Here is a 72,089-nt window from a genome sequence, read left to right as displayed (position 1 = left end):
ACCAAGAACTTCTCCGTTGATGACCCCCAAAAGAACTTCCCCAGTGGCAGGACCTTCCCATTTAGCGGCAGTGGCTGCTACTCACAAAGTACCTTCTCCCAAAATCAAAGTTCAAGAAAGATCGGGCATGTTACAAAGTTTACTGGATTTGTCCAAGCAAGAACTGGCTCGATTTAGTCCGTTACGTACCCCTGCACGACGTGTCATGCCTGTCCTCAAACTGATAAAACGTAAAGACAATCAGTGGCGACGCGTTCCAGTATATAAAAGGCCTGTGACCGAGTAGGGTATCAGTGTTTTTAGGTGCTCCTAAAGACTCAAAGATGTCACCCTCCAGAAAACCCCAAGGAAAGAAAAGGAAAGGACTAACACCACGTTTAGCCAAACATGGGGACCTGTTATCTGTCCTGTCCAAAGCTTCTCCACCCCTACGAAAAAAACTCATTCAAACGGCCTCCAAAGAGGTCATCGATACCGTGTGCGAATGTTGTTTGAACGTTTTGAAAGGCACGATCCCTTTGTCCAAACACCAGAAACAATGCTTAGGCAAACATCGTCACGTTCTTCGGAAAATGGTTCAAAAGAAAATTCCCATTCGTCAAAAAAAGAAGATGTTGGTCCAACGTGGAGGCATTTTACCTCTCTTGTTAGGCCCCATACTGAAAGGAGTCTTGGGAACCATGTTGGGAGGACTGGTGGGAGCAAGATAAAAAGGCCTTCGGAAGTCCCAAGATCTCAGAATTCACCCCTGACAACCCCATGGAAGGACGAAAACTAGCTTTAGTGCCTTACAAACGATGGATGGAATACCATCGGTGGCAAGAACAACACACCCCGCATTTACCTCCCAATCCCAATTTGAGCGAGATGTCCCAGTTACAACACGAACTGCAATCCTTGCTGGATCGCCAAGATTTGTCCGAAACAGAAAAATCGCAAAAGTACGGTCAACTCTTGCAACGAGTGCAACTCTTTCACCAGAAAGCTTTAGACGAAACAGCTTTACCCACTCTGAAAGATTTTAAGACCTTGATGAAAAGTCCAGCACCATCATCATCATTACCCCCACCACCACTACCATCCCCAAGGGTCACCAGAGATGCTACCCCACAAAGACCTGAGGAAGAAGAGATGCGCGAAGTGTTTCAAACACCGTCAGCAGCTCCCATTTCGAGTAAGATTGCAGCATCCTTGTTGACCCCGTCCCCCACACCCCAACGAGAAGAAATGAAAGCTTGGGTTAAAAAGATGATGTCCACGCCTCCTTCGACAGAAGTGAAAAAGAAAGAAGGGAAACCAGAAGCGAAAAAAGAAAAGAAAACCAAAGCCATTCCATTGCCACCTCCACCACCACCACTACCTTCTACTTCTACTCCCGTAGCCCATCGGACACGTAAATCTGTTTCCAAACCACCCTTTCGACCCACCCAAAGTAGCATCACCGAAGAGTGGGTGACTTATTAACACAGCAAAAAAATGGAAAAAGTCTTAGCTAGCATTTACTACGATCCCTCGCATCCTGCAGGTTACGCAGGAGTTCAAAAATTGTATCGTGCTGCCAAAACGCGACTGAAAAGTCTCCGTTTACCTCAAGTGCAACGATGGTTACAAGAACAAGCTACCTACACTTTACACAAACCCATTCGACGCAAGTTTGCCAGAAGTCGCACCCGAGTGGAAGGCATCGATCATCAATGGCAAGCCGATTTAGCCGATGTCTCTCATTTGGCCAGCTACAATCGTGGTTACAAATATTTGTTTTGTGTCATCGACGTCTTTTCCAAATTTGCCTGGGTCGTGCCCTTGACTTCCAAATCCAGCAGCGAGTTAGTGCGAGCCCTGCAACGAGTGCTGAAACAAAGCGGTCGTCACCCTCTTCGATGGCAAACGGACAAAGGCACCGAATTTCTGAACCAAGCTTTCCAAAAAGAATTAAAGAAACGTGACATTCATTTTTTTACCACCGAGAATCCCGAAACCAAAGCCAGCATCGTGGAACGTTTTCAACGCACTTTGAAAGAACGCATGTGGAAATATTTTACGCATCACCACACTCTGAAGTACATCGACATCTTACCGCACCTGGTGCAAGCGTACAACCAATCTTACCATCGAAGCATCGGACGTGCCTCGCAAGACGTGACTCCCGACAACGAAGTGCTGGTGTTCGAGCGCCTGTTCGGTACGTCCCCGACGAGGGCTGTCCCCAAGAAAAGTGGAGAGTTGACCGTAGGAGATTGGGTGCGCATTGGCAAAACCAAACGCACTTTCGACAAAGGTTACTTACCTAACTGGACGACCGAACTGTTTCGCGTCACTGGACGAGTACATGGCCGTCATCCTGCCGTCTATAAATTGGAAGACATGAACGGAGAAGTACTCAAAGGAACGTTTTATTTGCCCGAGTTACAACGTGTCACCAAAAAAGAAGACGACGTGTACGACATCGAAAGCATTCTCGAACGCAGAACCCGTAAAGTGGGCAAACGACGTGTCAAAGAAGTCAAAGTACGTTGGAAAGGATATCCACCCAGTTTCGATTCTTGGATCGACGCTTCGCAAGTCATCGACTATAAAAAGAAGAGGTGACCATCATGCCCTTTCACACATCAGACGCAGCTACGTCGACCAGTCCTTCTTCCCCTAGTTCTTCTGTGCAAGATTTACAAAAACAACCCTTGTGGGTGTGGTGTGGAGAACGTGTGCCTAAAACGCAAATCGTCTTTTTCTGCCAAATCTTCGTGGTGTATTGTGTCATCGGGGCAGCCATCGCCAATTTGAGTTTGCAACAAGGAGACAAACAATTGTGGACCATTTTATTGAGCAGTTGCATCGGTTACCTGCTTCCCAATCCCTCCCTGAAATTCTCCTCGAACGGGAACGTTGTGTCAAGTGCCAGTGCCAGTCACCACTCCAACATCCACAACCAGAACCCCATTTTGGGCGGAGACACACCTCTGACATCCACTAATATTCCCTCGGACAGCCACAGAACTCTGGAATTATGAGTCACCAAAACCAATTTTACTTAACCTTACCCAGTGACAGTTCCATGGAGGTGTTTCCCAATAACACGTTGTGCTGTTACACGGCCAAATTACCTCAAGCCATCCCCTTAGATCACGAAGCCCATTGGGAAGTGGCTTTAGTAGAAATGATTCACCCGACCCAAGTCCACAATGTCGTTGCCAATCAAAATAAATTTGATGTGGAAGTTTATGACGAACAAATACAACAGTGGATGGATACCCATAGCAAATATAAGCATAAAACCCCTAGCACAAAAAATCGACATTACACCATCTATCACTTGTTCATTCCCCCAGGTTATTATTTTAGTGGTCAACATTTGGTCAACACCATAGCCACCAGGTTTAATGGCGTGTTTGGGGAAGCTTTTAAGAATGTCAAGAACAAAACTGTCACCCTGGAATACCACAAAACAGCTCGTCGCTTCCTGATGAAATTTCCTGAGGATAAAATCATGGGTTTCTATTTTTGTGATGAATTGTTTGACATGTTGGGCGGTAACACGGAGATGAGGAAGAAAGTAGAACAACAAATAAAACCCCCCGAATTATCAATCATTTACGACAACGAGTCTTTTGGCCAGTATTTTCATACCCCGGTAGAACTGAACCAAGGACTGAATTTGATGTTTGTGTATTCCGATGTGGTGGAATACAACGTGGTGGGACACACCTCCGTGCCGTTACTGCGTGTCATTCCTTTCAAAGTGGATTCTGCCACAAACGCTGACGAGGAAGGTGGAAACACTTACCACGTCCACCGCGAATTTGTCCATCCTCACTATTTGCCGGTCAGCAAGTCGTATTTGGACACGGTCAACATTACTATAAAAGGAGATTTGGGACAAAATATTCCATTCACCAAAGGAAAAGTCACGGTGAAACTCCATTTTCGAAAACGGTTCTCTCACGACTCGTAAGTCATGTATCCAGTGTACCAAGGGGTGGCTCGACAGCGAGGACACGGTTTAGGAGACATGTTAAAATCGGCCTTTCGTTCGGTGGCCCCGGTGTTGAAACCGATGGTGACACGAGGATTGCACGCCTTGAAAGATGCGGCACTGACACAAGGCAAAGAATTTCTCCAAAATGTCATCATCGACAAACAAAACCCTAAAGAAGCCTTCATGAGGGCAGGCAAAAATGTCTTGCTGCAAACAGGCAAAGACATTTTAGGCCGACGAGACACACCTATAAATGCCCTGCAGGCTACCGAATCAGGCATTCAGCAAGGACAAGGCAGAAAGAGACGACGAAGAAAACACCCTTTCACCAGACTTCAAGCGAGAAAGGCCAAGAAAAGAAGAACCGTTCGAGACTTAGACGTTTTCGATTATTGAAACACAGAACAAAAAATGATGCACCGAGAATCTTGCGCTTGTTCCAAGACGGAACTGGATATGTTTGCCATGCCCCCCACCATGATGACGATGCAAGAATCCCAGTGGGTGGAATTTCACCCCGTCTCCTCTTTGACGGAATCAGCTCCCATCGAGTTTGAAATCAAAGGACAGCCCGAAGATTACATCGATCTAAATAGCAGTTACCTGTATTTGAAAGTCAAAGTGAGCAAAACGGACAACAGCAATCCTGGAGCCGATGATAGGGTAGCTCCTGTTAACAATTTCATGCATTCCTTGTTCAGCGAAGTGGACTTGTACTTGAATAACAAACTGGTCAGCAGCAGCATGGATACTTACCCGTATCGCGCCTACCTGGAAAATCTCTTGACGTATGGAAAAGAAGCCAAGAACACTCATCTGGATGCTTGCGTGGTATGGAAACCTGACACGAGCGGTGCAAACACGTTTAACGACACAGCTCTGACAGAAGATACCAATCCTCACAATGTGGGGTTTAACACACGTAGAACTAAAATTCTGCAAGGGCGAAGTTTAGAACTGATGGATCGTTTGCATTTGGACATGTGGTTACAAGAAAAGTATTTGCTGAACGGGGTGGATATCCGCCTGAGACTGAATCGCAGTAGTGCTGCTTTCCATTTGATGTCTCATGAGGCCACTTACAAAACCGTCATTCAAGAAGCCAGGCTCTACGTGCGTCGCGTAGAAGTGTTACCTAAAGTGGGAAACGATATCAGTCAAACGTTAAGCAGAACAACCGCCAAGTATCCCATACGACGCGTAGAAGTGAAAACCTTCACCATTCCTGCTGGACAGCGATCCATGATCGAAGATCATCTGTTCCAAGGACAGTTACCCAAGCGTTTGATTGTTGGTATCGTCAAGAATACAGCCTTCAACGGAGTCCACAACGAAAATCCTTTTGAGTTTAAGCATTACAATGTGTCCAAGATCGAAGTCAGTCGCGATGGCAAGACCTTGTGTACCCGACCTTTAGAGCCTAACTTTGCCCAGAAGAATTACTTGAGATCGTACTTGTCCCTGTACGAAGCCACGGGTCAGTTAGGGACCAACACCAGTCACGGTATTACGTACGAGGATTATGAAGGAGGCTATGCTTTGTGGGCTTTAGATTTCACTCCAGACCAAGGCAGCGACGAGGGACATTTCCACCCTATAAAATCTGGCCAGATTCGTGTGGAAATTCAGTTTGCAAGTGCACTGGAAGCAGGGAACACAGTGAACGTCATCCTGTATGCAGAATTTGATAATACGATAGAAATTAACAGTTTGAGAGAAGTCATTCTAGATTACTAGAAGCCATGGAAGACTGTTATCCCTCTTTACCTAGTGGAGACACTTTGGAGATGAAATGTGAGGAGACTGTGGAAAAAGAAGAAGTGATCATGATGAAGTCGAGATGGCCAGAACAAGAAGCCCATTTAGTCTCCTGTTTTGCCAAACACTTGGTCGACAAAATGACGGAATTGATCAAGAAAAATTGTTATGGATGTCAAAACGATCATCCCAGTCAAATTCAACACGATGAATGCCTGATGTTAAGTCAAGAAGAAAAATTGGACGAGTATCTGGACGAAGCTTGGAGTCTCATCTCGAACAAAGACGTGTTGCACCAGTGGTATAAAGACTTGCGTGAACATTCTTGTCCAGCATTAACCACTCAAGAGATCCATCGTATCGAAGCTCTCCTGAATCAGAGTGAGGAAACAGAACGAATAACCGTTTATTCGTCAGACATTTTCAAGCAAAAAGTCAGGATCGAATTGACGACGTATTATTACCTGTGAAGAAGAAAACAAACACAAAACAATGGATACCTGGGAACTTTATTACCTTTTGAACCACAGTTCGTATACGTCTTCTTGGAATCCTGTCGTCTGTGCTAAAGATGAACTCCCTCATCGCAAACCTAAAGACCATCAAGCTTACGTGATCAACACGGACGACAGTCATCTCCCAGGAACCCACTGGGTAGCCGTCTACTTTCCTCAAGAAGGCTGTGTGGAATATTTCGATTCGTACGGATTGCCCCCTTTGGAAGACGATATCATCGACTTTATGAGAAGAAATGCTCAAACCACCCGATTCAATAACGTGAAATTACAAGGCACAGATTCCTTGGTGTGTGGACAATATTGTGTGTATTTTCTGCATCATCGCAGCCTGGGCTATTCCTTAGAACATTTAGTGACTCATTTCGATCCTCGTTCTTCTGCTAGAAACGATGTGAAAGTAGATCGATGGTTTTGTGACCATTATGCTTATCTTTTGTCTCAAGCTAGGAAACGTAGTGTCCATCAATGGCCTAATGATTTCCAACAGTGGAAATCACAATTTCATTCACAACGTTGTCAGCCCTGTTCTAAGTAGATTGTCCATTGAGAAAGAAATGTTTGTGATTTGAAAAAAATTGTTTGATGTTATAGTGTTGGATTATTGTTAAAAATGTTAGAAATTTGGTTGTTTAGTGTTAAGTGATTGTTGAATAAAAAATGTTGTGTTTTGAAAAAATGTCTTTGTCTTTTGTTTAGCTAGAAGAATGTTGGATTAATGCTCTTTGATTTCTTACTATCCCTCTCATGAACGTTGCGGCTCGAAAACCGTGTGGGGATGTTTTCCTTCACGTCCGCGCTTTCACTTTAAGAACCGGGTTGTTCCCAGTCTAGCCATCCATTGTCGACTCATCCTCCTAAGAAGATGTGCTCCAAACTAGCTAAGCTCAACGAAGCCTACGTGAATTTGCATAGGGTCAGACACAGTCTGATACCGAAGCCAGAAGAAATAGAGAATGTGAGAATGTTAAAAATCACTGAAGACCTGATAGAAGAGCTCTTCAGAGAAGAAATGAACAGGGAGAAAGAAGAATGGACAGAGAAGTACAGACTTCAGAGACAGCAGCAACAGCAACAACAGCAGCAGCAACAACAGCAACAGCAGCAGCAACCTGAAGCTGACAGAGGCTTTGTAGATTGTCGTATCGACACCAAAGAATTCTTCTTCTCTTTCCGAAGAAGCAGACCTATCGCCAGAAAGTCTATCCTCAGAGGACATCGCATTCTTAGAAACTAAAAAAAGAATGCCATAGCAAAAAAAAACAGCCCTTTTCAGGGCTACCCAATACTCTAGAAAAGAAATAACGATCCATTTGCCAATGTGTGTAGGTAGAGTAGTGTGAAAATAAACACTAACTCTTTCTTAAAAAATGTGAGGGTATGTGTTTGTGTGATTGTGTTTGTAAGTGATAAAGTAGGTTGGTGTGGATAGTAGATTAAAATGATGTTTGGTTTTTTTTGGGCTGCTTGAGGTGTATATTTGGGGTTAGATTGGATTGCTTTGAGTATGTGGATAGTCTATTGAAGTGATGGGTAGCATAAAAAAGTGAGCGAGTGTTTCTTTTAGGTCGGCGCGTTGTTGTTGTTTTTTTTGGTCATGATCTAGGTAAGATGAATTTTATGTTTTTAGGGGGATGTTTTCCTTCACGTCCGCGCTTTCAGTATAAATTGAAACTCGTTCGGCAGTCCAGCTACCCTTGTTGATTGATCAACACCAAAAAATGAACACGAGACTTGAGAAACTGTTGGAGCTTCATGTGCATCTGGAATATGCCAGGAGCATATTAAATGAACTGGCCGCGGAAGCCATTGTCGAGGAGGGAAGGATAAGAGAGGAGGAAAGAAGAAACAAAGAAGAGGAGGAGAGAAGATATAAAGAAGAAGAAAGAAGATATAAAGAGGAAAGAAGAAACAAAGAAGAGGAGGAGGAAAAGGAGAGAAGAAATTTCAAAATCCCAGAGAGCGAAAATTGGGATTCTGAAGCAACATATCCTGCCTCTGCTCTCTCCCCCCAAAAGGTAAAAAGTAACTGGGGGATAAGATGTGTATGTGGCGCCAGGCCTGGAAGGTGCCACCATTAACCAGGTGTCCATGAAGTTCCAGACAAAACAGCCCTTTTCAGGGCTACCCAATACTCTAGAAAAGAAATAACCATCAATTTGCCAATGTGTGTAGGTAGAGTAGTGTGAATATAAACACTAACTCTTTATTAATAGTGGAAGTGTATGTGATTGTGTGTTTGTGTTTGTGTTAGTAACTAATAAAGTAAGTTTGTGTGAATAGTAGATTATGGGTTTCTTCATTGTTTCTTAACGTATGTGGAGAGTATAGTTTGGGTTTGATTATATGAAATGAGAAAGTAGGGGGATGTTTTCCTTCACGTAAGCGCGATGTTTGGTCATCATCTAGGTAAGATCCATTTTATGTTTTAGGGGGATGTTTTCCTTCACGTTCGCGCTTTTCGTATAAGAACCCACAGTATTCGTTGTTCAAACCATTCTGCAAAGAATACAAAGAATACAAAGAAGATGGCGTCAAACCAAATGGACAAATTGCAAACCTTGCAAGACGTTTTAGACAACTTAGGAATAATGGAACAGATGCTATTAAGACTGGTTGAAGACCATTATTCCTATAGTCCCCATCGTGTGAAGATGGAAATTAATAACTTAAGGAAAGCAAAGGACAAGATTAGCGGTGTCATGAAAGAGATCAAGGAGGAGAAGGAGGATGAAGAGGAAAGAATAAGAATACGCAATTGGAACGAAAAAATTGAAAAAGAAGAAGAAAATGAAAAGAAGAAGAAAGAGGAGGAAGAGAAGAAAGAAGAGGAGAAGAAAAAAAAGAAAGAGAAGAAGAGTGTAGGAGATAAAATAAGAACTTGGTGGAGGAAAAGAAGAAATTAGAAGAAAACCCAAAGGCCCTTTTCAGGGCCAGCCATATTTCTCGAAAAGAGATAGTCTTTGAATTGCCTACCCCTTTTTTTAATTTTTTTTTTTTAAATTTTTAAAAAAAAATCCCATGTTAAATTCCCCTTGTCCGTAAAGTGACCCACGATTTATTGCCATGTTCAATTCCCCTTGTCCGTAAAGTGACCCACGATTTATTGCCATGTTAAATTCCCTTGTCCGTAAAGTGACCCACGATTTTTCTCCATGTTAAATTTCCCTTGTCCGTAAAGTGACCCAGGGGTGTTTTTAATGCTAATTCCCATTGTCCGTAAAGCACCCCCATTCACTACTTATGTTTAAGACATTTACATACTCTAGTAAATAACTAAAACATGACATTTTAAAAAATTGTATTATCCGAAATTCTTCCGAAAGTTGGATTTGGCCCGAAGATAGTTCGCAACATTCTATTTGGCGACCACGTTAACATACATGATTAAAGGATCACAAGTAGGTTAGACAAAACTACATATGTGTTCTGTTCAGAGGGAGTGGAAAGAACGAGTCTGATGAGGCGTTGGAACATGTTGAGGCCCTCGGGCCGAGTCTTATGTTTATGCACCATATCAAAGGAGTTCTTTCCCCCCAGCTCAGAACAAATCACTTACTATATTAACTGAATATCCCCTTTTTAGTCACACACTTTTAAAAATATGAAATAGGCATTGGTCGTGTTATGAAACATATTGTACTATCCTGTAAAAAAATCGTCACGTAATTTCACAGAATAACAAAACTTAAATACATTCAATTTGACACAGAAAGTTCATTAATTTACTATACATTTAAACCCTCTATGTTTATGTTTTCGTTGCATAAGAGTATTGATGCATTAAGCTAAAAAGGTGATATTTTCAATATATATGTTTAACACAAACGAGGATTCATTCTTTTTCTAAAATGCGGATTAGACTTGTGAGAACAATTTGGATATTGTTTACAAAGAAAATTCTAAACAATATTGCTCTGTTTTATGTTCTTTATTTTCTACTTGAACAGAAACAAGAATTTAAAAATTAAACGTACACATAAATCACAGCATGTGTCCGGGTAATGAAAAAGTCTCCAACACAAAATTGTAACGAGATGTAACTCTTCTAAATTTGCGTTATCTTCAAAACAGCGGATTTGCTCGGTGATACGTCTACCTTTATGTTCGAAATGTTTGTTTATTTTATCTTCAGATTTACTAAACTAACTCAGTTTCTTAGTAATATTAATAGACAAAGTGTTCTTCCACTAAACTTACTCCTAAAAAACATATTTGAAAAAATCCCTTAACACCAAATGTTTGAAACTCGGAAGCTGAAATGATCTTGGGTGATTTTATTTTCATTTTTAGATGATTTACAGTGTGGAATGTCTCTGTGTTGTCAGTGCTTCAGCTGGGAACGATATTGAATGGGTGCAAGATTCAAAAAAATTTCTCTCTGATTTCTTGCACCTTTTTGTTTAAGGCCGTTTCGCCCAGAATTCAACATAGTTTGTGTCAATTAACATAATCATTTGAAGATCAAATACTGTAGCTCTTTTTAAAGTCCATTAATTATCTGTCTATAAATGTGTTGTGAGCTATTGTGTATCTTTGTCATGTTACAAATCATCCGGTTACATTAAAGTCACCAGTTAGTCATCAATTTAAGTGTCTAGTTAAACAGGTGTAATGTTTCTACAAATGTCGAGGCATTTCTAACCTTGCCTTGAATCTTGACATAATTCCCTAAGTCATTCTTATTTTGTCTGGATTTTTAAACTTCCATTGCAAGATTTCAACGACAAAGTACTCGGTCTCTTCCTCTCTGTCATGTTTGGTGTCCTTTGGAAACACCAGCTTCATATGAGATCTCACTGACAAGCATTTTATCCAAAATATTGGTGTCAGCCTCCGCTAACTCTAATTTCATGGCGGAAATATTTCAAGTTGTAAAAGTAGTTCCATTTTGGGTGTGCGATACGGAACTTTTCGTTGTGCGATACAGAATCACAGATTGAACATTTGTATCGAATGACAGATCATAAAGACTAAATAGGTATGTAATAAGCTCATATGTGTAATATTCGCCATTAATTTGTGACAGATGCAATCGTTTTATTAAATGAAAGTTAATTTGTTGAACTATTTTGTCATGCATAATGAAAACACGATGACAATATTTATATAAGTACCGGTACAGTGAAAAAGTTCCGCGGTACTTGTGTTTTCCATGGTTGTTTGCCATCTGGAAAGAATATATCATCTGTATTGCTGAACCTACCATGGTGGTTAATGTCACTACCAAGACTTACCAATCAGTGACTCATATACAGACTTGCAATTCTGGGTTGTCTTTCTCTGAAAGTTGACAATTTAGACCACAAAAAAAGGCATTGTAGTAATCTAAAACCTTTCACAGATAGTTGTCCATGCCGTAACGGTTGAAGTTAATGTTATGACTATATCTAACGAAATGTTTACTTGTAAAGCTTATCCGCAGATCGTTCTAAACGTTACATTACAGTTTTTCTTTAAAGTAATGGCTGATATGATATTAATGATTATGCACGATTAATTGCTGATCTACACTTGCCGTTGCTTCCATTGTTGAATTTACTATAACTGGTCACTGTTAATTAAAGCATTCATCCAAACAAAATGCCTGTCCACACTAGCAGAATAGTCTGTGTTACCGTTTTATGATGGTTGGGTAGTTCGAAAGAATATCTCATGCTGTAATATTTGTCGTTACTGAATGAGAAATATTGCTAAAACAGATGCTCGAAAACGTAATGATTATTCACAGACTATCATTTATGCTTTGCCCCTCCCCCTAACAGTGACTATCCACCCAAAAAATATTTACAGTTTTAAAGGAATAATCAGTGCTATCATGACTGATAATACTCGAATGTTTGACCTCTCTGTAATGGTTTATCATGTTGAATTACATTAGTATGGTAGTTAACCTTGCTGTTTTGTTAATTCTTCAAGTTCCGCTACAGCAATGCTTGATCATACGCACAACGAGTACCTCTCTATGATGAGTGTACCTGCAGAATTTGTTGACCCTAAATTAATGGTCGACCAATGTTTAACAATTATACTAGTTTTTCATTTCAACGACGGTGGTCTGCTTTTTGCAGCTGTCTTCAATTTAATAGTGTTTCCTTTAATGGCTAATACCACTGTATCGGCTTATCGTACTCTGATGGCTGTCTTCTATTTAATCTTATCACCTTTAACGGCTAACATCACTGTAATTGATGTTCTTGGATGGCTGTCTTCAGTGCAATAGTGTTACTTTTAATAGCTAGCATCACTGTAATGGACGCCCTTACTCTGATGGCTGTCTCCAGCGTTATAGTGTTACCTTTAATGACTAACATCACTGTAACTGATGTTCTCGGATGGCTGTCTTCAGTGTAAGAGTGTTGCCTTTAATTGGTTAACATCAGTCTAATGTACGTTCTCTGATGGCTGTCTTCAGTTTAATAGCGTTACCTTTAATGGTTAACATCACTGTAATGGATGTTCGTGCTCTGATGGTTGTTTTCAGTGTAATAGCGTTACCTTTAATGCATAACATCGCTCTAATGGATGTTCTTACGCTGATGGTTGTCTCCACTGTAATAGTGTTACCTTTAATGTCTAACATCACTGTAATTTATGTTCTCTGAAATATGTTTTCAGTGTAATATTATTACCTTTAACGGCAAGCATCACTGTAATAGATAATCTTACTCTGATGGTTGTCTTCAGTTTAATTGTGTTACCTTTAATGGCTGACATCACTGTAATGGATGTTCTCTGATAGCTGTTTTCAGTGTGATAGTGTTACCTTTAACGGATAACATCACCGCAATAGATGTTCTTACTCTGATGGTTGTCTTCAGGTTAATAGTGAACCGTTCCAGTGGCCTAGTGGTTAGAGCGTCCGCCTCGGATGCGGGAGGTCGTGGGTTCGATCCTCGGCCGAGTCATACCAGAGACTTACAAAAATTGTAATAATAGGTGCCTCGCTTGGCGTTCAGCATTAAGAGGTTAGTGTTAGGACTGGTCAGCCTGGTATCAGGATAATGTGACTGGGTGGGACATCATGCTACATGTCTGCGGCATGATGTCCCAGTGCTAGACATCACTATAAACTGCCACATTGCAGACATCGTAGCGATATGACTGAAAAATTGTTAAAGCTACGTTACAAATCAAAATCACATCCCATCACAGTGTAACACTTTTACCTTTAATGGCTGACATCAATGTAATGGCTGTTCTCTGATGGCTGTTTTCAGTGGGATAGTGTTACCTTTAATAGCTAACATCACTGTAATGGGTGCTCTTGCTCTGATGTATGTCTTCATTGTAATAGTATTAATTTTATTAGCTAACATCACCGTAATGGATATTCTCTGATGGCCGTCTTTAGTGTAATAGTGTTACCTTTGATTGTCAACATCACCGTAATGGCTGATCTTACTTTGATGGTTATCCTCGTTTTGAATGGTAGACCTTCCATTTAGCATATCTGACCCTCTTTGCTAGCCAAGGGTTATCGATCCACTCTGCTCCAATTAGGGTAGGATTAAGCCAGTGGTTTCCATCCCTTAGTTCGCGTTGCCTGCACGTTCTGGAGGGTCGGGAGGATTTTTTTTTTTTTGAGAGTGGCAACACTTATCAAAATGTGGAAACGGGGTAATGAGGCTCAGAAAAGTATTGCTAGGCTTCCAGCCAAAAAAGGTTGTGAACCACTGGATCATGCAGTGGTGCAAGTAGATTTTATCTCTTACGGAACCGACTCCGTCTTTCCGTTACAAGCGTACTGGCAATAAATATCTTACTGATATGGCGTACCTGACCGTACCGGATAACTTGCACCACATGAGTCTGGCGTTTTATCAATGACGTGCGATAAAGTACGATTTCACCAGATTCTACCGTGCAGTAAATCAGCGTTAGGGTTTAATATTCGTACCGATCTTTTAATACTACCGGGTTCAGCATCCGTCTCGGCTAATTATTGAAAGTGTGATGACGTCATCAACCGTCAGTTCTACTATCCTAACTTTAACTAGATGTTTCTATTCAGAAAATTTATACAAAATTATCATATGATACAATCTGTAAAAAAAAAGGCAAGTTAAACATTTTATTTGGTGAAATTACTTCAAAGTGTTTTTCATCCAGGCTACTTCCGCCTGATGGTGTCCTGGAGAAAGACTTTGTGACCGTAATGGTAAAAAAAAAGGTTAATTCGCCGGATTAGATTCATGCGATGGCCGTCCGAGAGTTATGCGTTGGTACTTTACTCTCTTTTGAATGGATATGTGTAGTGTAGCCTTTCAGTCTTTTTAGCGATTCTGAAGCGATAAAATCCGTGTGACAAAACTAGAATCGAGCTGAGGGCTGGGGTCACGCTTGCCCTCCTTGTGTTAATTTATAATACCGATAAGGTAATTTAGTGTTGTCAGAGATTTCATCTTAATATATTGATAAAACGTCAGACTCCTCTGGTTGAGCTACGGTCGGCAAAAGAGTTCTTTTGGCGATATATGCATAATATTTCCAGATCGAGTCCTATGTTTGGCGACCTCTAAACCCGCGTGGAATAGCACAACCTTTAGAACAAATATTAGTACCCCAACTTCATGAATAAATCACAGGAGTTCGATGTTTTATCATTAAAGTACGATGAAACACGAAATCACCATACCGACGCTATGTGTAACTGGTAGTTATGAAACTATATAATAATAATAATAATAATAATGAGGACTTTGTAGAGCGCCTAATCTTTAGAAGCTCTAAGCGCTTTACAACATTAGACAACACCTATAATATAAAAACTTATATGATGATATGATTACAAAAAACAAACACCATGAAATTAGAAGACATAAAAAAATGCTGAAAATATTGAAGGTAGGAAACATTATTAGGTCTTTAAGTTTGTTCTTGCAGTAGAAATAAGTGAGTTTTAAGTGCACTCTTGAATGGGATCACTGTGACTTTGTGTCTAAGTTCAGTGGGTAATTCATTCCACGTTGCAGGGCCCTCGTATGCAAAAAAAAAAAAAAACGTCCATATGACTTCGTTTTCATAATGGGAATAAGAAGAGAAGCGTAAGTTATCTTGCTTGTGTGTACACATGGGTGAGGTCGGATAGGTATGTTGGACTGGAGTCCGTCAGTGAAACGTAGCACAGAGAACAAATTTTGTGTTTGATTCAGGATCGAATGGATAGCCAGTGTAGGGTACAGAGCAGCGGGGAGGTGTGCTCTGATCGTGGTACTCTAAGTATGATCCGAGCAGCTGTGTTTTAAACTTTTTGAAGTTTCTGGAGTAGATATTGAGATGAACATGACAGAATTGAGTTACAATAATCCAGTCTTGAAAGTACTAATGAACATACAAGTGTTTTAGTGGCATAAGCTGAAAGATATTTGCCAATGGAGCTGAAGCGTCTCAGCTCAAGATATGCAGCCTTGCATATATTCATGACATGTTGGTGCAATGTGAGACTACTGTCCAGAGTAACACCTAGGTTTCGTACTGACTGTGAATTTAATGTTGATGTTACTGATATTTATTGTTTGAGGTAAAGGATGTGAATGAGAAAGTCTTTGTGTTCTGATCAAAATGGCCTCAGTTTTATCAACATTCATCTGCAGCTTGTTACATGTCATCCATGCTTTCACATCAGAAATGCACCTCTCTACACCTTGGATGGTAGCATCAACTTCAGTTGGGTGGCTAGATTTGTATATTAGGGTGTCATCAGCGTTGGTAAGACACTGGATGATGATCTATGTATGACACTTGAGAGCGGCTGAGTGTATAGAATGAAGAAAACAGGTCCAAGAAAAGACCCCTGTGGAACACCATAACATAGATTAACTGGGCTGGAGTGTATTCCATTTGCAGATACAATCTGTGTCCTGTTGACCAAGTAGGACCTGAACCACAGTAAGGCTGTATCATGAATGCCAAATACATGGTGGAGACGGTGAAATAATATATCATGGTCTATTGTGTCAAATGCTGCAGACAAATTAAGGAGGATGAGGACTGTAATCTTTACACTATCCAAAGCAGAGAGAATGTCATTAACTACTTTTAGAAGAGTAGTTTCAGTACTGTGGCATGGGTGATATGCAGACTGTACATTGCTAAAAAGACTGTTTGAATTCAGATGAGATACAAGCTGGGAAAGAACAACATTTTCTAAGATTTTTTATATGAATGGGAGATTAGAAAAACTGAGCGGTAGTTCTTTAAATCGTTGTGGTCTAGTGTTGGTTTCTTCAGCAGAAGATTTACAATGGCAGTTTTGAAAAATGATGGGAATTCCCCGGATGAGAGAGAGGTATTAATAACGTCAGTTAGTGTCGGCAGTGCTGGGTCTAAGCACTCAGACAGCAGTGATGTTGGAATTTGATCAAGTTCACATGACTTTGGTGCACTCTTCATCAGGATTGTAAGTACGAAATCCATAGAGACAGGTTCAAATGCTGCTAATGGTTCCCGCTGAAATACTGTATCCCAACTGTATGGTGACAACGAGTCAATTGAAATTGCGGTGTCAAGCTTATCTCTAATGGTTTGTAGTTTGTCACGGAAGAAATTTGCAAATATGTCTGGAAGGTCGGCTGGAGGGAAGGTAGCTGGAAGTGAGGTACATTTGTTCTTTGACATTAGCTTGTTAGTAATCTCGAAGAGCTCCTTGCAGCTGGAACTTTCCATGATCTTAGTAGTGTAGTGGGCTGATTTCGCTGCATGGACTATATTTGTGACATTCTTCTTAGCGGCCTCATACATTTGCTTATGAATAGTGAGTGGTGGAAAGCCAAAGCCTCTCAGCTTTACGGCGGTCTCTTTTAGCAGTGCGAAGCTGGTCCCTAATACTGCTATACCATGGAGAATACTTTTGAACTGATACTCTGCACTTGGTAGCTGGGGCATGTTTGTCGAGCAATGAACGCTGGCAGTTATCGAGTTGTTCTGCTGTAGGAGGTAAGCAAGTTGTTAGGTTTGCTTGGATATTATGCATTAGTTTGGTTCTATTTATCATACGGAGGTTCTCTTAGTAGCAGATAAAGTTGGAGGGTTAGGGACTGATACGTCGAGATGGCATATGATGCAAGTTCGTGGGATACCATGGAGGACCGTATAATGCTATCTTCAGGTCTATGAAGAATCCAGTCTAAAATGTGACCATGTTTGTGGGTGGGTTGGTTAATTGACTGTTTGAGGTTGAAAACATTAATGGAATCTAGGAGTTTTTATGTGTTTGGGTTTCCGGGACAGTCAAAGTGAAAGCTGAAATCTCCAAGAATAATCAGGTTGCCACCTATCGAATTTCCATAGTCCAGGAGATTCTGAAACTGCTCCAAAAAGAGAGATTCAGTCAGCTTGTTGTTTCTACTAGAAGGAGGGCGGTATAGGCAGAAAAAAATGGACTGACCTTTGCTTCAGTGTAAGTGTCGTTTGGACTAGTTCAAACGATCTGTGGTCGAAATTGAATGTTGTGGTGTGGTTAAGATGTTTGATGACGGAGTTCTTTGTGATGACAGCAATTCCACCTCCGCGAGAGTGGCGGGGGAACGAATTGATGGAGTAACCAGTGGGAGTTTGATCCGCGCACTTGGGCTCATCGCCTGATGTTTTTAGCCATGTTTCTGTCAGGAAAAAGACGTCGATATTCTGGTCGTTGATAAAATAAACTATTTCTGTGCGCTTTTCCAGTGGTCCTACTGATTGGGTATTGAATAATGCAATACGCAGAGGTATCTCTTGGATAGCTGACACAAAGGTTGACGATTTAATAGGGATTTAAATTAGGTTATCTAAATTAACGGTCGAATTTTTAAATTGTTGAGCCGAAAAGGTCATAAGGGAGATAACTGGAATTCTTCTTCATGTTCTACACCGGCCAGCTTTGAAACTACGTTTCTTTTTTCGCTTCTGTTTACATTTAAGTAATGATGAATGTAGTCCCAGTTCGTTTAGTCTAGAGCGCAATGTAGTGTGGAGATCCAAGGAGTGGTCATTTAAAGCAGTTAATGAGGGTCCATCATAGCATAACTGGGTTGACTGGCGAGTATCACGTGATGGCGGTTTGTTCCACAACAAAGAAAGTTGTAGCAGTGGAGCAAGACAGCTGAGAAAAAGTCTAATCGCTATCGTTTCCAAAACAAGGAGATGAAGAAACACATACGAACTGAACAGCCAATACATGATGAACACAATAACGTAGACGAAGACAGGCAACAAGCACATATATTATGAAAACGGCACAAAAAAAAACGGAACAGCTGCTTCAAGCCGGTTAAGCGATAGCAGCCATCTGTGGTGGTTAACCTTGTTGTAATGTTCAACACCACTGCAATAGTCCTTCAGACTGTTACGTTTATATTAATAGAATCGCAACAATCACTGTATTCTGTGTGCTGGATGACGTTGCAAAAAGCAAAAGATATTGTCTTACAACAGACCTTACTCCGGTAGTCGGCCTCGCTGTAGTGTTAACAGTAACGTAACAATTAACTTGATGACTATTCTGTGATTTAATTACAATAACTATAACAACCAGTCTATATGCAGCAGATAGCTTTACTGTACAATACATGTATAGCTGACATCGCTTAATTGATTTACCTTGATGTAAATGTTTATCTCAATTTAGTTGTTACCTACAGTTCTAGAGACAGTTAACGTTCATTTAAATGTTTACTTAATTTAAATTTACAGCATTACAATGATCACAATCATCAGTATTATCATCGTCATAGTCGTCATTATCAACACCATCGTCATCACTGAAATAAAAGCAACAACCTCGAACATTTCCAAAGTAAAGCAGTACCTGTACAGTTGATCCAAGCTTGTATATTTTATTATGTTTTTACAAGGTTCAAATAAGTATTCTGTGATTTTATCACCGGAAAGGATCCGCCACTGTTCATTCATTCATTTATTAGCCCCTTTAATCATTCATTCATTTATTTCTTGGAGAACAATAATTCATAAAGTCATGTGAGATCTTAAATACATGTCTGCCAAGATATTTCCTGTGTACACTTAAGTTCAGCTTGATATACCTTTTTCACACTGTGAACTTAAATGTTGACCAAAGTTAACAACAGTGTTTTACTGTAGTAAAATGACTTGTTCACTATAGTGCACTGCCTTGTTCACAAACGTAGTGCACTACCTTGTTCACAAAAGTAGTACACTGCCTTGTTCACAAACTTAGTGCACTACCTTGTTCACAAACGTAGTGCACTACCTTGTTCACAAAAGTAGTACACTGCCTTGTTCACAAACTTAGTGCACTACCTTGTTCACAAACGTAGTGCACTACCTTGTTCACAACATGTGTAACTTTGGAGTGCACTTCGAGTTTAAACAAATCTCAAAAGATTGCATTTTGTGCGTGGTTTCGTTCAGACGCCATTGCATGGAATAGTCACATGAATGCGTGACATTTCTCAGATAGTTAATATGTGAAAATGGTGTGAATATTATGATGCTTGATAATGACTTATCCGGTTGTAACGCGTATTCACAGTTAAAAATTAGGTTGCCTTTCCTGTTATTTGAGAAGTTAGACAGGGCTGATTCACTTGTTATGGTTTGCTCTACTGCAATTGTTATTTTGAAAATTAGCATAACGAATTATGGAAATAGATGCTGTTCCTAATATATAGGTTAGCATAACGAATTATGGAAATGAAAGCTGTTCTTAGTAGAAAGTTTAGGAAAACGAATTATGGAAATAGAAGCTGTTCTTGCATAGAAGTTAGCATAACAACTGTTCTCAGTGGCGTCACTAGGGTTTGTGTCACCCAGTGCAGTAACTCGTGGTGTCACCCCCATGGACTTCCTTCCATAACAGACCATACAAAAATTGTATAGACAGTTTGGTGTCACCCCCTCTGATGGTGTCACCCGGTGCTGTCGGCACACCCACCCACCCCAGTGACACCACTGGTTGGTGTCACCCAGTGCGGTAACTCATGGTGTCACCTCCATGGACCTCCTTCCATAACAGACCATACAAATTTTGTATAGACAGTCATTTTGGTGTCGCCCACTCTGATGGTGTCACCCGGTGCGGTCCGCATCCCCCTAGTAACGCCACTGGCTGTTCTTAGTAAAAAGGTTAGCATAACGAATTATGGAAACAGAAGCTGTTCCTATTTCAAAGGTTGTCTTTGACGGAATGATTAACTTTATTGTAATCATTATCCTTAATTTCAATGATGATGAATAACGTTTGTGTAATAGTTAACCTAACGTTTATTGTTTTAATGTTGTAGTTAAGTTTGCTGTTAAGGCAACCAATGAAAGAGATTAATAAATTCTGATATGACCGTTAGAGATGACTTTATTGAAACGGGTGACGTAAGTGTAATGATTGACCTCATTAGTTGTAATTATTAACCATCGTGTTATAATTAGGTTGCTCTGTTCTACGATAGTTCAAAGCGAGAACCTGCTATACTATCTGACCTTACCATGAGTGTCGACAAGCTCTGCTGGTTTATGGCATTGCTAGGATTGCTTCACTGTAGTAGTTGACAACCCTTGGATAGTAGACATTACTATGTTGTAATGAATATGCACAGTTTCATAGACGGTTGAAATTTCAAAGAGAAAATATCTGTTAACGACTCACGCTGATGGTTATACTCTCACGGTTATCATGCTTTTAACTTTACTGTAAAGACTGGAATGATTATTGGCCGAGTTACGATAGCAATTTGATTTTTATAGCTCTGTATGGCGACTGGTATGCACTACAATTGGTCAACAGTACTAAACCGTCAGCTACATTAAGGAACGGGTCCTTTAGTTAAGATATAACTGAACACGCGGACATTTGTATGACTATTGTTAAGGTATTATTCATGCTGATGGAAACTTTATTGTAACGGTACAATTCTCCCTGATGGATGACCTAGATGTACTGATTCATTTTGGTCTGAATGAGAGCGTAACTAAAATGATAGTTTGTTGCACATGAGTTGCCTTTCCTCAGTAAATGATACAAATTAAAAATCTAGTAGTATGATAATAGAAATGTATGATTTTTTAAACTGATCTATGTTAAAGCCTTCGTCCTGTTTGATTTTGTCCACACATCACATGGGAGTGCAAGCGACTTCGCACGTAATCCCGTCAAACAAAGTTACCAAGAGTCACATATGTCATGTAGAGTAATTCTTTAACCTATATCAGTAACAAAGTAAACATCTATATCATACTACTTACACGTCACTGAAACCATGATATAAATTCCGTCGACGTGATACGTACGTCCACAAGTACATGCACAGTTATAGGCATAATTACATGCACGTACACGTCCACGATCACGATTTGCATCACTGTACGCGTGGTGAACGAACTGATCACTTTTATTGGAATTGTATTATGCACACAATCTGAGCACACAAGTTTATCCCCATAAGTGAAGTTCTCATAAGGAACCTAACTATAGCCTTTGCTAGGCACTAGCAGACCGATGTATGTATGTATGCATGTATGCATGCATGCATGTATGCATGCATGTATGTATATATATATATATATATATATATATATATATATATATATATATATATATATATATATATATATATATATACATATGCCTATCTATCTATCTATCGATAGATAGATAGATATATAGATAGATAGATAGATAAACAGAAGATTCAGAGATTGATGCATATATTATAATTTGAAAAGAAATGAATGACTGTAAAACAGAACATGGGACTACCATGACTTGTACGTGAGAACAGGTGTGCTTTTAATCGAAGAGGTCTTTGAGGGGCTTTATGACACTGCTATGTGGGTGTATAAGTTAGACCATATCACCATTTCGTATCCCCTGGAACTGCCTAAGATGGTATTCTTTCCATGACAAACGAAGAACTTGAGATCATAAATTATTTAATGAAAGAGGAATCAATTGAGTGATTTCCATATCCTGACATAGATACAACCGCGTAGGCAATTTTAATGTAGACAGTTAGAAAGCGGACAACCCAACCTGCTACAGCATGTACATATAAGTGAATCACCTGTATCATCGGGTATTTTTATGAAGCTGACACGGGGGTCTCCAGGTGAATTTCAATGAGTCCACCATCGAAGAACTTCAAGGACTCAAACGTATGGTCAACAATAAGACTGTGAAGTTTTTCTTGCTCGCTGTCACGAACAAGGTCAACGCGGATACGTTTGTGGAGGTTCTCCATTGTTTTCCCAAACACAGCCTAATGAGTTTCAAGATATCTTTTTAAAATTCCTTGGTTGTCGCGATACGTAGGTCCGTATTAATCTCTATGCAGGGCGCCATCCGTACACTCTGGCGAAACTCTAATGCACAATGGATTTTGCATATCACATACCTAATCGCAGATATAACGGCAAATCACGTACGTGTACAGCTTATTTGCTCATAGTTCTCAGGTGCAGAATAAGATTGACACATTTTGTAGACTTGCGTCCTGAATCATCCACGATTTCACACTCATACAGGGGCAGCCACTCGCGGAGCACCGATAGCACTTTCAGTGCTTCCGCTTCCACCAGTAGGCACGGACTGTATGATCCCCAAAGAATACAGGCTATTGGCGTATAAGTACATGATATTAGTGGTTGGGAGGTCTAACTGTCCACATTAAGATAGTTCGCGAGGTATGTTAGTTGCTTCGGAAAGGCAATCCGGTTCGAGACTGTAAATACATTTCAAGACCATAATGGATATTTAACGCGACGTTGTTCGCCAGCGAAGAAAACCCGAACGAAATTGTTTCCGAGCGGGCAAACAGAGGTGGTCGTGAAATAAATTTGTATTTAAGGACGATCGTGTTCTTTCTAATCGCTATGGGAAGTTTTATTCCAGTTGTGCGTGTGGTTTAATTATTCAGTGTTCCTATGACTGATGGAAGTTCTTTCACCCGATCGCGAAGTTGCTCTGCGATCCGAGAGCTCTTCAACAATTTGAGCGCGTTCTGATTAATCGTTTCGAAAGTTTACGGTTAAATCATTTCACAATAGCCTGGTCGCCATACATATTGACATGTCTAATAAGAACATGCACCTTATGATTTGTTAACATTGCAGAAACGGCCCTGGGCAAATCTTTGCCCATATGTACTTCTAAAATTTTATCTAGTTCTGCGACCCAAGCTGATTCTTTAGACGACAACGAACGAGTCAACTTCTTTTTTATCTAGTGGCAACATCTATAATGATTTTCGCATATTTGTATCTGCGTCCGTGTACAGTAACATGCGAGACAAACAAAAAATCCTCCTGATGATCGAAGTTGGGAGTTCGCACATCAAACTTCAAAAGGACATCTTTCTTGTTAGGTAATTTTGTCACAATATTCGTCTGGTTAACCTTGCTCGAGGAACTCCGTGGGTGACCTTTTCTGTGATCGTTAACTTTTCAAAGGCAGCTTCAATGTTTCAATAACCGCGCAGACTGTAGTATATTGAGGCATGTTGCGTGTTTATTTGTTTATAATACGGCCAATAAGTACAATCTTAGTCTTCATTCCTCTTTTGATGATCCATCTAGAGATACTTTCTCCGAGGGTAGGATTAACTGCGCTCAATCAAGTCATGGGTGAGATCTCTATCTCATAGCATGCAAATATATCTCATGATATTTTGTACCCTTTATACACTATATCATATCGGTAATATTCAGCATATACATGATTTATAGGTTCTTCTCCGGGGTTTGGTAGGTTGCTAGAATCAAGTTGTACTTCCAGCCATGTTCCAGATACGCAGTAATTGTATTTAGGTCCCTGAGGAGCAATATATGTTTTTCAAAAGTGTATTTATTCCACGTTGTCTCAGGTAGTTTTGCTAACGCAGCAACGATATCAACACCAACTTGTAGACCCACGTTGGCGTCCACCGAATGACCTGGAAGGTCCCACACATCTAAACTTCGTTGCTATGCACCGGACGCAAGTTTCTGCCATGTCAACTACACCACTTCGTGTTTGAACCCACGTTGGATTTTCAGTATGGCATTGCACATACTATGAAAACGAAGTGATATTATACAACAATTGGCATTTAACATGGCAAAGCTGATTTCACTGTCGTTGACCTTTCTGCGCAGGCAGAGCTCAGACCACACAAGTATGATGACAAACTTCAAAACTCAATTTACGTGTTAATCATTGTCCCAGCCGGACCTGGAGAAACCCAAAAGTTGTTGGATCTGATCATGGGATGGTTAACATGAGATCGGTTTTATGTGATTGCGCTGTCGGCGGACAACCAACCATGTTGCGATGTACTCAAGGTTTCTACGGAGGAGCTTCAGTGGTCAAAGACGTCTTCCTCATCCACCATTTATTTCTTGTCCACAATCGATTAAGCCCCTCACATTGACGATCTTGAATCCAAACATGAATAATCTCGTTATGTACGATGTGATGTTTGAACATCAATGCAAGACCACTACAGTATTTTCCCGAGGTTGATACCAAAACACAGATGTGATCAATGTGATTCGTGCCTAATGCAACATATTCATGACATTTTGTGGCTTTAACACGCAAGGTCTTGTATACATTCACAAGACCTGCTGTGCCACTGGCCCTACGTGGAATGAGTTTCGAAAGAAGTTTTCGGAGGTCAACCGATTCCTCAAGATCAACATGACCAACACTTCTGGAAAATAGTGATCCAGTATGAACATAACAACTTAAACGACTACGTTAAATATACTTTCAAAACCTGCAAGTGATACAATAGAAGAGTATCGGGAGCGGTGCCGTTAAACTGTTCGCAAACACCTGTAACAGATTTATACAGTTATAACCGACCGCATACGTGTCAATGATATCAACGACATTTTACAGTCGAAACAAACTGCACGGGAAGATCTCAAAGAATCTTCAAGAAACGTTTGCACCGGTAATCAACCCGACAAAAATGATTGTAGCCAGGTAACTGGGAAATAGGTAAAGAAAGTTGCGAATACCAAGGAGGCGATGGTGGCAACAGAATAAGAATCGTGTCCGGTTCCTGAGACAGCCAGATGCATCGAAAAAGTGTTAGCGCACATGGAGAGATTCCAAAAAGGCACATGGTGACGTGTCCATGATGTCAGACTTTCGCTTAAAAATCCTCTATGCCAGCCACGACTCATATATGAGTCAATAACGAAAAAACCAAAACATGTTAATGAGCGAGGTCGCCGGTTAATGTTTTTTAAAACAAAAAAAAAAAATGCCCATAAGGGAACACAGTATGTGTTTGACGAAAACAGTAGAAAGTAAAAGATATATGTAGTAAGTTGGTATACAGGAAAGTTACTGGGTTTAAAAAAGTCACTGGTAAGTTGTTTGATTTTTATAACACAATACTTGATACTGTTAAAGCTGGAGATGCTCACGAAGGCACGTAATGTTTGTAGACTTTCTGCAAGATATAATAGAGAAGGCAAGACTGATGAAATAACCTCGCGCATGTCCAGGAGAATATGAAGTTGGGCCATCATACGAACCTCCTAAACCTTCTGATAAACAGAAAGAATCGAAAACATCAGCACCAACACGCGAATATTTATATATGCCTCCACCGGCTAAAAGCTTTCGAATTTGCTAACTTTCTAAGAAAAAAGAAATAAACAGACAGGTAGCGGAAGAGACAAACTGTGCATATATGAAGATTAAAGCAACAGCAAAACGACTTGTAGCTACATCGCCTGTTCTCCAAACAGAAAAGCAAGAAAGACATGTAACTTCCCAAACTCAAGAGCAACAAGGGTATGTACCTGCAAGAAACGAATGATAATCTGTCACACTTTTCACACAGCATTGTTCAGTATTATGACATATTCCTGAGAGAAGCAATATACGAAGAGCCGAAAGAACGATTCAATGGCGAATCACATGTATAACTGTCAAAAACTTTATAACGTTCAAACTTTTATAAGCGAACATTTCGACACGCTTCACTCATTACTCTCGACTAAATATGCACCGTATACAGTTAGCATCACACGGTCATACGTATGAAAATTCTCGGTTTGACTAAAGATGTTAAAGAGATTTCCCTAAACCAACAAATTAGGCGTATAGGACGTGGCGGATATGGATACCATATTGCTTCAGACATTGTCAGAATTATCACAACGATTCAGATCAATTTAACCTGTGATGCCATCACTGGCAGTTACAAAAGCGGAGTTCTCTGCTAGCCTAGCTTCTCAGGGTTACATGCTGTTTGGGTTGTCTCGCCACCTCTCTTTGTCGGATTTTGGTCAAAGCCACGGATTGGCTGCGTAGGTATGCAATGCATTGAGGTCTTCCCAATCTGTGGAACCCGGTGATTTTCTCTCTATTACACCCGCGACGTCTGTGTATCTTGCATGTCACAGCGCAAATATTCGTTTTACTCTTGCGGACCTGGATGGGTACATACTAGATCTCCATGAGGAAACCTTGATAATACAGTTGTGCATTAGAGATCGACCTGATATTTTAACGCAGTGACTGTCATATGTGGAGTGTAATACCTACGCGTGTTGCTAACGCGAGAAAACCCGTTTCACTGACATATTACGGAAATGGTCAGGGTTTTGTGTACAGGCGTACCGTTGATGCTCGCGGAGCTGATCTCGTGCATTGCACCAATAGCTATGCGAGTGGTTTAAAATATCTGAGATTGCAGGCGGTGCATCGACTATGACTCTTAGCAACTGGAGCACCACCAATGGTTCCAGTTACACTACCATCAACAGCGAGAATTCCAACTCCGGTTAGTAAAATCATTAATAAAGCTACTCAACAGCGTAAAAATTATTAAAATGTTACAAAGGGAAATGGATTCCAGTTGTAAAATGTGATAGACGAAACCAATAATGTATAAGGAAAAAATGGAACAGTTCAAAGATGCAATCGATACCGCTTGGGACATAGGAGCGTCTGTGATGATAGATCTGAGCACCAAAGATTTTCAGTGTTCATACCCGGCTGGGGACCTCAATCCATTAAAAATTACAAGTGCAGGAAACATCTCGGTTTTTTTCTTCTGTGTAAGGCATTCCTGGAAGCTGAGGGAAAATTTATAAGTTTTAGTAATGCTAATTATGCTGATGATATTATGGTTGGATTTGTTAACAACTGCATCATGTTGTTGTTTGACAGTGCGCGCTAATCTATCCATGGAAATTAAATCGAAGCAATTTTAGACACAGATGACATTGCCACGACGACAACAGATACAGCGATGATTATGCAACGTCTTTTAGCCCGCCTATGATGTTTTACAAAGACTAACACGATGATGCAGATCACTGTCACATTTGCTTAGCCCCAGTTAGTAAGTCGTGTATAAACCAAGGTATTATTACCAGCTATGGTTTCATGTAAGAACATTTCTGCAGGCTAGAGGTAATCTCTTACGCAAGGTGACCGTGACCAGAGAGACCACCCAGCATATTGAATGGGCACAAGCGTTAGATCGAGCGACTTCCCACCTTTGTTACAAAGATCAGGGGAACCGCGAGGGACAGGGCGTGTTCTCAATCCGTCCCCACGTAGATAGACAGCGAGAAGGGACATTGTCCGCTAAGTTTGATTGGATCGGGTCAAAACGACATCCAGTCGGAATTGAAATAGAGGGTGTGATAATAATTTCGATCTGAATTATAATTTTTAACTAGCAAGCGAACATTTAGTTTCGCATAGGAAGATTGCTGAGCAATATAGGGTTACTCCCAGAGTGCCACTCGTAATTTGACGATACAACTTTAGATTCTAAGGAAAGACAAAGCTTCGTAAAGGTCAGTAAGTTATTTGCTCCATTTTTGCAGAATATTATGGGATTGTAATTGTAATTATGGGTAATATGTATATGTAATCACTAGGATCGTTTAGTACTTAGTGTTTAATTTACATGCGTATTTGAGAAAAGATTTTGAGTATTATGAAGAGAATCATGCAGATTGTTTGCTTGCGGTCAGAATTAATTTTGTAATTCGCTATTAGGTTAGAATATACATATGCTTGATTTGTGAATTAGAAAATCGTTGAAGTGTGTAAGATTAGTTAAGATGGATGTATGGATATATCAGAGCATGTATATTTGAATATCTGTGTACTTTATTTGAGTTGTAAAGAAATGCGTCTAATTGCTGTGATATTGTTTAGTATAATGGGATTAGGAATATGTACTGATGTGACTCAATTTATTGATGAATATATGAGAATTAATTGATACTGTGCTCTTATTACGACGTTGTTTTACCGTACAAGAACATATGAGTATTTCGATGTGCAGTATGTCGTGACGTCGGTGCCGCTGACGGCAAAGTTATGCTGTCAATATTAGCATTGTGGATGCCTGTGCTAATAATCCCTGCACGGACCACAAAATCACGTTTGTTGTCATTTATGCAGTTTGGAACAGACAGCTTCAACGCCGTCGGTTCTCGCGGTCCCAACAGACTCGAAGCCATTTATTGCTCTTCATGGACAGTTCACACCTCACATAAGTACACAGAATGGTCTTATCGGACCAAAACATGTGTCTTTGCATTTCAGAAAGAAGTTTGAGCTATCAGTCAAACACGTAATGCGATGATATTCGATAAGTTATGAGTGTCTGAAGTTTTTCTTCGGTTAAACCCATTGAATAAATTTTACTTAACGTTGACGACATTCATGTCGCACATGTACATCACAAGCTATGCTCATTTATGGATCAGCATCAAAACATACTCGGGTCTGAATAATTACTGGCACGAGGTTACTACGTTCTACCCGAAATGTTTACTTCTCGTTGGAACACCTAGATCTGTTTAAGCAGTCTGTGGTTGACGTGTACTTTCATGCCGGTTTAGGCGAGCCGGTTCCCGCCAGTTACAGATGGATTGCTGTGATCGTCTCTTTGATAATTTTGTCTTGTTGAAGAGCCAGTAGATGATTGAGGATCAGTGACTCGTACAGTTTAAGAGAACTCGTACAGTTGAAGTAATTCAACCTGCTATGTTTTCAAATAATAATGTATCACGAAGAAGACTCGTCTTAGCCCAGAGCAGCTTGCAAAAATGAGGAGCGCAATACGAAACGATTGTGGTCATACTCAGGCTTTCTCCTATAAAGTTAACTAGAATTATCCCCGTGTGATTGACAGAAATGCAACGTAATCAGATTAATGTGGCTAATCAAATAAGCATCTCGGTGGCATTAAAATTATCCAAGTTAGAGATGGCACAAATGGAAACAAAACCGTGGAATAGTTCTACTTCTCACTATCATTCCAGCGTTATCAGCTGCGGCTACCGTAGTTCCAAAAGCGGCTGCGTTAGGGACCGTCGGAACTGCATTTGGAATGGCTCCAACCCCCCTCTCCTTAAAAAAATAAGAAACAAACAAAAAAAAAAAAGACAACAAAACAAAACAATAAAAGAGGTTGGAGGCCGATAGCAACTGGCGTCGCATGCGGTGCAAGTAATATAGTCTCTCTACGGCAGCATTCTTGAATACTTATCTATTCGGAACTTTGAAAGTAGTCTCAATACAATTACGAAGTTATACTTGATTTCTATTGAGGATAAAGAAGTAGCAATGCTGAGTTCGATAACGTGTTGGTGGAAATGGAAAACCATGGACGTCTCCTATCATGGAAACGAAACCAGGACATTAACGACCCTCATTTAAATTTGCTTAAATCGAGTAAATGTTTGCAAGTGTACTGAGGCGTCTCATAAGACATTCACTTATGGTTTCGGGATTTGGAACTAAAATCATCACTCGTATGGTTTCATAATCAAGTACAAAGATGATAACGGTTTGTTTGGTTAAAAACTTCTACCCAGCCTGACTTTCCTCTCGCATGAGCTCCTCTTGGTGACTTTGTGAGGCCGGTTCGCGTGCGAGCTGGCATGCACTTGCGTGTGATGTGAGAACAAAGTAAAGTCATGGAGTGAGGGTGGTGGTTTGAAGTCTTTGACCTAGATGGGTAATATAATTGAAAACTGCCACTATGATACTACTTATGCAGCAGAGAAGAATAATTAAATGGGAAATATCAGACAATAATTTTATAATATAAAAAAATGCCCTTTTTCTAATATTCGGCCTACATTTTCTATATTAATAAAATCATTTAATTTTTTTTTAAATATCAGAAATTGATTTTCTAATATCAAAGAATTATTTATAATATTAGAATAGTATATTGTAACATTAGAAAACCAAAAACATTTTCAAATATTAAAATCATCGCCACCAACCAAGTACCAGATTTTTGTTTTGCCAGTTCCCAAGCAATGTTTTTCTCTCCTTGATAAGTCAGTATTTCGGGAGTTACAAAAAAAGACACGTAACATCGAAGCGTCAGTTAAAAGTCAGTTAAAACGACATTACCATCTTCAAAGAGAAGATATCAACCTATGTAAATGTGGACATTTTACTTGTGTATTTAGTTTCTAAACTCATGTAAAATGCAATGATGTATCAAGATGCCACTATTTTAAACTATTTCTGCATTTTGAACAAACCACGCAACATTCATATTGTTGAAGTCTTTAAAATATTTGCTGCAAACTATAATATTCCTCTTTTTTATTAACCCCCCCCCCCAGCAAAACAACAATAACAGCCTGTATTATATATTGTAGCACGAATAAATTAAATACGTTAAAAGCAACCCACCCACCCACTCCCTCATAAGGTACAGTATTATTCTACCGATTAATGAAAACGTATCAAACTGAATTACCGCATATGCTCGATAATTTGCCAGAAAGCACTGTTATCTTTCTGACCCACTATTCTGGTGTTCTAATTGTTTGTATAAACATGAAGCCAGCGAACTTCATCTGTCAGAGAAATTCATATATTGCTTCATATAGAAACGCGTATTGGTCGTGCTTATTCTTGTTGTCGCAGCTGCTGCTAACGATGATGATGATGATGATGATGATAACTTGTTGTTGCTGTGTTCATTGGTAATACTAATAATGATATTATTATTGGTGTTACTTCCTGGTGTACTGATATAGAAAATGAACAAGCATATCATCTTAACTTATTAAATCTCTGTATTTACTCGTCTAGTTATCATCTCTCATTCTATCTAAGGCACAATTGTTGATTTTATTTTGTTGTTTATTTAATTACAGTTACAAATGCCGGATAAAACTTGGCCGATGATAATTAATTGATGTATGTATGATGTAAAATTACGAACTTATTCGACTGCCAATTGCGTCGATAGACAGGGGATGTAACTCGCGCCTTCAACCTTTACTCTATCTTTGTGATGAACCTTGGACTTTTCTGCCTTATCTTATAGGTAGCGCCGACTTCTAACATTAGAGATTGCGATGAGTTGTTTTTCCAAGAGACGAACACATGCTCCAATTTTCTAACATTACAAAATGATTTAAAAATAGACTCTGGGGAACGTCAAATAGATTTTCCATAAATGTTGATTTTAATTAACAATTTCGACATGGCATCGTCCACGTCATTCAACCAATCAAGAGCGGCTATCTGACTCGTTCAAGTAGGTGAATAACTCAGTTTTTATCCTTTTTCACTTTGTCTTTGATAGCGAAGAAAATCTTTCCTGCATGCTGTTTTTGTTTTGAAACAAAATATTTATAATTAATAACATGTTGAAATACATTCCCAAGATTTCCCGAGATTCATTTTGAGAAATTCTATGATGACCAAATTAGGCACTTGAAAGGCAGTATGAAGGATGAGACCTAAGTCAGCGCTGTCCAACCTTTTACACCATGGGCCACTGAAAAATGTTTTTTCTTGAAGCCGAGGGCCGCAGCAGAAAGCTGAAAAGCAACGACCATATAGCTGCTCGATCTCTGGCGGGCCATTTAAAATCAGCCCGCGGGTTGGACAGCACTGCCCTAAGTAAACCACAACGAAAGCCTGCTGTAGCGCTTATGACGAAATTATCAATATTAAAAAAAAGAAGAAAATATTGATTAGTCATACATGTCATGTAGGTGTTAAATATAGACGATTTCAGTAATGGGTGTCCTTTGTGGGAATTTGATTACACATAGTACATAATCACTTCGTTTTTTTTAATTATCTTACTACATCCATATTTTAGAAGGTCATTATTTATGTCACAATGAAACTTGTGATTGGTCCAACGTACTCTAGGCCTATGCTTGACCCAGTTTAACCGCTCTGGTGGCCTAGTGGTTAGAGCGTCCGCCTCAGATGTGGGAGGTCGTGGGTTCGATCCCCGGCCGAGTCATGCCAAAGACATAAAAATGGTACTAACAGCTGTCTCGCTTGGCGCTCAGCATTAAGAGGTTAGTGTTAGGACGATGCCCCAGTGCTAGACATCACTATAAACTGCCATACTGCAGACATCGTAGCGACATGACTGAAAAATTGTTAAAGCTACATTAAAAATCCGAATCACACACACACACACACACACACACACACACACACACTTGACCCAGCTTAGACCTCCATGTACATAGTTACTGCTGTGAAATAGTAACTTTCAGTAATTTTGGTCTGGAAATTTTTGATGACATTTAAGGTGCAGGGCATTCAACAAGCAAGATTTCATAGATTTTGGTTAAACTATATTAGTGTAAAATTTTAAAACAGTTAATGTTTAATTTAATTTTAACATACGTCCTGAGAACCACACTAAAATTGCTCACGTTGCTGCTTGGCCTACAAAACTTAGGGATCAATCATTTCATTTTTTGGGCGTGATAATCTTTGGCATTGTTTTAAAAAAGAAAACACAATCCGCTTCCCAAATAGCTTGAAAAAAAATATTGTTGACATGATTAATATAAAAAAATAATGTTAACAATTATATATGCTCAAAAATATTACTGAGATCAAAGAAAAAAAAAAAAAAGAAGAATTATCCTGGTTCGAAAAGAAGTCAATGATCTCCACAACAAAAAGATAAAGTTGTAGGTCCCTTACGTTGTTGAGCATCACGTATGGCGAAGACGGAAGCGATTTGGAACGCAAAATGGATCGCTTAGGTAAAAAGTGGGCGAAAAATTCATTTTTTAGTGTTCATTTTAATGGACCAGAACAAAAACCGATGAACAGGAGACACTTTAAAATTTCATTGGGTGTAGTTCGACAGTGTGTTTTTAACTTTTTCTTTTATAACGTAACTATAAACGATTTTGCTGTGCGTTTGGCTGGGAGGTGTGATAGCAAGAGTGAATTCTGACTCATTTTCACGTGTAGTCTAAAGTTTTACAGAACTTGGAAATCATCACACAGTAAATGCTTAGGATAACTTAGTTTTTTTCCGGAAGTTTCTTAAACTTATAATCTTTTGAAAAAATCAAACCAGCATCAAACTGGGGGTGGGGGAAAGGAGAAGGTGCTATATTAAGCCTTAAATTAAGGGTCTTTTGACGCTTTCGATGAAAGATTATGATTATAAAAGAAGCCTTTATAAAAGAAATATAACAAGAGTATCTTTATTATAATCAACATAAGAACAGAATTATTGTGGTATGGGCAAACCCCTGGCAGAAGATACGGTAGAAATGCTTACATGTACCACCATGTCGGTAAATTCTGCGCGACGGGTAATTCTGCGCAACGATACGTCATTTATGTAAACATTGGACCACGTGTTATTTTGGGTCAAAATCCATTTTGTATCAAGAAAGAACGATAGTACTTTAATTAAGAAAAGTGATATTCATAAAGTGTACAAAAATAGCCCACATTTCAGCTTGAAATGCATATGAAAATGTGATTTCTAATTGTCAACATGACCTTCAACCTATAACCCAGAAAATCCTGTTTACTATGTATCTTTTAGAATCATACAAATAAATACATAATATAAAAGATGTAAATTTATACCTTAAAAAAATTCTGCATCTTAATCCAAGTTTCCAATTTTGCAAGAAGTTAAACCACGCATACAAAATCGTCTGCTTCCCAATGTGTCAACTTGCCACTAGAATGGGATTCTCAAGAAATTCCCTGGCGTATAGTCTCTTTCTAAATTCTTTAGTAATTTTCCCCTATAAACATGACATTGTAAACACACTGCATCCATTCATTGTTGTTTCTCTTCCAAATAATAGCCTATTTGTTATAAACTGTTGAACTTGACTAATTTTTTTACAGGATCAGTTTTGTTGTTGTTGTAGGGTTTGACGCCATTTTTCAGCACACGATAGGCTATACATGGCGGCCAGTATTAATGGTGGAGGAAGAACCTGGGAAAACCCCAGAAAGAACCACCGACCCTCGAGAAGCTACTGGCAAGCTTTCTCGCATACCCACATTGGCTGAATCTGAGACTCAACCCCCACACAGACAGAGGTGAGCTGGCAGTGATCCGTAATGGAGTGTTTTAGACCACTCGGGGCCCTCAGGATCAGTTTAGTTTGCTTAATATCTCTTGCCATTTATTGGCATTGTTATGTTGAATTTTGTAAAACTAGCTATAAACCTGACCTAATTACTCAACCAAAATGCTGACAAAAACAGTCCAAAGTAATATATTTCATTTCTGTAGCCCGATAGATAAACATTACATCTTTTCAAAGCTGTGCACAGAATAGGCCGACATATCGCAAGTCATGAAAACACAGGGGTCGTATCCCGTGTGTCCAAAATTAATATTATTTTGAACAGAATATTCTGGTGACAATTGCCTCTTTTCAAATGGTAAGCATTGCAGTATTTTATTTTAGTGAATCGGTCGAATTTGGTATGCATTTTGCTTCAGTATTGGAGACAGAAACCTTAAGTGCTCAGAAATGCTCAAAAGCATTGTATTTGCTCAAAAGTACTAAAAATGTTCATATCTTAAATTCATATCTTAAATAAATTAGATTTGTTTGTAAAAGAATTGAAGAAAGTAGACTCATGAAAAAATCATGATCTATTGCTGGACTTGAAATTAGCAGTAGTCTTCTATCCCAGTGCTAGTAACTTTGTTGTTGGACTAGAAGTTTTCATAATTTAAATAGTCCAATAGCTAGTTAAGTTGTCGACAACCAGCTTCTCAGACTACTTGTTCTCTGGGCTACAAAGAAATTTATGTTAAAGTCTAGGCCTGCAGCTGAGGTAGGTATTTACCTGAATAACTTTGAGATATGAAACATGCTGGCATGTTTATTTTGAACTTTCTGTAAATACTAGTAGCATGATTAATATTCAGCCCCATTCGGGGGCTAATCACCTATGGGAATATTACAGATCTCCATGCTTGTATAAAAAAAACGTTATTTGTGTGAGAAAGCAAAGCACATTAACTATGAATGGGGAAAAACACTGTTTCTGTCTGCACTTAATTATTATTCATATTGAGTGAGCACTCGCCAATCCATCATGAATAACAATAAACTTTTGAATTCAGTTATCAAAGCTTGTATAGTGTCATGGCAGGCCAGCAGTGTTATTTTTCCAGCAAGGTAACCAGCTATGAGGCATATGGGCATTAATTATTTGTCAGGATACCTGATACAGTATCCTTCTTTTAATCTATTTAGTTTGACCATGTGTTAGTTTGTGTTAATACAGTTATGTCTTTACAATGTTATCTTTGTGTCCTATTTGCAGCATATTCACATGTGCAGATCCCATATGTGCTACGTTTTAGAAGTGTACATTTTGCACACAATGTTATGAAAAGAGTATACTTGTAATTACCAAGTGATAAAATTAGTGCAGAAGGGTACATTTATCCAGTGCTAAAATAAAATCTGATGGCCCCATAGCTGGGGGCTACTCTAATTCCAGATCAGGCCCATCTTGAACTCAAAGTGAATTGCCTATCAGGCTTGTGGAAAACTAATTTGCTTGATAAAAGTTTTGATTGCGCTGATGAAATGCAGAGTTGATATTTTTTCAAGTTGTTGAAAGACTTGGAATTATTAATATTTATCTCCTTGTATCCCCCACACTCTTATGAAGATCATCTACTTTCCATATTTCTATTGGAAGCTGTAAACTTTGTGTAAAAAGTGATGACCTATGAATGGTAAAACTGATTGCCAAAGTACTCACTTGGCTTTAACATACATGTGATTCTGCTTGCAATAGGACAAATCAACTGTTTTTAAGGCCATCTACCAACATACTGTTTCATAGTTAAAATCTACTGCTTTGGAAAATTCATTTTTTCTCCAAAACATTCTTAGAAAACATTTTTAGGTGTTCTGTCCATGGATTATATATTCATGCATTATAGAAGCCATCTAGAACCAGTCTACTGGGCACTAGAACAACAGGCGTTGCAGCTGGTACAATGATGCTTGACAGAGCAGCAAGATTACGACTAGTGTATACATGACAAGCTGTTAATTGATTACCATACTGTTGTAATCTGGAGAGTTTAAGCCAGATGTGGGATGTTTTTTTTAGGTGTTGTAATTAATAAAGGGATTGCTTGCCAGTAGCTTCTTGTGGGTCGGTGGTTCTTCCCGGGGTTTTCCTGGGTTCTTCCTCCACCATTAATACTAGCCGCCATACATAGCCTATCATGTGCTGAAAAATGGCATTAAACCCCACAAGAACAACAACAACAACAACAATAATAAAGGGATCAAAGGTAGTCTATGATGGCCTTTGGTTTTTCTTGGGTTCTTCCTCCTCCCATTTTATACTGGCTGATAGGTATAGCTTATTGTATGCTAAATAATGGTGTTAAACCCCACAACAACTACAACAACAGTGATATAAAAGGTATCAAAGGTGGTCCATGATGGTCTGTGATTTTTCTTGGGGGTTTTCCTCCTCCTATTTTATACTGGCTGATAGGTATAGCTTATTGTATGCTAAATAATGGCGTTAAACCCCACAAAAGCTACAACAACAGTAATATAAAAGGGATCAAAGGTGGTCCATGATGGCTTCTGATTTTGGCAGAAACATTTGTGTAGTATTATGATTGTTTTATCGTGTTTAAATTAGTCAAGATGTTTTAGGTTAAAGTTTAATGAATAATAATTAAATTGTCCCTTGCTCATGCGTACACAAGAGTAATGCAACATTGGTCAGAATACTAAGCAGTACCTATGCTCATCTGCAAAAGCGTAAAGAGAAACTGTATAATGAAAGAAACACTTCAGTTGCTAATGAACATCAATGCAACTGATCTAATGAGTAAGAACATAACAGCAGCTGGACAATGGTAACCGCCGATCATCATGACCTGGAGGAAAACATTGATTTAAACAAGATATTATGAGATCAGAATAAACACACATCATTTAATATGATTTTTTTTCATGTTTAAAATATAGCAACTGCAACAGAATGCAACATGATAGTTTTTAAAAAATGGTGGCCTTTTGGATGTGAATGACTACAAGTTTGCCTTTTTAACGGACTGCTGTTGACACCCTAAATAGCATATATTTGACTGTATTATGGTAAATTATACAATCAGGTAACTTTGTATTGTAAGAATTGCAAGCAAGAAGAAGCAAAATATTTTCACTCGTCTTTTTCATTGCAGTAAACAGTGAAGCAAATGCTAGAAGAATTGCCTGTGTGGAACAGTGCTTTGGCAGCTCAGGGCAGGTAAGAAGTGTATGTCACTAAATAGCATACTTTATTTTTGGACATTTAGTTTGTCCCAAAGTTATCTTTGTTCCATGTTTAATGCTATGAATATATCGTAAATTAGCTATGTATATAGCTATTGTACAAAAGCCTTACCCAGTAACTTACAAATTCTTTATACTGCACGTAAGCCCAGCCCAATAAACTTCATGTGCTTGATACTACACAACAGTCCAGTCCAGTAGCTTTCATAACAACCCAGCCCAATAACCTTCATGTGTTTGATACTACACAACAGTCCAGTCCAGTAGCTTTCATAACAACCCAGCCCAATAACCTTCATGTGTTTGATACTACACAACAGTCCAGTCCAGTAGCTTTCATAACAACCCAGCCCAATAACCTTCATGTGTTTGATACTACACAACTGTCCAGTCCAGTAGCTTTCATGTACTTCTTACTCATGACAGACCAACCTAATAACCTTCATGTTCATGATACTACACAACAGTCCAGTCCAGTAACTTTCATGTACTTCTTACTCGTGACAGCCCAACCTAATACCCGTCATGTGTTTGATACTACACAACAGTCCAGTCCAGTAGCTTTCATGTACTTCTTACTCATGACAGCCCAACCTAATAACCTTGATGTTCATGATACTACACAACAGTCCAGTCCAGTAGCTTTCATGTACTTCTTACTCATGACAGCCCAACCTAATACCCTTCATGTTCATGATACTACACAACAGTCCAGTCCAGTAACTTTCATGTACTTCTTAATCATGACAGCCCAACCTAATACCCGTCATGTGTTTGATACTACACAACAGTCTAGTCTAGTAGCCTTCATAACAACCCAGCCCAATAACCTTCATGTGCTTGATACTACACAACAGTCCAGTCTAGAAGCCTTCATAACAACCCAGCCCAATAACTTTATGTGCATGATACTACACAACAGTCCAGTCCAGTAGCTTTCATGTACTTCCTACTCATAACAGACCAGCCCAATAACCTTCATGTGCTTGATACTACACAACAGTTCAGTCCAGTAGCTTTCGTGTACTTCATTCTCAAAATAACCCAACTTAATAACCTTCATGTACTTGATCCTGCACAATAGTTCACTCCAGTAGCCTTCGTGTACATCTTACTTATAACCACCAAGGCTGATAACCTTCATGTTCATGATACTACACAACAGTCAAGTCCAGTAGCTTTCATGTACTTCTTACTCATGACTGCCCAACCTAATAACCTTCATGTGTTGATACTACACAACAGTCAAGTCCAGTAGCCTTCGTGTACTTCATTCTCATAATAGCTCAACCTAATAACCTTGATGTACTTGATACTACACAACAGTTCACTCCAGTAGCCTTCATGTACATCTTATTTAAAACACCCAAGGCTGATAACCTTCATGTGCTTGATACTGTACAACAGTCCAGTCCAGTCCAGTAGCTTTCATGTACTTCATACTTATAACAGCATAACTTGATGACCTTCATGTACTGCATATTGCATGAGATTCCAATCTGAACCTTCATGTACTTCATATTGTACAACAGTCCACACAAGTTACCTTTATGTACTTCATTTACTGTATACCACATAACAGCCCAACCCAATAACCTTTGTGTGCTTAATATTCCATAGAAGTCCAACCATACATGCTGTGTTGGTTATAGTTCAGTAGTTTATAAACCAGAAGAGCTTATGGGATACCCTGTTGATTGTCATCCATCTATCTGCTAGCACATTTTTTTTTTATCACTACTTCACCTAAACTTCCAAAAGGATTTCCTTAAAGCTTCACATACATTCATTTCAAAGTCTAGTTGGCTGTAAATGAAAATGGTTTCACTGTGACATCCAATATAGCCACTGATTGGCCTCCTTGAAATTACTGTTAATGCTTCAACTTCTGAATGGATGGTCATGATCATATCGGCATGGAGTGTTTACTGAGGGACATTGGATGAAGACCAGTTGGTTCTAAATAAAAATGGTGCTAATCTGACATCCAGTGTGGCCACCATGGGAGTCATCTTGAAAATCTTATCACTGCTTCTCATGATTGGAAAGTCATTTTGATACATGGTTTTCAACAGAAGACTTCCTGGTGTGATCAAGTATTTTAAGGTGCTTGCCTTAATCAGTAAATGCTATCTCACCAATGTCCACATGAGTTTAAGTCTCAGGGTTGGCCAATGTTGGTATTTGAGAAAGCTTGCCAATTATTTCCCGTAGGTCAGTGGTTCTTACTGGGATTTTCCTGGGTTCTTCCTTCACCAGTTACACTAGCCGCCATGTATAGCCTATAATGTACTGAAAAATGGCAAACCGACCAAACAACACAAGAAGACTTGTTATGATACCTAGTTTATTCTGTATACAAATGGAATCTATCTGATCTCCAATATGGCTGCTGTGGTGGCCATCTTGAAAATCTTATTGCTACTTTTTTGTACGAATAATCATAATGGCATAGGGTTCGCACCAAAAAAGCTTCTTATGATTTCTTGCTGGTCATAATGAAAATAGAAAACCTCAGAAGCCATCAAGAAGACCATTTTATCTCTGTTCTTGCTGAACAGAATGTCATTTCCACATGTAATTTTTATGAAAAGACTTCTTGTGCAGTCTGTTTGGTCCTATTGAAAACGGTGACCTCGATTATGGCCATTAGGTGACCATCTTGAAAATCTTATTATTACTAACTTTTATCGGGTGGATGATCATATTAAAATGGGATTTACACAAGACATGTTATTATAATGTCTAGTTCATCCTAGATGAAAATCGGTGTTTGTTTGATATAACAGTACAGCTGCCATGTCATCCATCTTGAAAATCTTGTTATAGCTACTCCGTCTAATCTGAAATCTCATTGATATGGGGTTTCCACAAAAGGACTATCATATATAGTTGGTCCTAAATGAAAATCATGCACATGTTGCATCAGGTATGATCTCTATATTGACTGTTTTGTAAATCTTTTTGTCCTGAGTGGATGGTTATATTGACATAAAGTTTTCAGTAAAAGACTTATTATGATATCTAGTTGTGCCAAAATGAAATGGTGCTGATCAGAGCTCCAGTATAGCCATCAGGGTGGTCATCTTGAAAATCTATTTTAAAAAAATCAGGAATATCAGATTTGTTTCAACACTCATCACTTAAATAGGAAGAAACGGTCTTATCTTTGATTTCTGGAAATTGTTTCAGCCAGTAGTGTTGGTTGCTTTGAGGGACTTTCACATTTATGGGATGGATTGAACGAAAAAGGTACCAAGTGTGAATGTGTATGTATTAGTCATATGTTTTCTAGTGTAGATAATACAGTAATATATTTTGTATGTCAAAGAGTTAACCAGGGTTTAAATTGTTGACAGTTATGAAGGCAGATTTTTTTCCTTTGTTTTTCAGCCCTTGGCAATCCCTGGTCGAGTCCTGGTAGGTGAGGGAGTACTCACAAAAATCTGTCGGAAGAAGCCAAAACCCCGGCAGTTCTTTCTTTTTGATGACATTCTTGTTTATGGAAGTATTCTTGTAAATAAAAAAAAGGTAAAGTTGTATTCCTCTTACAAAGAACAAGTTCATGTACATTAGTAATATTTATGCTTAGTTGTTAATTTGAAATTTTTATCTCTGTTATTTGAAAGATTATCTTTGCTCACTGTTGGATGCTACATATCCAAGTGGGCAGAAAAGATGAAGGAAAATGACACCATACTGTGCCCCTTTGTAAATACACAGCTATGAAGATGTTGCTCATTCCAGCTATATATATTGCTACTGTGCAGAAGCCATACTCTGCAACTTCCAAGGGGTTTTGATACTGCACAACAACCCAACCTAATAACCTTCATGTACTTGATACTACACAACAATCCAGTCCAGTAGCCTTCATGTACTTCATACTCATTACAGCCCAGCCTGGACCACTCCGGTGGCCTAGTGGTTAGAGCATCCACCTTGGAAGCGGGAGGTTGTGGATTCGAACCCTGGCCGAGTCAAAGACTTACAAAAATAGTACTGACAGATGCCTCGCTTGGCACTCAGCATTAAGAGGTTAGTGTTAGGACTGGTCAGCCTGGTGTCAGGATAATGTGACTGGGTGGGACATCATGCTACGTGTCTGTGGCATGATGCCCCAGTGCTAGACATCACTATAAACTGCCACACTGCAGACATCGTAATGATATGACTGAACTATTGTTAAAAGTTACATTAAAAATCTTAATCACACACACACACACACACACACACACACACACACACACACACACACACACACACACACACACACACACACACACACACACACACACACACACACAGCCCAGCCTGGTGACCCTCATGTTCTGCGTATTGCATGAGAGTTGAACCTTAACCTTCATGTGCTTCATATTGTACAACAGCCCAATCCAATAACCTTCATGTGCTTCATATTTTACAACAGCCCAATCCAATAACCTTCATGTGCTTCATATTGTACAACAGCCCAATCCAATAACCTTCATGTGCTTCATTTTGTACAACAGCCCAATCCAATAACCTTCATGTGCTTCATATTGTACAACAGCCCAATCCAATAACCTTCATGTGCTTCATTTTGTACAACAGCCCAATCCAATAACATTCATGTACTTCATATTGTACAACAGCCCAATCCAATAACCTTCATGTGCTTCATATTGTACAACAGCCCAATCCAGTAACCTTCATGTGCTTCATATTGTACAACAGCCCAATCCAATAACCTTCATGTGCTTCATATTGTACAACAGCCCAATCCAATAACCTTCATGTGCTTCATTTTGATTTTTCTGTCGTCTGCTATCCATTCTGGCATTATCAGAATCCAAGGGAAGTAATAAGACATTGTGCACATCATCCCTTTTACATGTACACTCTTTCACTTCATGTTGTTTTTTCCAAGCAAGGATGATCGATTAACAGATTTTTTTAATAAGCAATCATCACAAAGTGCGTGGAAAGTGCACATTTAGCAACCATTGACTGCAAAACAAACACTTTATTAAGTGGCTGGGAAAGATATGACCTTGAAATGCGAGGAGTGCTTTGCTTAGTTTGCAAGGACAAAAAACATTTATTGAAGGAACGGACAATATCAGTGTACATAGGGTCAGCACAAAGAATGTCATTTAATGATTGTCATCACCGTCATCTGCATTGTACATGTCAGTTTCATCTTTATCAGTGGGTTCTACTAATTCAGCGACTGACAGTGGGATGTGGTTTTCATGCAAAGCGTCGAATGCTTAAATCATCACACTAATGTCTCAGTGCAATGGATTCAGAAGAAAAGAAAATGACAAAGAAGAGCAATTGAAAGCAGATGCAGCTTGAGGAGAAAATACTGCAGCTAAACAGCAGTCTTTAAAATTTGGGTCCAGTTACAGTGATTTGGTCATCATTTGCTTTGTATTTCATTACATTTATTTATGTCTTTATTGATTTTGTTTTTGTTCCTTGTATTGAATATAGTTACTAGAAGTAGAGCACTTGATACTGGGAGTAGTCCTTGAAAATTAAAGACTGGTTATTAAAAAGTCATTGAATTAAAATTCTCCTGATTTGTATGAAGCCTGTTTTGGCATCATAAACAATGGTAAAAGTTTTGATTAAATCTCAGACCATGTGAGGAATAGCTATCCTACCTGGGCTGTGAAATCACTAGGCTCTGTTTTTTCATATCCCTGTACCCTTACTGTCCTAGTGATCCTAAAGCAAGATGAGGGTCATTTGAAAAAGTTTTGTGATTATGTTCCTAAGTCCCAAACCCTTGGAAGAATAGGTATCACACTTGAACCATAAAAGCATGAAACTCTGCCTTTAATAGACATCCACTCCTGCCACAACACTGCAGGTCAATGTCATTTGAAAATTTTTGTTATGATTTTGGTAAAGGTTTTGCTATACGGACATAACGTCATAAACCATGTGATATTGAGCAAGGTAGCAAACGAGCAAGGGCAGTAAAAAGTATTATCCTTTCCTATCCATGCATCCCTATCCTTCCTCATTCTTAAGGAAGGTAAAGAGGTCACTGTCATTTGAAAATCTTGATTAACTTTTTTGGATAATTTTTTTTCTCTAAATGACTTTTCTGGAAGTTTGACATAAGGATCACTGTGGCATCCATCAGTATGTCCTTCCTTCCAAATGATTGATTAGGGCCATTGTTAAAGATTTTTACTTTCTTTAAATGTAAATAACAGACATGCTTAACATTCACGCCATGGCCCTCTTATTTCTGCAAGGTCATATAGGTTCATACTATTCGGATTGATAATTATTGAACTCGATTCAGTAGGACTGAGGTACTGTTCTTTGATATGCATCCCTACCCTCATTCCGACTCTCATGATAATTTGAAATTCTTGGTTAAGATTTTATTTAACATTTCTTTATGGTCATAGGTCCAGAACCCTGGAAGTGAAAACTTTGATACTTTTGCTGTAGACACAGGAAATGTTGCCTTTAATGTCTGTGTGCTGGTACCCTCCTTAAGGCCCTCTAACAGAGTCAGCATCTTTGAAAATAAGAGATCTTCATGGCACAAAGTCTAAAGACTTAAACAACTAATGTTAGATCTTTACAATAATAGCTTTTTGTTATGGTCATATGACTCCATTTCTCCACTAACAATTGTTTATTTGTGATAACCTGATTTCTGCTTCACATGTTTTAACCAAAATTTGAAAGAAGATTGCCCTATAAGAAACCAAGAACCCTATTGATTCAGGGTTAAAAGGTAGTGTTAGTGTTAATGCAGTGTCTGGCCTTTGCAAATTGATTTACTTGGAATAACACATGTTCTGCTTGGAATACCTTCGTTAACCTTAGCAGATTCAATGATATCCTAAAAGAGGTAGTGAACTCCAAGGACTTGGGATTTCACAGGTCAGGTGCTAAAGTTACTGTGACACATCATAGCATAATGACACAAAGAAGCCTGATGATTTTTAGTATTAAAAACTCAGAGTGGCTTGGGGTGCACTCACCAGTTACAGTCAAACCCGGTTATCTTGATTACGTCGGGGGTGTAAAAAAATCGTCGACATAACCGGGTCCCGAGATATCCGGGTTCATAAAAACCGGTAATTTTAAAAATGTCCTTGAGCATTACTCCTGTCTCTTGCTGGTGTTTACTGGAATCCCCTCCCACTGCATGTTACAATAAAATAAACAAAACGCTTAATTGATAATAAAATGAAATGAACTAACCTGGTGTTGTTATCATTTATTCCTTTTTTATCATCATAAGTAATTTATTAAAGAAAAAATATATCTATGAACTCCTTATATCACATGTAGCGTATGCATCCATTACTGTAGTGTGCATCACTTATGTCAGATAACACACGACACATTTTTATAATTGATGTGAATATTGAAAAACAAATCATGTTTGGTTGTACTCAGAGGTTTGAATATGTTATCAGATTGAAAAATGGATCAAAGAAAATCACAAACGAGAGAGTGAGAGAGAAACATCCACCGATTGCTTTCAGGCACCCGCCATTCACGCATAACGCGGTGTTAGGTGCAAAATAACCAAGATTGTATTATATCCAGGTTAATATATGACAGTATCTCGCAGATAAAGATCAATAAATGTTTTTGAAAATACATGTACATGTACATGTACATTGACTGTGAGTGCAAATGAGGAAAAGCGATCCTAAAAACCAACTCTGCTAGACGCCATCATGTATGCCCGTGCAGCTTGGAACAGTGTATCGCCGAAAACCATTCAAAACTGCTGGTTCCATTGTATTTTTCCGGAAATTTCTGATGAAGAATTTCACCAGCAGTGTTTAATTGCACAAGAAATTAAAGAGCCTCAATCAGAAATAGGTCTTGAAGCGATGGCTGATGAGATTGCGGACTCCATAGGCATTGCTCGGGATGAATTTTCTAATTATGTTCACGTGGATGATGATGCCAATGCCTATGGTGAACATACTGATGAGGAAATAATCCAATCGGTGACAACGAAGCAGATACAATCATGCAAGCAAGATGATGATGATGATGATGATGATCAGCCTATCACTATCCCAAGCTACAGTGAAATGGCTGAATGCATTAAAAAAATGAAATTGTTTGTGGCAAGTGTCGACGGTGCCGAGCATATGTATGAAAACGTAAGTGCTTTTGAATCGTTCGTTACAGATCAGCACCGGAGTAAACAAAAGCAGACTGATATTACTTCATATTTTCTACAAATCGATCGCTTTTGCTGACTATTTCTTGTACAATTTCTGTGAGATTGACGTTAAAAAGTTGCATTTCGTCGAATTAAGCGGGTCCACATGTTACTTCGGACCGAAACTTATGCCCGACATAACCGGGTTATCGACTTAACAGAGGTCGAGATAAGCGGGTAAAAAATAGCATAACAAAGAAGAATTTTTTCGGGACCGGACCAAAACGCTCGACATAAGCGGGTTGTCGAGATAACCGAGGTCGAGATAAGTGGGTTTGACTGTATTATGTACTTTTGAGAGAGTGACGTATGTAAGGTGAAGATGTTTGCATTGAAACATGCACAGTGGAGAGAATGTTGGCATACCTCTTTGCTACTTTGATGTAATGTGGCTGACATTTCTTATGATGTTGTACTTTATATGGAAATTGTACGTGCCCTAAGCACACTATTAACTAAAATGACTACTCCCTTCTGCTAAAAAAGTACACTAATCTTTTGCACCTGTTAAAATTGAGAAAATGAATTTTGCCCAGCTAGAAAATACCAGCTTTTGAGAGTGCAATGGATGAATTACCAAATATATAAAATGTAAAAAAAAAAAGTTATCAGCTTTTTTTCTTTACAATTTACCTCTGAAGTCCAGGAAGTGAAAATGACCAAGTGGAGCTAGAAGTTTGTTGAAAGATGCACATCTGGAGTAAGGCCAAGCTATATACTCTATAACTGATATTACACCCATCAATCAGACACAAAAATAAAGGGAATTAAAGGTTCTTGGAACAATACCTAAGATATACAAGGTCTTTTTTAAATAGCCACTATAACCAGTGAAGAAACCTGGGGAAATTCATTTTATTTAAAATTCTAATCCGTTGCAAAATATGAAACTGTAGGGTGCCACTTTAACAGTATAGTTGATGAGCTTATATACTTTGTCCCCTCTAGCATTACCAAAGTCAAAATCTCTGAAGTTTTGGTTAAATTTTTTCAATATGGTCATCACAAGTTCCATCAGGATGGATAGCTTTTGTTGTTAGCAGGCATGTTAATAAACATTTTCTTAAATAAAATTATAACTAAGGAGACAGTCTTACATTTTGTGTTTATGTATGTCATAGGAACAACATCTCAACATGTTGGAAGTCATTTTACTTCTCTAGTCAGTGTATATAACCTCTGGCTTTTATGTATACTTGCAATCTTATACTGCACTGGCTAGTGAACCATGTGGAGGGTTACTTGTGCACAGATACACTGCCTAGTGAAGCACTGTTATGTGCGCTGTGCTTGACCTGTACTGTATCACTATCATGCCTGAATTGTACAATCAGAAAGCACTACCAGTGCATGTTAATACATCTATACCCACTCTTTTCTTCTCAAATAAATTTCAGGGTCATTGAAAATTTATATTTGTTTCAAGCAGTGAAGGTGGCAAAATATATGATTCTTTTTATTCTTGTTGGTTTTTTTTAACCTTTTACCCAGCTTGATAAAATGTATTGTTAGATGCAAAGGGTATCTTTGCTGAGTGAATCAAACACTGGCTAGAAGTCACTTGTTTTCCCCTATTTTGAAGGACTTTTAGATAACAGTTGTTGTAATGTGCAAAGACTACAAATAATTTTTCTCTAATTAATCAATGACCACAATTATCACAACTTCACAATTACATGGCTTCTCCTTATTAGGATTCCATAGTGTAACATCATTTATTTATACCATGAAATAGAAATCATAAATCAAACACCCAGTCTGATTCCATCCCAGGGTCAGTCACAACACAATTCTGAAGCACATTCTACATATGCCCCTCCACCAAATTCTTCACAGAAACAAAAGACATCTCCAACTAAGGGAATAATCCCTATGCAGTGATTCCATGGCACAAAATATTAGTCCTTATCACAAATATTTCACTTTGAAAACCACAATCAGTCAATACCTTTAGATTAAGATGGTGACTGCTTGGCTCCGTGCCCATTTATGTGGCTCTGACACAATCTCAAACTACAAACTAATCCATGTCATTGTAAAATCACATGAATTCTGTACACTGTAATGTCTGTTCCTAGAAATTGGCTAATTACTCCTGTTGAGAAATATTTCCCCAACACCAACATAGTCAAACATCGAATCACTAAAATCAGACAAAGCTATAAACAGAGACATTAATGCAAATGGCACATACTCAATATTTATTATAGTATCTTTCATGAATGCAGCATAGGAACAGAGTCCTCTTTACGGTAAACTATATTTACATACTTTGTATTGCTGGTATTACATAGTGAATCTGATTTATTTGTAAATATTAGGACTGACATGTAATTTTGTGCTGAATGCTGTCTTCTTGCTTTCTTGCTTTTCACCAGAGGATAGTGATTACACTTGTACATTAAGATAGAATTCAGCAGGTTCACTTTCTACTTACAGTACAATAGTCAGAGAATCCTTCCTTTGGAGGACATTAAACTGGAGAGTGTAGAGGATGATGGAAGTAAGTTCTAGTTATGTCGTCAATTTTTGTGCTGTTGAACTCTTTTTGTATATTTTTTTAATTGCATACCTGCCATTTCAATTTGATTTTATAAAAGGGAAAACATGACAGATCAGGTGAGACTGAGAGACCTATTTGACACCACAGTCTATGTCCATAATGGTGAGCCTGTATGAACAGTAATGAGTTGGGATTTACAATATATACTCATTTATAAGTTGAGCTCAACTGCAAACTGCACAGACCAGATCTGCCATTGCATAATGCACTGGCACATCTAGGTCTGTGCAGTTTGTTAGGAATAATCAGTAGAACAAACAGCATAGACCTTGATCTGCAAGTACATTATACTATGGCAGATCAAGATCTTTGTTGTTTGGAGTATGACTTGTCTTATATGGTACATAGCTTCACACTGTAATATGATTACCCCTGGGCAATTTATGTTGCTAATTGTACTGTCCATGGAATATAATTACCTCATGTCAGTTTGTATTACTGATTGTGATGTCCATGGAATATGATTACCCCTGGGTAGTTTATATGGTTAATTGTAATGTCAGTGGAATATAATTACCTCATGGCAGTTTGTATGATTACCCCTGGGAAGTTTTTATGGTAATTTGTAATGGCAGTTTATATGGTTAATTGTAATATCCACTGAATATGATTACCTCTGGGTAGATTATACTGTAAGCAACCTGTACTTCCTGTCTGCTAGGGAGGGTTCATTGAAGAAGTTCTACTCCTATACTCCTGCAAGGAAACGCTCATTGTTTGCACTCTTGTATTGTAACAATTAGATACTGACATTAATTTTTGATGTCTTGTTCCTGGATCATTTCAGTAAAATGTCTCAGTATATAATGGTCTGTTTCAATGTTAAATAAATTGAGTAATGATCGGAAAACATAAGAGTGACCCCAACAGACGAGAGTTGAAGATTTGCTTTGTATTCATTTAACCCAGGTTACCAGTGTGGTGGGAGATAACTGCATGACAATTTTGAAGATTAATTTACTTACTCAAACATTTCCTACGTAATTTTCCAAAATTCTTGCCTCTGCATGCTGTTAAAAACATGGACCTTCAAATGTTCAACGTAATTATTATTTTGCTAGCTTTTCACCTAAATAATGTCCAAATAATTGAGGGTATTATTATCATTTAGCAAGTTATATATGTTATTACCTAAAAGGGGTGTTGGACTTCACAGGTGTTACTTATGGTTTCAAATTTGACCACGCTCTGCAGTTATCTCACAAGTACTGTCATCCACTCCAATATATAACCTTCGGTTTTTAACCATGTGACAGTACTGAACCAATCATTATTGGCAGACCAAATCCACCAACAAATCAGATGTGGCAAACTGGCAAACCTCAGTCTAGCACAAATCTTGCAATATCAACCATATATGAATAAGGTTCATGATATTTCAGTATATAAAACATTCTCACAACTTATATCTTACTCTGCACAAAACTCTGAGACAAAAACTCTATATCCTAATTTGTCTATATAGTTTACAGTAGCAGAACAACAGTTCCCTAGTGGATAAACTGTGACAAACCAATGACAGGGTTTAATGATACTAAAAGAATTGTAGTTGCTGGGGAGGTTGCAGCTATGCACAAAACAAATTTAATTACTCAATAAATCTAACAGTTTTTATATAAACCCAGTATATTTCAGATATTACTTTCAGCATTAAATTCACTGTGACTTCATCTGAGTGTAAATGAATCACATACCTGTACTATCAAACCATTAAGGTCATGGGTCACAAACAAATAAAAATGGTGTCCATAAGAACTTGACTTGATCGTTGAAAAGTTCGTTTACCGTGAAACACGAACAATCTGAAACTTCATGTTGAACACACATGTCATGATGTTCCCATCAAGAAACCACATGATGGAGAAACACATTTGGTATTAAATGAGGTAACACAGACATGTAATTTGGGCAAGAAACTGTGCTGAATGTAAAATGTCAAACCTTAACAAGCCAAGTGTAATATAATGATGAGCATGGTAATAACTAGAACCTATTGACAGAGATTTCCTAAAGGCATAATAAATATGGGATTACCCAACTAGTAATTCAGTATAATTTGACTCTATGGACCACATGAAGTCTGAAAACATGCCTGTGAAGTGGCGCATTATCAAAAATAGGGAGAAGATATACGTTAAAATTCATGTGATGTGATTTTGATTTTTAACGTATCTTTAACAATTTTTCAGTCATATCACTACAATGTCTGCACTGTGGCAGTTTATAGTGATGTCTAGCACTGGGGCATCATGTCGCAGACATGTAGCATGATATCCCACCCAGTCACATTATCCTGACACCAGGCTGACCAGTCCTAACACTAACCTCTTAATGCTGAACGCCAAGCGAGGCAGCTGTTAGTACAATTTTTCTAAGTCTCTGGTATGACTCAGCCGGGGATTGAACCCACAAACTCCAGCATCTGAGGCTGACGATCTAACCACTAGGCCACCAAAGCGGTTTAAAATTCATGAAACCACAAAGCAACTAATTTGCCAAAACTACATGCTCTTGCACTGCCCAAGGTCCAATGAGCAAAACTCATGTCTTAAAAAGAAAAATCTCTGGTAACATATGGAGATTTCACATACAGTAGTAAATATCCACCCCAACCCCATTATGGTGCACAGCTGGTTAATTCTGAGTCTATGACACTGTGGTTACTTGTAATGTCCATGGAATATGATTACCCCTGGGTAGTTTATATGGCTAATTGTAACGCCATGGAATATGATTACCCCTGGGTAGTTTATATGGCTAATTGTAATGCCATGGAATATGTTGTTGTTGTAGGGTTTAACGCCATTTTTCAGCACATGATAGGCTATACATGGCGGCCAGTAATAATGGTGGAGGATGAACCCGGAAAGAACCAACAACCCACGAGAAGTTACTGGCAAGCTTTCTCACATACCCACATTAGCCAAATCCGAGACTTGAACCCACGCAGACAGAGGTGAGATGGCAGTGATCCTTAATGGAGAGCACTTTAGACCACTTGGCTACTCAGGGCCCCCAATGGAATATGATTATCCTAGGGTAGTTTATATGGGTAAGTTTAGTTTGTATGGTTAATGCATGGAATATGATTACTACTAGACAGTTTATATGGTTAACTGTCACAAAGGTAATTAAAACATAAAGGTGGTAAAAGATACACAACCGCTGTTTCAGATTTTTAATTTATTGACGATTGAGTGAATTGTAATGCTAATATTTTAAAAGTTGCTATGGGAGGGTCCATTTTACTAATTTACATAGGTAAAGTACATGAAATGGAACAACCCAGCTTGTTGAAGGTTAAAGTAATCAGAGATGTGTATTGAAGCTACTGTAGTTATTACACTTCATTGTCTTGCATGTCAGAAACTTTTGGAAGTTGTTCTTGTTAAAGATTTTGGCTAGTTAATTATCGGCAGCAAAGTTAGTTTGAAGTCAGATTTTTCCCCATTTATGCTTTCATGAAAAAGCACAGTAATTATTTCAGTTGCTGGAATGATAAAGTTAGGAGCAGTGTAAAAGGGATATTTTTTGTACAACAAAATGTCAAAATGCATATATCATCGACCATAACAACTGCCAAGAATTAACATGATAACTACCTTGGCCTTTGCTTCTTTGTCACTTCCTCACTGCATTGTGATTTCCAACAGGTCATTCTCAGTGCTGAGAAAAATTCCACAACTTCCTCGGGGAAATTTAAACAACATTACCATCCAGTCTCTAATGTATGCAGAGATTAATACTAGTGAAACTTGTATCATCTTCAAACTCTCCAATGAATTATTAAGAGCATCAGAGTCTGCATACGCAAGCTAAAGCCATACTCCACTGTCCAGTAGTGACAGAGTCTGCATATGCAAGTTAATGCCATACTTAACTGTCCTGTAGTGACAGAGTCTGCATGTCCAAGTTAACGCTATACTCCAGTGTCTAGTATTGACAGTGTCTGTGTATACAAATGAATGCCCTACTCATATATCCAGTAGTGACTTGAGTCTTTGTGTGCAAGCTAATGCCATACTCCAATTTCTATGCAAGTTAATGCCACACTCCACTGTCCAGTAGTGACAGAGTCTGCATATGCAAGATAATGCCATTCTCCACTGTCCAGTAGTGACAGAGTCTGCATATGCAACTCTATTGTCTAGTATTGGCAATGTCTGTGTATGTAAGTTAATGCCCTAGTACTGCATTATCCAGTAGTGACTTGAGTCTTGGTATGCAAGTTGATGCCATATTCCACTGTCTATACAATATAATGCCATACTCCACTGTCCAGTAGTGACTGAGTCTGCATATGCAAATTAATGCCACACTCCACTGGCAATTCAAGTTAATGCCATATGCCACTGTCGAGTAATATCAAAGTCAGCATATGCAAGTTAATGCCACACTCCACTGTCTATGCAAGATAATGCCATACTCCACTGTCCAGTAGTGGCAAAATCTGCATATGCAAGTTAATGCCATACTTAACTGTCCTGTAGTGACTGTGTCAGCATATGCAAGTTAACGCTATACTCCAGTGTCTAGTATTGGCAGTGTCTGTGTATGCAAGTTAATGCCCTTTTCCATTGTCCATTTGTGACTTGAGTCTTGGTATGCAAGTTACTGCCATACTCCACTGTCCAGTGTCCAGTGGTGACAGAGTCTGCATATGCAAGATAATGCCATTCTCCACTGTCCAGTAGTGACAGAGTCTGCATATGCAGCTCCATTGTCTAGTATTGGCAATGTATGTGTATGCAAGTTAATGCCCTAGTACTCCATTGTCCAGTAGTGACTTGAGTCTTGGTATGCAAGTTAATGCCATACTCCACTGTCCAGTAGTGGCAAAGTCTGGATATGCAAGTCAATGCCATACTTAACTGTCCTGTAGTGACAGAGTTTGCATATGCAAGTTAATGCTATACCCCAGTGTCTAGTATTGGCAGTGTCTATGTATACAAATTAATGGCCTACTCCATTGTCCAGTAGTGACTTGAGTCTTGGTATGAAGTTAATGCCATACTCCACTGTATAGTAGTGACAGAATCTGCTTATGCAAGTTAATTCCTACTCCACTGTCTATGCAAGTTAATGCCAGACTCCACTGTCCAGTAGTGACAAAGTCTGCATATGCAAGTTAATGCCTACTCCACTGCCTATGCAAGTTAATGCCTACTCCACTGGCAATGCAAGTTAATGCCATACTCCACTGTCCAGTAATGACAAAGTCTGCATATACAAGTTAATGCCTACTCCACTGCCTATGCAAGTTAATGCCTACTCCACTGTCAATGCAAGTTAATGCCATACTCCACTGTCCAGTAGTGACAAAGTCTTCATATACAAGTTAATGCCATACTCCACTGTCTATGCAAGTTAATGCCATACTCCACTGTCCAGTAGTGGCAAAGTCTGCATATACAAGTTAATGCCATATTTAACTGTCCTGTTGTGACACTGAGTCTGCATGCGCAAGTTAATGCTATACTCCAGTGTCTAGTATTGGCAGTGTATGTATATGCAAGTTAATGTCCTACTCTATTGTCCATTTGTGACTTGAATCTTGGTATGCAAGTAAATGCCATACTACACTGTCCAGTAGTGACAGAGTCTGCATATGAAAGTTAATGACATACTCCATTATGCAGTAGTGACAGTCTGCATGTGCAAGTTAATGATGTACTCCACTGTCCAGTAGTGAGTCCACATATGCAAGTTAATGCCATGTGCCATTATCCAGTAATGACAGTCTGCATATACAAGTTAATGCTTTACTCCAGTGTCCAGTAGTAACAATTAAGCGTAATTTGTGAACCAGTCATAAATGATGGAAAGTGGATGCTAACTGAATTCTAATTTTATATTTATGTTGAATTTAAAGTCAGAAACTTTGTGTATTTTTGTTCCTCACCATGATAGTTATTGGGACGTGTGTGTGTGTACATGTCTGTAATGATATATGAAATTACTAAGTCTTCCAACTTGTTTCATTTGGAACTGTAATAATTTCTTTTAAGAAAACAGGTGTTCTATTTTCATTGTTCAGATTTTGACTTCTCAGTTATTGGCTTGTATGACTAAATGACGTAAGCTCAGTTGTACAGTATCAGCACCTTGGGTCATGCTTATTGATCCCCTGCCCCACCTCTCCCCTTGTTGTTACCAGAAAATCCACTTTGTGTCATAAACCGCACCACCACTGTCTGGAAAGTTGGGCAGTTTATATTCGTTTAGTGTTATTAATTGACAGGTCTGTGATTTTTTTCTGTAGTAAACCTGTTTAATAAAAAATTTAATGGAATCAAGGTTGATGGAAAAAAGTCATTAGTAGCCCAACATACTGCCTCTTTATACTTTACACTGGTTCCCATACGTTGGGGAAGGGGTTGGGGATGACATGTTATTAAAATTGGTGCCAAAGAAACCACCAGTCTGAAGGGTTACTAATTTCACACAGCAATGAGTGATTGTTTATCTTGGATATTTTCATCTTTTACAAACATATCACTTTTATAAGTATCATAAACCAGTGATAATATAACTAATTTTATAAATGTGCCATTTCTTTTTCATTTCATTCTATGTTCAGATACATTCATAACATTTATGTCTATGGTCTTTATATATCTCCTACAAGGCCTAATTTCTTTCAGATTTGCGTAATGGCTGGAAGATCATAAGTCCAAGCAAGTCTTTTGTGGTGTATGCAGCAACAGCAGTGGAGAAACAACAATGGATTTCACACATCAAGAAATGCATCAATAATTTACTTCTGAAACGTTTGTAGCATTTTCTTCTCAGTAAATGATCAGTATTCATGAATAGACTGCCCTAGATATTGTAACCTTTTGACCTCCTTTTCTTTTCATTCCCAATAGGAGATACTTGTTGTTAACTCAAAACACTACAGTATTAATGCATGTTTATCCATAGAACTAACTTTAGGTTTGATCATGGTAAAAAGCTGACAAGTTTGCTGACTCTTCAGTGCTCAAAGACCGCCTCTGGTAGCCTAGTGTTAGATCATTCACCTTGGATGTGGGAGGTAACGGGTTTGAACCTCAGCCGAGTCATACTAAAGACTTAAGAAAAATTGTACTATCAGCTGCCTCACTAGGCGCTCAGCATTAAGAGGTTAGCATTAGTATTGATCAGCCTGGTGTCAGGATAATGTGACTGGGTGGGACATCATAGGACATATTGCCCTAGATCTAGGCATCACTATTAAACTGCCACACTGCAGACATCATTGCGATATGACTGAAAAATTGTTAAAGGTACGTTAAAAATCCAAATCACACACTTGCTCGCACGCATACACACACACACACACAGAGTTCTCAGATGACCTCCTTAACTTGCTAATTGATAATAAAATACTAACCTGTTGACCATTGTAAATAACCATGAATTTGTTAACTAGAGCAATACATATTAATTATGCCTTTATTTTGGGAAATTATTTATTTTCAGACTCTATTAAAACAGGTAAAATTGATATGATATGAAAGTTGGGAGAAAGTTTACAGAAGTCAGGTGAACAATATTTGGCCCACTTGAGCTCTTGTTTTTATTATCATTCAACATGAAAATAACTAAATGCAGCTACCTGGATTGATGATGTGTAGATGATACTTCAGATTCAACATTTTCCAGGAAGATTTGAAGCTATGGCCCTTGTGGACAGAGATGTAGGTCCCTAATATTGGAGTGGGGATATTATGGCTGTTGTTGACTGAGACATAGGTCATAAATACCCTAATATTGGAATGGGGCCATTGTAGGGCAAATATGGCTGATTCAGTTCCCTTAGATAGTACTGCTAATGTTTCGCCAAATTACTACACTTTCATTGTATGACCGGCAAAACATTGATGCAGTCTATGAATGAAATAAGATAAAATTTTGAAACTATAAAAATGATGTACAGCATGGATTGTTTTGAGAAAAATTTCCAATGTCATTTAATCAGCCATTCTAGTTGAATTTGTCAATCATTTTTGGAATGTTGTCTGTTGTGCATGTTTACACACTTTCATGTAAGCACCAATTTTCAGTCACAAAGGATTTTAAAAACCGGTATCATAATCTTAATACAATGCTGCACAATGCTTTTTCGTAGCCCTGTTGTTAATAATATTTCCCAGAAATATATGTCATAAATTCAAGCACATAATTATCAGATTAACAATTCTTAACTTTCAAAAGTGGAACTAGATGGATTCAATTAGGCTAAGAATGAAAAATGTAGCTTTTTATACTGAAGTCTGTCTAAAAATATTGCCATTTACCCCATTTTGTCAAACTGAATACATCTACCATACAAAACCTGATTACTAAATGAGGTCACATTATTAGTATATGTTAAATTTTGTATCTTACTTCTGTAACCTGTCATTTCATTTTTAAAATCATTTTCTGGTTTTTCCACAATTTTCACAAAACTACCAACCCTCCAGATTCGTAATTAGTGAAAAGTGGGAAAAAAATTTAGTGAGTTTTGAACACAATTAGTGAAAAATTATATCATGACACTAATTCCATCCACTTTGATGGTCAGTACTGCAATATATGAAAATCCCAAAATAAAAATAAAGCATTATTTACACTGTCAGATTACATGTTCAAATTTATTTGCTGCCAAATTTACTGATATTCACAAACTTCACTCTATTTGTTATGATAGAATGCTGTGGCAGACTTGAACTTCATCAATTAGGTTATGGTAAATTGGTTTTCAAAACAGTTCATGCTTCTTACCTGCTGGTTAATCTTGGTGACTAAAATTGGCTAGTATGCAGTGATGATTTTATTCTTCAAATTTGAAGTGGAATTCCACTTTTCTCCTGGCCTGAACTGGATTTTCTTCAGTATGGTCCATTGTTTTTCTGTGATCTCTGATGATAGTTGCCAGTGATCACCAGTCAGTATCATGTGAAGAAAGCTAAGAATCTTTGCAGTGAACTATGAGATATAACACTCATCCCATTTGATTTAATTGATAATAGATTCACAGATACTCATTCATTATTATTGTAACATTTTCCTTTAGAATCTGATTAAACTTCAAAATTTGCAGTTTTATTATAGAATGAAGAAAATGTATTTTAATTTGAAAAAATCCACTAGTTTTCCTTTCAGACCCCTTTAAAACAGTATGAGTAAAGTCGGAAAATTTTCATTCTTTATTTACGTTCATGAATCACAACAGCTTGGATTACCTTTATTTACATTCTTGAATCACAACCACTTGGATTACCTGTTACAGGTGGTATCAGCCAGCCTCCCTCTACAGAGAATGACTCCCCTGTGTGGGTGCCTGATGCATCAGTGGATAAATGTATGCATTGTCGTGCCTCAACCTTTACTGTCCTGAATAGAAGGGTAAGTCCATAGCTATTATCATCAGTACTGACACAGCTACCACTACTACAATAACACAGTCAGCACTATCCCCTGAGCCACCACTGTCACCGGCTTAATAGATGGGTAAGTTTATTGCTGTCATCGTCATCTTTACTGTCACCACCATTACCAGTGGTACAATTAACACTACCACCACTGATGTACTATTGCTGTGTTGAACAGACATGTAAGTCTGTTGCTAACATCACCACCACTGATGACACCACTGCCAACATCACAAGTACTGTTGTTTCAGCACCATCACCATTTTGAAAAGGTCAGCACTAATTTCTACAACTGTTTCTCTGCCACCTTTACCCTTACTGTGCTGAGCCACTGAATATAGGAATAGAGACATAAAGGGATGGAAGGGGAGGAAACTCACCTATTGGAGTTGTTATGCCCATAGTGAGGTGGGGCTTGGGTGGGTTTGTGTATGAACCTACAAACCGAAATAGGTGAAATTTTTAGGTTACTATAGATAGAAAAGTATGGGATTAAACCCAACTAATTATATCATAAAAATTAAAATAAATACAAACCTCAGTAAAAATTACTTTCTTCAAAATTATTTTGGTAATTTTTAGGGAGAATACCTAATATTTCAGTAAGCTTTAGAAAGAGGGTGTGTCTTTAAAGCTCAAACCAGTTTCATCTTGTTGGGAGGGGGAGAGGGGTATGCAAGGTGTCCACAAAAAAGAGGTTCTTACTAAGGATACTCTCTAATGTACATGTTAGGAAACAAGACTTATTGTGGACATGGCACAACCAGCCAAAATATTGCTGTATATCTCTGATGCACACCAGTAAAAAATGTTTTCTTTTATACCAAGGAATAAAGCTGTGGGGGAATTTACTAATTATGCATTGAAGCCTCTGTGGTGAAGTAAAAATATCTCTGATACACACCATTTTTTAACATATTTAATTGTTTGCAAGGAAAAGACTTTGGTATAAGAAAAACATGTCTTGAAAAAAGCACGCCTAGGTTCACTTGTATTGTGAATTTTTTTTAAGTTGTTTTATATTCAGTATGATTTTTCACAAATTATGTTAAATGTATATTTTTTATTTTTACTTTTAATGATGTGTGAGTTTGGAGCCATATCTCTTATTCAGATGCCTGGACCATCATCTTAATATTTCCTATACCACTGTAATAAAAGTGAGCCATGGTGGCATACTGCTTATGCTGTAATGGTCCCTATATTTTTGTTTTTTAAGTAACCCATATCAGTAATATTTAACTATTGTAATTTGGATCAAAAATGGCGTGGAAATGGGTCTGGTTTTATTTGCAAGAAACAGAGTTTTTACTGTCATTTTGACAGCTATGCTTTTTTGTGATGTATGTTTTGTCCAACTTACACATGAATGCCATAATTGTGTAATTTTTCTTTCTTTCAGCATCACTGTAGGAGGTGTGGGATGGTGGTCTGTAGTGCCTGCTCAGAGAGACGTTGGCTTCTTCCTCAGCAGTCCTCAAAGCCATTACGAGTCTGTCTGACCTGTTATGAAAAACTGTCCAGTGCCAAGAACATGTCAGGTTAGCTAATAACTTATAATTACATTGGTAATCCATGTAATGTTTATTGCTGCTACTCAGCACACTGCAGATTAATGTACCCACAATGACAGTGTTACAAGAAACTGTTAAGTTTCAGTGCCAAGAACATGTCAGTTTATATGTAATAATACACAGTAACATCTATCATCGACGTAACACTTATTGATATTGCACCAACCTCTATAAATAGATATACCCACAATAACATTTGCAAAGCACATAGTTATTTGTTCCTGCTCATTGCTCTGTAAATGTACCCTCACTGCCATCCATGTAGAGTTTATTGTTCCAGCTCAACCCTCTGTAAATAGATATATCCACAGTAACATCTGTCATCCATGTAAAGTTTATTGTTCCTGCTCAGCTCTCTGATATAGATGTACCTACAGTAATATCTGTCATCCATATAAGGTTTATTGACCCTGCTTAGCACTGTGCAGATAGATGTACCCACAATAACATCTGTCATCCACATGAAGTTTTTTGATCCTACCCAGCTCTATTTAGATTGAAGCACTGTCATCCATGTAGGGATTATTGATCCTGCTTAGCTATTTGCACATAGATGTACCCACAATAACATCTGTCATCCACATAAAGTTTATTGATCCCACTTCTCTTTAGATTGATGTACCCACAGTAACATGGCATCTATATAAGGTTTATTGATCCTGTTTAGCACATTGCACATAGATGTACCCACAATAACATCTGTCATCCACATAAAGTTTATTGATCCCACGTCTCTTTAGATTGATGTACCCACAGTAACATGTCATCTATATAAGGTTTATTGATCCTGTTTAGCACATTGCACATAGATGTACCCACAATAAAATCTGTCATTCACATAAAGTTTATTGATCATGCTTAGCACTCTGCAGATAGATGTACCCACAATAATATGTCATCCATATAAGGTTTTTTGATCCTGATTAGCACTTTGTAGATTGATGTACCCACGATAACATGTCATTCACATAAAGTTTATTGATCCTGCTTAGCCCACTGTAGATAAATGTACCCACAGTAACATCTGTCATCCATGTAAAGTTTATTGATCCTGCTTAACCCACTGTAGATAAATGTACCCACAGTAACATCTGTCATTCACATAAAGTTTATTGATCCTGCTTAGCCCACTGTAGATAAATGTACCCACAGTAACATCTGTCATCCATGTAAAGTTTATTGATCCTGCTTAGCCCACTGTAGATAAATGTACCCACAATAACATCTGTCATCCACATAAAGTTTGTTGATCCTGCTTAGCCCACTGTAGATAGATGTACCCACAATAACATCTGTCATCCACATCAAGTTTATTGCTCCTGCTTAGCCCTCTGTAGATAGATGTACCCACAATAACATCTGTCATCCATGTAAAGTTTATTGATCCTGCTTAGCCCACTGTAGATAGATGTACCCACAATAACATCTGTCATCCATGTAAAGTTTATTGATATCTGCTTAGCCCAATGTAGATAAATGTACCCACAATAACATGTGTCATTCATGTAAAGTTTATTGATCCTGCATAGCCCTCTGTAGATAGATGTACCCACAATAACATCTGTCATCCACATCAAGTTTATTGATCCTGCTCACCATAGATAGATCTACCGGTAATAGATAAAGATAGTGAGGTACACCATTGGGTATCTTGACCTCAGAAAGGAAGGGGAAAAGAGGCATTAATGAATTTAAAGTCACAAAGTCTTACAGAATTAAAACTTAACTGTATCATTGGAAGAAGATTTTTTAAATAAAGCTTTTTGCAGCATGATCAGGTTTTATACAAATCTCTTATGTTGATCATGAAATGTTACATTCAGATCAATGCTTTGAAAAGAACATTATGTCCTTTTTTTAAAAACAGTTTGTAATGATGGTTGATGGAATAACTTAATTCAGTTTAAGATACTGTGTGCAAGCTGTAGGTGGCCATTGGGATAGAACAAAATAACTGCTGTATTACATTTTTTTGTATACAGGGACTGTGTGTACACACTTTCTGAAAGAGAAATTCATCATATCTTGTGGATGAATACAAATCTACTAGACTGACACAACTGACTATGCATGTTTAAAATGCATATAAACAGGGTGACTGTACATTTCAACTGTAATATATAACCACCATGTTCAGCTATGCAGTTTGGCACGCTTTTGTGGGGTTTGATGCTGTTTTTCAGCACATGATATGCTATAGATGGTATTCAGTATATTTGATTGAGGATGCATCTTGGAAGACCCCATGAAGAATCACCAACTCCTGGGAGTTTACTTTTCAAGCTTTTTTAAAATGCCGACATAGGCAGAGCCAAGGCTGAAACCAACACATGCAAAGGTGATATGTTAGCGATCTATAATGGCTGGTGCCTTAGATCACTTGATCACCCAGGTCACAGTGGAGCTATGCAGACATTTTGGCACTGGTATATGTGTATAATCAGAAAGTTAATATGAGGTTTCAGATAAATCCTACATCATGGAATTGGGCATTAGGCACCTAGGGTACAGATTAAAACCCACATGGAATATGACTACAGGTATCTATCAGTGTAATTAGCTTGCATGTACTGACTTGCAGGTAAGACCAACATAGAGGAGTTTGGTGCAGGTCTTGCAGCATGTGTCACCAGCAAATGTTTTCAAGCCTTTTAGTAAAACTGACTGAGGATGGCAAGGACATGTCTGATGCGTGTGCAGGCAGCACATAAATTGTAACTGTAAGGAATACCTTTATTTAAAATAAATGGGGAGGGGGTATGCTGTTTACAGATGCAGCCATAATGAAAAGGGAGGATTTAGTAAATATTCTAGTTATTGTTTTAAGTAAGAATTGATGGAGCTTTTTTTTGTAATGAACCAGTGAAGCTGGAGATACATGATCATCCAAATACAAAAGCTATGAATACATGATTGTTTTGCATAACAACCAAAGTCAGTCTGGAGATGCACCTGGCAACATTTGTATTGAGCTTATATATTTTTGGATATAATGAACACAGGATGAAGTTGGTGACTTGTTTGGCTTTTTGGTGTAGATAGTGTGTATGTTTTTTTCTCAGCTCTTTGGTGTAAAGAATATGTTTTTCATGTATAACAAACATGGGATGAACTGGTGATTTGTTCAGCACTTTGGTGTAAAGATTATGTTTTTAAGGTATAACCAACATGGGATGAGCTGGTGATTTGTTCAGCTCTTTGGTGTAAAGAGTATGTTTTTCACGTATAACAAACATGGGATGAGCTGGTCATTTGTTAAACTCTTTGATGTAAAGAGTGTGTATGTTTTTCAGGTATAACCAACACGGGAGGATCAGGTGATTCATCCGGTGAGGACTCATCTGAAGAGGATGAGGAAGCAGGAGGGGACTCCAAAGCAATGAATGCAGAGCATGTACATACAATGTCTCTCTCTATTTCTTCCTGATACTCTCGATTACAGCAGGAAATTCTTTGCTCTCAAAAAATTTACTATTAAACGGACAGAAGTTCAAGCCACAAGATTGTCTGAGTACAAGTTAAAGACACTGAGATGCATAAAACATGGCTAAGAAACTGAATCAGAACATTAGGTTTGAAATTATGCCAAATTATATCCAAGGTTTAGAATCAAATGGTTTGAAAAGAAGCAACCAAAGGCAGCTGTTTTTGTTTTTGTTCTTTTATACATCAGCTGTGTAGGTGGTGGTTTAAAATGGTATGTTCATGTCTGTCCATCATGTGTCTGTTAATAATTTGGTTTTCATATAATAACTCGTGTTTTTCTTCACTCAGCCTCATCATACTTTGTAGGTAGGTAACCTAAAATTAGACAAAAATCATGATTTGAGGTACCAAAAATATCAATAATTCAAGGTCACAAAACAACCAGAGCCAATTGTTTTTCATGCAATAACATTAGTTCTGGTTCACATATCATCACCAAACATTGTGGGTAGATTGCTAATGCAATACAAAGATCCTGGTTGATTGGTAATTGGAACATTGTTGGAGAGGGGATAATTGTAACAAAATAGTTTCCATGCAATAAAATGAGGTTTGTTGAAGAGATGTGCAGCAAAATTTGTAGTTAGACTGCCCTTACATTTGTCAGGAAGCCTATTAATTAGGGAGTCTGAAGGTCAAAGGACAAGGCCAGAGTAATAAGTAGATCTGACAGGAACTTAATAATTGATCATGTTCTAGTGATATTTTGGAATTCCTAGTCTTCTTACTTTATTAACCTATCAGATAAAGCATTACATTTCATTTTAGCAGGAGTTATTGCTAGAAACATTACTTTACAGCTTATTATACTCTTAGGGAACATGAATCTTAGGGAACATGTATCTGTTCATGGACACACGCACACACTTAATAGTTATGTTTATGTATTTTATACTGTTACACTTCATTCTTTTACTGTGCCTGAATAACTCATAAACCCACTTAAACTGCTGGGGTAGGTGTTGATCCAATTATTTTCTTTTAAAAATTAGTTGTAAAATAGGTCCCTACTTGATGAATGTGAGTAAAGTTGCAATTAAAATTGGTAAATTAAACATTGATTTATCACTCATTTTATAATCAAAACAGTGTTTAGCACCCAGAAATTGAATCGGTCATGAAATTTACATTATTTGTGGAGTTTTCTTTCTAAAATGATCATGAAAATAATATATGACAAAATATTGATAAGTGAAATTGTAAAAGAAAATGCATACTAGTGACAAATACTTTTAGAAATATTATTAATTAGAATGAATTATCAACTTGTGTTTAAGTTTATTTTTTAATTCTGTTTCATTTTTATCATCATAAATGTGATCTGCCTTCATTTATTAAAATGTTGAAAGTATCTACTGGCCATTACATTATTATTTTTGTGCCATAACCAAGTGAAGACGGTAGAATAAAATGTTTTTAAAAGACATCAAAATCCTTTTTGTATAAGAGCTATCATCATGGGTTAAGTCAGTTCATTTTCAGATGAGCAGTCAAACACTGTTTTAAATATTACTAGCTGTAATGGTCATAGACTAATAGAGAATATGGAAAATCAAAATCTGAATACATCAATAAGATTGATTCTGCTACAGGATGTTAAAGCAAGAATGAGTAATTTCTCAACCAAACAAGATTATAAACCCTGCTACCTGGCCTTGGTCACAGCACTTTCTGAACCTATTATGGCTTTTTAGTGGAATCTTCCATCCTAGAACATTCTGGGTTGAATACAAGATAAATCGTTTACTAAAATTATAATAAAGAATGTGACAAACATCAGGTACAATAGGTTATTCTGTGTGGGAATTCCAGTGTCCCAGACTCAGACTAAAATAAATATGTGTACATTACTAATAATTTGAATACTAAATCTACAATCATAGGGAAAATATTAGCTTTGTATTCTTTATTTACCAAAATCAAAACAACCTTAGGTTCCATAATCAGGTAAACAAAGAACTTGATTTTGGACAAGGTCAGATCCAAAATAGAGTTATACATAACATATAATCACGGAGAAAAGAAAACAACCCAACAAACAATACAAATTAAATACACATAACAAGACTTCTGTTCATGTCTTGTTGGTCCAGAATGAAAATGGTGCCAATCTGATATCTAGTATAGTTGCTACATATTGCTACTCTTAAATGGAAAGTCATTTTGACATGGGGTTTTCATCAGTAGAATTCATTTGGTGTCTGGCTGGTTCTAAATGAAAATGATGTAGGTGGCCATCTTAAAAATATTGTTATATTTTATTCCATTGAATGGTTACATCAACATAGGCTTTTCACCAATATACTTCTTATGATACCTAGTTGGCTCTGAAGGAGAATGGTGCCAAACATGCATACAGTATGACTACCATGATGGCTGTCTTGACAATCTTGCTGTCACTACTTCCCCTGAAAGACTTGTCATACTAAAATGGGTTTTTCACCATAGACTTCTAATGATTTCTTGATCCTAAAGGAAAATGTTGCCAGTCTGAAAACCAATATGTCTACCAGAGCATCTAATTTTAAAATCTTGTTATTGCTGAAGAAACTACATTAGAGATGCAGTTAAAATGAAGAAATGGTTTTATTAATTTCTGAAAATTCTTTTTGCCATATAGAGTGTCAGTCCTTTTTAAGAACTATTGTTATGTAAATGACATAATTAATGTATCTAAAATTATTCAGTGGTTTGTTATACTCATTCATAAATGTGATCAAGGATAACTCTATTTTAGGATATTTTAATCTTTGAAGAAATATATTTTAAATTATGATTTAAATTTGCTAAACATCACGACTGCTAAAACAACATAATGTCAGGTGCATGTTAAAATTGCAAGATTGCTGTTCTTCTCTATCATGCATACATTGTTTTCTTTGTTTCAGGACAACTTTAAAAGCTACAGTATTTCTCCCCTGGTCTAGCCACCTCATCTGTGGGCAACATTATTGTACCAACCTGTTACCAGCAGGGAGCATGCTGTATCATTCCCCTAGACTTTGTACTATTAACTTGATTAAATGATTGAGCACAGTAAAGGGTTTGACATTAATTTCTTATTGCCACAGAATATGGAGGATAGAAGTGACTTTTTCTTTGTGCGTGAGAGTGCTCTGAAACCATTAATATTCTTTTTTTGATAAATCCAGTTAATTTAGACAAGTAATGTAAGGAATCTGTAAAGTATGTGATTGAGCATGATTACAGGATATTCACACTGGACTTCGTGATCAAGCCATGATGTGGACACTTTACTGTGCAGTCAACTGCTGAGACACTTTAAGAGTTTTGTAGAAGAGGAGGACAGACAAAGTATGCAGTGAAAATATTTGTGATTAATTAAGACATAAGACATTGTGGACACAGTCATGGTTGACACAATCATTGTTGATTTAGCTTTCTAAAAACTTAGGTATCTAATTATTTTGACAGGGCTTCAGATTTACATTATTTGAGTATATTTGCATTCACTTGGGTATTTTGATGTATGATTTTTGTTGATTTTGTATTGTATGGCACAGAAACAGAAGGTTATATATAGCCAAGACAATTGGAATAAAGTGCCCATGTTCAAGGACGCACCATGATAGCTGTCCCAGGCTGATCCATGGGTAGGATTCAAAACTGCACCATTTTGGTTGAGATAGTTCAGTATGCTAACCACTGAGCCACTGTGCTTCCTCTTTAACTTGTATATTAGATAGCTGTTGGCTACATGAAAATAACTAATGTCGTTACGTGCTTGTAAGTCTAATCCAACTACAAACAACATAAACCCTGATATACCATTGCATAATTATGTAGCATATCAGTGTCTGTGTTGTTTGTTCTACTGATTACTCCCAACCGCATTGACCCAATTCTGCCAGGACATTGTGCGACAGCAGATCTAGGTCTGTGCAGTTGAATGTGGCTTATAAGTGAGTATATGCAGTAAATTAGAGGAAAGGTTTGTAGAAATTTTGTGGCAAAATGTAGTTTAACATCAAATGATGAAGTCTGAGGCTTAGCTTGACAGAAACATGATGAAACAAAATTGCAAAATTGAACAATACATTCTGTGTTCAACAAAATGTTCATATTGGGATTTTTTTTCTCCATTCATTTATAGTTCCAAGTGAACCATGGCCTGTTTTGTGGTCTTGATTGGTTTAATTGGGAAGAAGCTTGCCTCAGACATGAGAACAGGGGCTTATTAACCATTAAGTAGACTAAGCACATGCTTAGGGCACCAGGGCCAAAGGGGGCACCACAAAGTTGAGAAAAGGGTGAAAAGAAAAAAAAAACGAATGAAGATTTGTAAAAAAAAATTGATAAAACTAGTGCAAATTGATCATAATGTTCTGTATCTTGATCATGGTGCACCCTAGGGTTATCTTCCCAGGTGTACATGGAAAGGAGGGGGGCACCAAGATTTGTCAGTGCTTAGGGCACCAGTGAGCCTTAATCTGCCCCTGCATGAGAAGTGTCATGAGGGGCATCATTCATTCAGTGGTATCATGAGGGGCATCATTCATTCAGTGGTATCATGAGGGGCATCATTCATTCAGTAGTATCATGAGGGGCATAAATTATTCAGTGGTATCATGAGGGGGCATAATTCATTAAATGGTATCACGAGGGGCATAAATCATCAATGATATCATGAGGGGCATCATTCATTCAGTGGCATCAATAGGGCCATCATTCATTCAATATTATCATGAGGGCCATCATTCATTCAGTGGCATCATTAGGGCCATCATTCATTCAGTGGCATCGTTAGAGCTATCATTCAGTGGCATTGATAGGGCCATCATTCATTCATTGAAATTGTTAGGGCCATCATTCATTCACTGGTATCATGAGGGGTATAAATCATTCAGTGGTATCATGATGGCCATCATTCATTCAATTGCATCATTAGGGCCATCGTTCATTCAGTGGTATCATGATGGGCATCATTCATTCAGTGGTATCATGAGGGACATAAATCATTCAGTGGTATCATGATGGCCATCATTCATTCAGTGGTATCATGAGGGCCGTCATTCATTTAGTGGTATAATGAGGGCCATCATTCATTCAATGGCATCATTAGGGCCATCATTCATTCAGTGGTATCATGATGGGCATCATTCATTCAGTGGTATCATGAGGGACATAAATCATTCAGTGGTATCATGAGGGCCATCATTCATTCATTGGTATCATGATGGTAATCATTCATTCAGTGGTATCATGAGGGGCATAAATCATTCAATGGTATCATGAGGGCCATCATTCATTCAGTGGTATCATGATGGTAATCATTCATTCAGTGGTATCATGAGGGGCATAAATCATTCAATGGTATCATGAGGGCCATCATTCATTCAGTGGTATCATGATGGTAATCATTCATTCGGTGGTATCATAAGGGGCATAAATCATTCAATGGTATCATGAGGGCCATCATTCATTCAGTGGTATCATGATGGTAATCATTCATTCAGTGGTATCATAAGGGGCATAATTCATTCAGTGGTATCATGAGGGCCATCATTCACTCAGTGGTATCATGATGGCACCATTCACTCAGTCTCAAGATCATGATCACTTTCAATTTGGTAAATTCATCATGTTTTTAAAATTAGCTGATAAAAATTAGGTTAATTTCTGTCACTTTGGGCCCCTTTATATTTGAAGCTATTGAAATTGTGATGCTTTAAGAGTCTGTCAGCACAGGTTAACATCATGAGCGCCTTGTTTATCATCTATAAGTGTTTAGATGTAGACCCCATGTCACACATCTATCATCTGTATGCAGAATATGTGTATTTTAGATTTAAAGCAAATACGGAATGTTAAACTTAGACTGGTACTTTTTCCTTATATTTTTGACAGCTGGCCTGATTATCAGAGAAAGAAAATGTGTTCTGCATTTAGACACCAGCTGGTTGTATGATTTCACTAATTAACTGGTTTATGAACATTAAATATGCAGTGGGATAATTGTTTACAATTTTGGTACCTTTTTCTAATCAGACTTTTTGTTTTCTCTTTTGTGTATTTATGCAAACAGTGCTGTTTATCTGGTACCCTGATTCATATATCCTCCCTCATCGCATTTGTTACCAATATACAGTGGTAAATGGTGATTTTATTAGGCTTGAATAGTTACTATGGAGCTTGATGATTTTGTTGTTGTTGTTGTAGGGTTTAATGCCATTTTTCAGCACACGATAGGCTATACATGGCAGCCAGTATTAATGGTGGAGGAAGAACCCGGGAAAACCCCGGAAAGAACCACCGACCCATGAGAAGCTACTGGCAAGCTTTCTCACATACCCACATTAGCCGAATCCGAGACTCGAACCCATGCAGACAGAGGTGAGATAGCAGTGATCCGTAACAGAGAGCGCTTTAGACGACTTGGCCACTTGGGGCCCCGGAGCTTGATGAAGTTCTACAATTATTGTTGGTGTTGGTCAGGCACACTAACCATCTTTACTCTTATAAGTGCAGTCAAACTTCAAGCACAAACGATCATCATTTGCCATAGCATAAGGCACCTGCAGATCAGGGTCAATGTAGTGCATTCTACCAATTACTCATAACATACTGCACAGACCCAGATCTTCTGGCACATTATGCAACAGCAGATCTGGGTCTGTGCAGTTCACAGTTGGACTTGTTAGTGAGTACATATGGTATCCACAAAAATAATGGTTCATCCACATTTCAAAAGTTAGTTGACAAGGCCTGCGATACATTATGTACGGTAAAAAGCAACCATAACATACACGATCACAGTTGATTAATTGATCAAAGTGAGCCCAGTACCCTGACCAAAGTTCATTAATATCTTAAAAATGGTTTTATATGAATTACACTTTTTTATATGCTATTAAGTAGGTTTCTAGTGCCCATATTCCAAATGGCACAAATTTGTTACCTTTTGTTGTAATGTAAATCAAAGAATTCTAAGATACCCAATTGTTATTATCTGGTTTTTCTTTAAAATAAATGTTTAGTACCGTTATTATTAGCAGTAATTTCATTTATTAAAAAATGTGTTGGCCAGAAATATTATGCTATAAGGAAGAGGAGCCTTTGATATATGAAATGCTGTGCTCAATTTGTTGTTTTGTTTGTAAGATAAAATTGGGCATTGTAATTCTGATGGCAGATGAACTGGTCTGTTGATAGAAAATCTTAGTAAGTGACAACTTTATAACAAATGTACTTGATCACTTTATTATATTTTTCCACCTCACCTGTCTGTTCAGGAAGCATGTTTGCACTTCAGAGTGAAAAGACATACAATAAAACCTAATTTTAGCAACCTCTGCTATGTGTGACCATCTGTGATCTATGACCAGAATTCTTCAAACATCATGCATGCATGCATGTTTCCATGAGCAACCACCTGCCAAACACAACAAGTGACAATATATGTCAACACCATTATGTATGTCTGTATCATAAAACCAGGTATAAATATTACATACCTTTATTTAATCTTTAACATTTTCTCAGTTGTATAAAACTGAATATTACTAATAATGTTTTAAGGAGATATTGTCTCACCTAGCTTTCACTGTAGCATGACAGTGTTGCCTAATATTGTTCATTGGTACACTTGCAGTACATAATGACCAGGGTGAATGAAGTCTCCATATTTTTTCTCATATTAAGTTATTTGTTTTTTCGGATTCGTTAGTTTGATATTTTATGTAAGGGTCTGTTTGGTTTGTTTCTCTATCAGTGTTACTGTTATTAAAACCTGCAAAAAGGCCACACGTGCCATGGATACATATATTCACCTGAGGGCATTTGTTATTGAGCTGATCCCTTTATTATTTATGCACTGGGTGGCAGAATTTGACCTTTGTGTTTAACTAAATTTGTCGAAAAATGTTATTATTGCTGACTTAATAATGTATGGACAAAATAAGGTTTAATTTTTGTTAACTTTCCAGTTCATATGTCATAATGCCAACATACTACATGAGAACATAAGGTAAAAATTAGAATGTTTATGAACAATGTATTTTTTATGGTGTGTGTGTCTGTCTGTATATCTATATATATTTTAACAAGAACTTCTATGACTATTTGAATAAAGAACAAATATCTGTTCTGTTGTTTAGGAATCTTTTCCTTCTTAATCCCACTTGAATTTCAACCTTGAAAACTGTCGTCCCGCCTGCACAGACCTATTAAGAACGACCCATCTGTCTTGAGTGACTACTCTGTTGGCAGAAGGTGTTGTCTCATATGACTGGTTTCACATACTGACAAATGAAATTAATGGATATATTTAGACTTAATAATTAGATGTTCATGCCTTTTTATTGACTTCTGGATTCTATGTTCAGTTTTCTTTTTAACTTTTGGACATTGACATTTTATCACAAACCTTGTTATCAGTTTTACACAAACTGAATGACCTAGGCAGGTGAATTGTCAGGCATGTTTCTACAGATAAGTAAATAACTTCATTAGTTTTTTAACATTTGAATGCTATTTGATTTTTTTCTTCTTTCGTTTTTTAACTTTATTTAGGTGAAACTTTGTACACCTGATTATGCTTACAAGACAGTATATATGCAGGTGATTTTGATAAGCTATTTGTATTATTTAAATAATTTATGCATCCTTTATCAGGCTTTTGGATTTTCTGGACTTAACTTTTCTCAGGTGTAGGAGCATGCATGTTTTACAGCCACAAAGCTAGTTTTGATGATGTTTTTTCTCCATTTGAGAGAAAGAAAGAAAAACTTTGTACAATAATTGTGATTTTAACTTGAATTCTGAAAATAATGGGACAGGTAATGGCTGTGGATTGTTTGCTTAGAAAATATATCCAGGAACCAATCCATTTGAGAAAAGGAGTCTAGTGGTGTGAATACACTGTATGATTGATGTGTTCTACCAATTTCTTATGCACACCAAATATCCAAGCCATGTATGTAGAAGGAGGGTGTTTCTCTTTCAAATACATTCCCCAATCATATTAACAGGGTTTAATCCTGCTGTCTCCTGAACCTCAACCCTACTAAAAAGACGAAAAATCATCTTTTCCCATTAATTTCATATAGGACCTCCTTTGG

General features: G+C 38.0%; 1 protein-coding gene across 1 annotated transcript; it reads left to right on the top strand.

The window, feature by feature from the left end:
• The first annotated feature begins 33,130 nt into the window (after window positions 1-33,130).
• LOC149785667 (pleckstrin homology domain-containing family F member 2-like) lies at window positions 33,131-71,113 on the top strand. Its single transcript, XM_089979494.1, has 9 exons — window positions 33,131-33,228; window positions 37,689-37,753; window positions 41,173-41,310; window positions 48,425-48,488; window positions 55,193-55,318; window positions 57,808-57,923; window positions 59,352-59,490; window positions 62,817-62,917; window positions 65,898-71,113. Exons 1-9 carry the CDS (start codon window positions 33,216-33,218, stop codon window positions 65,934-65,936), a joined length of 801 nt encoding a protein of 266 aa, XP_089835620.1. The 5' UTR covers window positions 33,131-33,215; the 3' UTR covers window positions 65,937-71,113.
• Window positions 71,114-72,089: the final 976 nt, after the last annotated feature.

This window comes from Sinohyriopsis cumingii, chromosome 13 (genome assembly GCF_028554795.1).
Source record: "Sinohyriopsis cumingii isolate HCF-2022 chromosome 13, ASM2855479v2, whole genome shotgun sequence".
NCBI classification, from domain to species: domain Eukaryota; kingdom Metazoa; phylum Mollusca; class Bivalvia; order Unionida; family Unionidae; genus Sinohyriopsis; species Sinohyriopsis cumingii.
This window is presented reverse-complemented; position numbering and strand designations above follow the sequence as displayed.

Coding starts and splice junctions, on each gene's coding strand:
- LOC149785667 (XM_089979494.1), top strand. Junction 37,754..41,172: donor GCTTTGGCAGCTCAGGGCAG/GTAAGAAGTGTA, acceptor TTTGTTTTTCAG/CCCTTGGCAATCCCTGGTCG. Junction 41,311..48,424: donor TTCTTGTAAATAAAAAAAAG/GTAAAGTTGTAT, acceptor TTCTACTTACAG/TACAATAGTCAGAGAATCCT.